Raw genomic sequence first — 72,089 nt, forward strand, 5'->3', positions numbered from 1 at the left:
TCAATCCTATAGTATCCATTTTGGTAGAGTTGCCATCAAAGATACTAGAAATGGTATATTTTACTATCAAATTGATTTTAAATTGTAGCCAGATATAAAATTTGTAATCCCGGGACAAACATATAATCTCAATCACCTTGATGCAGTCTAACATTTGAGTAAAAATGTTATTATGTTAGCTACAACAAAGAGGTAAAAACTGAGGAATCTAAATGCTGGCCATGTATGCTCATTTCTTTCCATTCCTTGCAAAATATAGACTCCAGAGACTCCAGTACCAGTCTCTTTAGCATGCTTACAATGTTGATTGTTTCTAACATGAAGCAAGAGATGCAATTCACCAAAAAAAAGCCTTGGTTTGCACATAGAATGGCCAGATTTAATCCCCTGGAATGGAAAAGATTCTGTCTGAAACCTCAAAGAGTTTTTGCAAATCAACAGAGGCAATACTTGGGCAACGAGCAAGATCTGACCTTTTACATGGCACCATTCCAATATCAAGATTAAGAAATATTCAAGAGTATTGAATACTACTTTGGATATAGAAGAAGAGAGTGATAGAACCGGGTTTTGAAGGGGATTTTATTTTTTATTTATTTTATTTTAATTCCATTTATATCCCGCCCTTCTCCAAAGACTCAGGGCGGCTTACAAGCTTAGCAGTAGCCTTCATTCTATGTATATGCCTGCTTATTAGGGCTTTCATACACACCCCAAGTGGCATTATTACAAAGTCAGCTTAATTGCCCCCAACAATCTGGGTCCTCATTTTACCTACCTCGGAAGGATGGAAGGCTGAGTCAACCTTGAGCCTGGTGGGATGCGAACCTGCACTAATTGCAGGCAGCTGGTGTTACTTAAGGAGGCATTAGCCCATTGGCAGGGGAGGGGAGGATGGTGAAAGAAGCATTATTCTGTCACAGTGGAGACCCCACCCCCTTAGTGTATGTATTGTTGTCTATGAAAGAAGTGGATTTTGTAGAAGTAGCCCTCAACTTGCAACCACAATTTGAGCCCAAAATTTCTGTTGCTAAGTGAGACAGTTGTTCAGTGAATTTTGCCCCGTTTCGTGACCTTTCTTGCCACAGTTGTTAAGTGAGTCGCTGCAGTGGTTAAGCTAGTAACATGGCTGTTAAGTGAACCTGGCTTCCCCATTGACTTTGCCTGTCAGCAGGTCGCAAAAGGTGATGACATATCCCCAGGACACTGCAACTGTCATAAATATGAGTCAGTTGCCAAGTGTCTGAATTTTGATCACATGATCATGGGGATGATGCAACAATTGTAAGTGTGAAAAACAAACACAAGTCACTTTTTTGCTGTTGCTGTAACTTTGAACAGTCACTAAATGAACAGTTCTAAGTCAAGAATTACCTGTATTGTAATGGTGTGGTATTGTTTTTGGCAATCTGAGAAAAGGATCCTTCTGGAATCTACTCCACAGTTGAAATTCCAACCTCTTATAGTGTAGACATTAAACACAATAGGAATCACAGTAGAAGCCTGTGGAACTCCGTAAGGATTTGCTTGCTTTGGCAAGTGTTGGATGCTTTCATTAAACTGTTCTTTAAGTATTAAGATTTTTAATAAACTGGTTTTTTTAAAAAAATTATTTGCATTAGCAATTTTGTTACTCTTGTAACCATAGACCACTTAGGGCTATGAGACTGAATCTTAGTACCTGAATCTTATAAATAAATAAATATAAATGAATAAATTAAACGACAGCCTTGCTGTCACCCACTTCCACGTCCTCATCCTTCTGCAAAACAACGCTTTCAAGACTTACCCATGCCAGATATCCAGGAAGGATAACAAGAGACCCACCATACCAGACAAGGCTGAACGCCACCAAGAGAATACATAGGGCAACAAATTCCCTATGTGTATTCAGAAAACCATCTGGATCCATGATTAGGCACTAGGATGGAAGCATATTAACTAATCTTCCACCCCTGCAGAGGTTTCAAGGAGTTGCCAATCTAAAACTGATTGAAAAGCAGCCCATTCCTTATAATGGAGCTAGAAAAAGCTTTTAAAAAGTTATTTTCACAGGCTAGTTGAGGAAGAAAGACTGCTGCACAGTGGGTTGAATAGTGCACTAATAATATCCTTAACTATCCCAGTAGCAGATGCAAACACTCAGAATTGGCAGATCGTAGGATAAAGCATCAAGGAATCTTATTGGGTTCCTATAGAAGCCAGCCATGCCCCCTCACTATCTTCCAGTTCTAAGCTGATCATAGAATATCCCAGCAGATGGAATTACGGTAGGAGAGGTTGACTTCCTGTCCTCTCAGACAGGTCTATAATACCTGCCAGATCAATATTTTCAACTAATCAAGAAAGCAAATAGTACCATTTAATCTTTCCCTCACAAACCAATTACTGTCATCTAATTGGCAGAGAATTCAAAGAGGTCTAAAGAGCCATTAACCTATAGAATTTGCTGTCACAACATAGGCAGTGGCAACTTAATAAGAAGTAGTTATAATTCAATGCCTTTAATCCGAGGACTAGTCATATTTGTGGAGTTAAAATGAGAATTTTTTTTACCAATTATGGCTAGGATTATGTACTCTCTGAGTTTGACTTGGAATCGCTGGAGCTTTGGCATAGTTGGGCTCTGCTTTAATGCTGTGATTTCTGGGGCAAACAGTCACAACAAAGGCAAAGATAAAGACTGTCTCTGGTTGTTGTTTTTTTCCTTTTTTCTCACCATAATGGAATGGAAGGAGGGTAGTGCTAGAGCAGGGGTCTTCAAGCTTGGCCCTTTTATGACTTGTGGACTTCAAGTCACAGAATTCCTCAGCCAGGTGTGCCTGGCTGAGGAATTCTGGGAGTTGAAGTCCACAAGTCATGAAAGGGCCAAATTTGAAGACCCCTGTGCTACAGCATACATCTAAAAACAAAGATTACCTTTCCTTACTTTCCTTGGAATCCGTCATGTGAATCCTTATCCTTTTCTCTCCATTGAACTATTTCTTCTGCACCTGTATCATGTTCTTTCTCCTTCAGCCATTTCTGATTGGATGAAATCTCCCAGTTGTTCTTTCAAATAGCCCACCTTTTGGGGATTCCTGATTTCCCATCAGATAAGGCCAGTCAAATTAGCAACAGGCTGCACCCATCCAGAAGATGCATCCTTGCCACTTGGGACGGGAAGGCTATGAGCTCAATGGGGAGAAAAAGATTCTGAAAGCATGTGCAATTCTGAAGATCCCAGAGGATCCAACAAGGGTAATCATGAAGTTTTTTTTCCATTCCCTTAATTCTCAGAATATTTTAACAAGTGCATCCAATAGCACCATCAACCTTCAAAGTTATATATGAGAGGTTGGCCAGCTCACGGGGAGAAAATTTATTAATTGTATCAGTTTATTGGAATAAATTCTATTAATTAATAAAGTAAACCTTCCATTTACATCCTCCAGAGAGGCAGAATTTGGGTGCTAAGCCAGAGCTTTTTTCTATACCTGCCTGTATCCTATTCCACTGCAACTAGTGAAAAAATGATGGGGGTTGAGCTTTAATATACTTTGAATGGCTTGGGGCTGTCTATTCAAAAGGCAACAACACTGGGATCTTTGTGTAAATGTATACAGGTACATGTATAAATTACCAAAAGGCAACTTTCCATTGATTCTAGATGCCAATGTAGATGTACCTGTTACATTCTTGTAGAAAGACATTGTCTATCAATCTGAGTAATGAGTTTTTATACTGTAGTATGGAGTACGTTATGAAGTGGTACAGACATGAGTGAAAACATTACTTGAAATAAATCGGTGCTTTCTGCATTGAAGTGAAGATAATAATCCTGGTTGTGAAGAGGTATGGTAGACCAAAACGATATGGTCTAAGATAAGACTATAAAATATGGCCATTTCTTCCCATTCCCCCCACTGCAGGGGGAAAAAATGGACATTGGGCTGGCAGCCAGTCAGAAAATGCCAGTCTGAGGTATAAGACTGTTCCAAAAATCTCTTCCATGTGACCTAGGTCAAAGATGCTTCAGCAAACGCAGCTAGAAGAAATGGCTGGATGATGTCATGTTCAACCTACTCGACCTGTCAAGAGGAAAGCCTGAACAGTTTTTCCTGCTGCAGCTGTAAAGTGGGATTTTCCAGCTTTTTTCCATCTGGTCTGAATGGAAGCACATCCTAATAAGGATAGGAGTGGGGCCAGCAAAGCTCCTATGGACCCCCTGGAGCTGGTGTGGGTACCCACTCCTTGTTTGCTGGCCCCTCACTGCAGGGACCCCTTCCTTTCACCAGTAGGAGGGTGAGGGCTTCCCACTGTGCCAGAAAAGAAGCCATTTCTCTCCCTTCACTTCTCAATCCATGGGTTAGAAGGAAAAGCAGGAAGAGATGGAGGGAAAGTAGCCTTTTGGGTGCCAGCTGTCCTAAAGAGGCACATTTGTCCTATCGCTGTGGTAGGTTGACTCAGCCTTCCATCCTTCCGAGGTAGGTAAAATGAGGACCCAGATTGTTGGGGGCAATAAGCTGACTTTGTAATAATGCCGCTGGGGGGGGGGGGCGAAAGCCCTAAAAAGCAGGCATATACATAGAATGAAGGCTACTGCTAAGCACATTGGTTTGTACTTAAATTGTAAGCCGCCCTGAGTCTTCGGAGAAGGGCGGGATATAAATGGGATTAAAATAAAAATAAAATAAAATAGCCGAAGCCCTGCTTTCTCCACTTCCCTTCTCACGGGGCGCTGTGCTAGTCAAGATGTGCCTCCCTCCCCCACCCCATACATCATCTCTCTTGTGGTTTTGGCATTGCAGCATCTAAGCTGGGTAAGGTGTTCTCGACATGTATCTGGTGGTCTTGCTCGTGAACTTTTTAGGTTGCCTCTCCTCAGGAAATGGATAAGATCCTCTTCCCTTCCTCTCCTTTGCCACAAGCGGAGAGAAGGGTTCCCCTTGATGCCAGTTCCCTGGAAAGTCAGCAGAAAACCCGCTTCCCTTCCTTCTGAGCCCCCCTCCCTTTGTCTGCCATCCAAGACACTCCTACTCCTGCAGTGGACGGCAAGCAGCATGGAAAGAAGTGGGAACTGGGCACAAGCAGCAAAACAAAATGGTCCCTTTGGTGCCTGTTTTCCCAACCCAAGGAGTGATCGATCATTCTCTGGGATCAGAGACCTGACAACCAGTGACCCGAAGATCTATTGCTGCCAGTTACGGCACCAAAAGGGGGGGGGGTCCTTCCTCTCCTCCCTTCTTGTATGAACCTTTATTGTCAAAGTACAACCATGTATACACTGAGATTAGCTGAGCCTTGTGTGCACAGCGGTAGCAGACTGGGGTTGAAAGCAAGTTGGACGCTTGTTTTAAGCCCACCGCATACTGTTCTTCCCTCTCCGGCCGTTGACCGACACCACTTCAACACAGCGGCGCAAAAGAAGCCGCCCTTTAGCTTGAAATCCATCCAACCCCACATTCGCCAGGAAACTCCTGGCGGCCCCCTGCAGCGCGCCGAGACTTTGCCCTTGTTCAGAAGAAGTTTTGTCACGGTTTCCCTTGCCTTCCTCCGGTCTTTTTCTAGGGTTCCGGTTCCAGTGCCAAGGGGGGGGGGACTGAAAGGAGAAGACCTCCAGAAAGCGCCACACACGAATACAGAGGGGGGGAATTGGGGTGGGAGTTTACTCTAGCAAACTTGAGGCGGGGCAGTCCCAGCTGAGCTCTTGACAATCGGTGGGCAGGGCTTGTTGCTGTGCCCGGCCCGGCTGGGGCTTCTGGCGCACTGATCTCGGCCCGCGGTCGACTCTAGCCACCACCACCGTCCTCCTCCTCCTCCTCCTCCTCCTCGTCAAGGACTCGAGCCCGAGCGCGTTTTAAAAGCCGCCCGTCTCCGTCCGTCGAGCCAACTCCAGCCCGGCCTCGCCTCAGTCACCTGTCCGTCCATCATCGCGCATCTTTGCCCCGGACCGTTCCCTGCGCTTCCCTCTGTTTGACTTCCCAGCGATCCTCCCCGTCCCCCGATCCCAACTCTTCTGCACCACCACCACCCCACCCCCCCGCTCCCTCCCTTCCCCGACGCTCGATGGGCAGGGAAAGCTCCGAGTCCTGAAGAGGCGATGGCCAAGTACCCGGCCAGGGTCGACGGCGCCTTTGCGCACAGCCAAGCCTTGGAGGACTCTTATGGCGAGCTGGTCTCCAGAGGTTTGCTTCAGGTTTCGCCCTCCGGAGAACCGCTGTCCGAGGTCGAGTCGCTGCGCGGCAGACTGCAACGCCCCGACGGGGAGCTGGGGTTCCGCGCGGGGATCAAGGCAGGTGAGGGCGACTTTCGAACAGGTTCGGAGCTGGGCGGAGAAGCAACTGGGCGCCCGGTTGCCTTCCAACGGTTAATGTCTGTGCTGCCTTCGGTCTGAAGGGAACCTGCTTCACCTGTGTTCAGCCTGTGTCTCCTGATGGAGGGTTGGGATGGACTTCCGCCTGGCCATTTTCCCTCTTTTCCTTCCTTGATTCTTGTAAATAGGATAAGAAAGCACCCTGCTGGCCCTGGGGAATTTCCATTTACTCTGGGCCTTTCCCGCCCCCCCCTGCTGAATCAACTTGCTCTTCACCCATCTTCGTGGGGTCAGAAAATCCTATGATGTGACTGCAGTCTTGCTTCCAAAATATTGAGGGACAAAATTTTTATCCCCCAGGATGCTGCTGCCTTTGGACAGTATAGGAATAAAAGGTGACACTTGTACAATTGAAGTGATTTAAGCCTGCCTCACTCATTGGCTGGGAAGGAGAGGAACATCATAGGGACAAAGTGGGGGGAAATATTTCCATGGCATGTTTCTGCTATGGGCAGAGACAAAATGGGAAAGGCTTGTTATGGATTCTCAGTCAAATCTTGAGGGAGGAAACTGATGCCAGGTTGAACCCTGGACAGGGGGGGGGGAGGGGGGGCTCCAGCATAAACACATTGTTGGCTTCCCCTGTCACTTATTTATTGGAAAGGTCACCTGGAAACAATTTCAGCCCAAAGAGATACAAGGGGACCTATATGGCCTTAGTGAAAACATGCATCTGCACTGTGTCAGTCTTTTAGATGAAGAGGGATTGGGTAAAGATCCACAAACAAAATGTCTGTTTGAGGACAACAGATTCCAAGATGGTATTGTCATTAATCTGTACCCGGTGAATATATGTTTTCAGTGAATGTTTGAAGCAAAAGTATGGTGGCCTTCTGTTATTCAGAATTCTTGAAGTAGTTATATCACTTTGCCTCTCCTACTCTGATCCTAAGAAGTAGGAATTATTTCCACCTCTATCTATCTGTCTGTTTCTCTCTCTCTCTCTCTCTCTCTCCTCATCCATCCATCCATCTATCCAGAATCTCCAGGGATATATACTCCAAGTGTGGAAATATCCCAAGTCTCTTTGATTTTGCAGAGGCCTATTGTATTTATCTACCTATTGCTTTACTTACCTGCAGAGATATGATGCAATGTTTTCTGATGCTGGAGTTTGTAATTTTCCAAGTGACACAGAATTCTTCATTCATCTAAATATCTAAAGACTCAAAGCCAACAGGCAACAAATTGTAGCATGGAATTCTGTTGATTAGGCAGCAGCATAACATTTTACTTTGGGTTCATATAGTCAAAATGTTAGTGTTTCTTGAAGGAACTTCCACTGCTTGTACACCTCTCTCTTTCTTTTTACTTTCCTTCACAATCTGCCTATCTCCTACACTATATTGGCAAAAGAGTCCTGTACTGAATCAGATATGCTCAGTAAAATATTTTTATTAATGTAATATAAATACCATTTTCATGATTTTTATGTTTGGATGAGAAAAACAGAGTTAAAAATACCCCCAAATCATCAGATATATGGAGTCTGCAAATTATAAGATTATCATTGTACAGTAGGCAAATGGACCAAAAAGTACTTTTCCTACTTATTCATTTCCATTTGCATCCTCAGAGAAATTTTCAAATAAATTAAACATTTTTAGTGTTGTCCCAAATCTATCACCCAATACTCAGCAATTTATTTGAATATATGTAATTGTATTTACATAGAATTATTTAATCTAATCTGCAAGATAGGTAGATTAATAAGTACATTCTCTTTTTAAATGTTTTGGCACTCAGAAATTCATTTCAGAAGTGAACCTATTGCTTCAGAAGATGAGGATGGAGACACTCAAGAAAACAAGATAAAATCACTAAGCAAATATTTGCCTCCAAAGAAAACAATCACTCAGATTATGAAGGACAAAAAGAAGCAGACACAACTCACTTTGCAATGGTAGGCTTAACAACCAACGAAGCTTTAATGTATGGGGAATTATTTTCTACTATACAATGTGTGCTAGTTAGCTTTTTCTATATTGTCATGAGAAGAAGTGAATCTTGGCATCTGGTAGAAGTTACAATGATCTCAAAATGAGTTGCATGCAAATGTCATGCAATTTCATTTGCCCCCATTCCCTGTGGGTAGTCAAAAGTCCACTGCCAATAATTCTAGACAAGTGAAACTATCAATGCATTATTCATAAAAAAACTAAGAAAATACATTATTAGTTGTAATTCAGCCATCTAATGTAAATACCTGTTTTTGTAAATATTTTGCTACAGTTTTACTTAACTGGATTATGTATTTGATGGAAAGATGTTGTAAAATTATTGATTTACTCAAGCTTCTCTGTCCATCTGTTTGGTTTAAATTTCAGAAACAATATTCCTTTTGGTCCTTTTTGGTCATAAATGGGATAGGATGGGATCGGATGGGATGGGATAGATTAGCTGAAAAGAAAAATTGCAAAATTCTGCAAGAATGGTCCAAGAGGTTATAAGTACTGTTTTGTCTACTATGGCTTATGGCCTTTAATAAAATCATAGGCAATTTCAGACTACTATATTGTAGTCATCCATTTTAACATTGTACCTTGGCTGAGTTCAAAAAAAGCTAAACAGAATCAGGTTTAGCTGGTTGGCATTTGGATGGAAGGCTGCCTCAAAGCCCTGGGGCTGAAGAGTTAATTGGGAAGTGGGAAAAATATTACCTGGTGGTGGCCATTGAGTCATCAGGATTGCGTGTTTCTTTTTTTCTGCCAGTGAACACTTGTGACTAAAGTACACTGTAAGATTGGAATAGAAGAGATCCAGGTTAAAATAATCACTTAATCCTGTAGATCACTTGGTGATCCCAGGTCTGCCCTATCACTATTGTCATGATGGGAAGGGACCTCCCAGTTTACTGTGCCTTGGACTTACAGAAGAAAGGCAGGATATAAATGTAACACAATAACAATAGTAATGAAGTATTTAACTAGGGTATATATTTAGGAAAGATGATTCTTACAAAGATTGTGTAAAAGTTGAGCTAATAGTATATATCATAGTAAACCAAGTGTAAGCCAATCTGAGACCAATTTTCATCTTTCTATCTGCCTCTTTCTAGTTGCCGACCCTTTGCAGGAATTAGCAGTTAAGATGTTGACTCATACATTCTTAGCACTTATCAAAGCCAATTGGAAAAAACTAATTGCCAGCCATAGCTGAATGTTAATGTGATTGTACTAATGCTAATATATCTACTTAGCTACATGATTGCAGCTTTAATTCATCTGAAGCTCATGTTTATATTTTTAGTAAAGAAACTAATAAAAAAATCCTATGCAGAGTAACCACTTTATATTCAACAAAATAATTGCTTTTATAGATGTACTAAAATTCCAGTCTAGTTTTTTTCTCCCAAGATTTAACTCTGAATCTGATATTCTGCCCAAAACAATATCCTGTGGGTTTATTACATCATTTTCCTATTTGTGTGTCTGCATCCTGGGCACAGCAAATGACAATTTCAAAGAAACATTTCGGTATGTTTGTGTCATATTACTAATCCCAATCAAAGCAAAGGATGAATTTTTTCACTCAACATGATCAAGCAACAAGTTTCCTAATTTCAAGTAATTATAAATATTAGTAAGTCAGAATTACCATTTGCAATGGGACCTACAAAGAATTTCATAGAGCCACATCTTTAGATACTGAAGAATAGTTTTTGTGTTTTTTTATGGTTTAAATTGTGATATTGTTCACTACCCAGTCAATCAGAATGAGATAGGCAGCTATAGAAATTGAATGAATGAATGAATGAATGAATGAATGAATGAATGAATGAAAAAGTGCTGAGGAAAAATTGAAATATTTTATATTTTGAAGGCAAAACGTTCTTTCAAATATTATAAGCTTGGTAGTAACAGTGAAAAAATATGGCAAAACTACAGGAACCACTTTTAAAATCCTTGGCTTGTTTTTCATTTACAGGCTAGAAGAAAATTACATTGTCTGTGAAGGAGTTTGTTTGCCCCGATGCATCCTTTATACACACTACCTGGACTTCTGCAGAAAGGAGAAACTTGAGCCTGCTTGTGCTGCAACATTTGGGAAGGTAATTAATCCATCTGATCTTCTTGCCTTATTTAATCTTATATTAGAAGAAAGATTCCACTATATCCCCTTCTCTTACATATTCAAAGTCTCTGACAGGGTTGAGAAAACCTGCAAGTGATAAACTTGCAGAATAACTTCAAATCCTGCTGCTGGTGGGAAACGTGTGGCTCTTTTTATTTTCTAATATGGAAGCAAGAGGTTTGTAGGTCACCTTAAGGCGGTGTTTCTCAACCTTAGCGACTCGAAGATGTGTTGACTTCAACTCCCAGAATTCCCCGAATACTGGCAGTTGAAGTCCACACACATCTTCAAGTTGCTAAGGTTGAGAAACACTGCTTTAAGGAGTGTAGGATATCGGAAAGAGAATCATTAGCTCGGCAAAGTTAAAAGTAAGGCAACTTTTGTGAGGAAAGAGTACAGACTGTAGATATTTTCTCCCTTCCCCTTCCCCTCCCCCACCCCAACATCCACTCTACTTAAAAGCTGAAATCATTTAATCAACATGAGAGGTGGCCTTCCCAAATTAAATCCAAATTACTAGGAGCTGGTGAAACTAAATACCAAGACAGCTTCAGAGATCAGTCTTTTTAAAACATCCACAATCGCTTCCAATTGCCTTAAAAAACCGAAACACATTAGTTTAATGAAATTTGGGGTTCACATCTCCCTATGATATTAAATGACTCAGAACCAACAGGACACAGTTGACTATAAACATTAAAAAACCCCTCTCTTCTAGCTTTGAAAATAGCAGGATTATCTTTTTTTCTATTAGCTGCCTTTCTCAGTATTTGCTTTAATGTTGATTGCTGGGTTATGATATCTGTTGAGGTAGAGACTATTGTTTCATCTTCAAATGCTCACTTTGCAAATAAATTTCAAACCCAGGCTTTAGACCGTATCAGGTTATAGATACACCAAGGGGCCAAGGTGGGAGGCTTAATCACGATCGCATTTCCATTTAATGTCAGAGGTGGTTCTTTCAATTAGCTATTAAATTGATTTGCCAAATGAACAGTCTCACCCACAGCTTTTGGGAAACACTTACTAATTGAAATGCAGTTGTTTTATAGATGCATACAGGTTATGAATGAATGTATGAAGGGCTTGCCTTCAGAAATCGTAGGCGGTTCATCACTGGAGACTTTCTAGAAGAGACTGGGCAGCCACTTATCCGGAATGGTGCAGGACAGGGGTCTGCAGCCTTGACCACTTTAAGACTTGTGGACTTCAGCTCCCAGAATTCCTCAACCAGCATGGTCAAGGTTGCAGACCACTGGTATAGGATCTCCTGCTTGAGCAATGGGTTGGACTGAAAGAGGTCCACGGTCTGTTCCAACTCTGTTATTCTAGTTGTTTCATCCATGATGTTAAAAGGGCTACAAGCCTCACTTGTTTCAGCAACCTTATTGGACCTTGTTCTCGGTATAATAAAAAAAATGACAGTGTTTTTAGAACTGAGTGTGGAGATTTTGCATTTGAATGACGTACAGTGAGAATTGCTAGTTCAGGCAAGATATATTTATATTTATACAATTTACACAAATGTACACAAATAATGAGCTGTCATAAGTTGACTATATCCTGTGGATAAGCCTTGAGTCAGTCCAAAGCAGGAAAGAAAGAGTTAATTAGCAAGGTGCATTCAAAAAGCCTTGACAAATTCTTAACACACACACACACACACACACACACACACACACATATACATATATATACAGTATACACACACACACACACACACATATATATACACACACACATACACACACACATACATATCTATACTTATACCTATACCTATACCTATACCTACCTACACACACACACACACACACACATATATATATCCTTCACCTCTACAATAGTACTGTAGAATGAAAGAAATATAATTCAAAAAGCTATTTCTGTCTATCCATCTGTCCACCCCCACCCTTTCGTACAATAAGAAGCATATCTACAGGTATATTGCTTGAATTCTGACATTACAGAAGTTTCTAAGCACCATTCTATTTTCATTCATTCCATCATTTACCTTTTTTCAAGACCTTAGTCTTCCAATTGTAGTTTATGAGAAGATAATTCAATTGTGAATACTTTTTAATAAAGCCAAATTCCAGTAAAACTGAATTTTAAAATAACTTTGTGGAAAAGAAAAAAAAATGTCTTAAGAAGAATAATGATGTTTTGAGAAAGGGAATTTCGGAGAAGGATTTCTGTTTAATACGATGTACCTTTGATAAGCTTTGATGGTATCATATCCTATTAATACTATAGAGGAAATGGAATAGCATCTCCTTGGAATATATAACAGTGCTTTATATCTTTGAACAGAGTAGAATCATGTTTTGTTGCAATTCCCACTTTGTAAGGTTAATACTCTTTTGCCTGATCACTGGTCATTAAAATGAATTTAACATAATTAATTACTTATAGAGGAGCCTATTAGAACAAAAATAAAATCATTTTGAATTTACCAGTTTCAATTATTTAATATTTGACTTTTTCTTTAGACAATTCGCCAGAAATTTCCTCTCCTCACCACTAGGCGGCTGGGTACAAGAGGCCATTCAAAGTAAGTGCTGTTCTTAGGAGCTACTCTTTTTAAATTCATTCTTATCTAGATAAAGCCATGATACAGGTAGCTGGAATCCAAATGTGTTATTAGCTGAAAAACACTTTTTAGAGTAATCAATCTGGTGGTGGTCCATGTTTTGTTGAATTTCAATTCCCAAAATTCTTCAAGGGGCATAAACACCATGCTAACTATGGTCTGACGATGGGCAGAATTGTTGATGTTATCTGGGAGGAGTTCGATCCTGTGACCCTGGACGACGTGGACAGGATCATGGGGAAGCTGAGTTTATTGGACCCGTGCCCCTCCTGGCTGGTTTATGCGGCTCAGGATGGGACACGAGGCTGGCTCCAGGCAGTGATAACTGCTTCTTTGAGGGAGGGTAGTTTTCCCACCGCCTTGAAGGAGGCAGTCGTGAGACCCCTCCTTAAGAAGCCTGCCTTGGACCCAGCTGTAAACAACTTTCGTCCGGTCTCCAACCTTCGCTTCCTTGTGAAGGTTGTTGAGAGCGTGGTGGCGCATCAGCTCCCTTTGTTCCTGGAGGAAGCTGATTATCTGGACCCGTACCAATTGGGTTTCAGGCCCGGGCACAGCATGGAGACGGCATTGGTTGCTCTGGTGAATGATCTCTGGTGGGCTCGGGACAGGGGTTGTTCTTCTGTCCTAGTCCTATTAGACCTCTCAGCAGCTTTTGATACCATCGACCATGGTATCTTGCTGTGGCATCTCAGGGGGTTGGGAGTGGGAGGCACTGTTTTGCAGTGGTTCTTCTCCTACCTTCTGGGACGTTAACAGTCGGTGTTGGCAGGGGGGAAGAGGTCGACCTCGAGGCCTCTTGTTTGTGGAGTTCCTCAGCGGTTGGTCCTCTCACCTCTCCTGTTCAACATCTATATGAAGCCTCTGGGTGAGATCATTCGTGGTTTTGGAGTTGGGTATCATCAGTATGCTGATCATACCCAGCTTTTCATTTTGACCCCAAACCACCCCAGTGATGCCCTCGACGTGATGTCTCGTTGCCTGGAGGCGGTCTGGGTCTGGATGGGGAGGAACAGGCTTCGGCTCAGCCCTGACAAGACTGAGTGGCTGTGCGTGCCGGCATCTCGGGAAATTCAGATTATTCCACCTCTTACTATGGGGGATGAGCTATTACCCCCTGTAGATAAGGCTCACAACTTGGGTGTCCTCCTAGATTCACAGCTTTCCTTAGAAGATCATATAGGAGCTGTGACTAGGGGGGCCTTCGCCCAGGTTCGCCTAGTGCGCCAGTTGCGGCCCTATCTAGACCGGGATGCCCTACATACGGTCACTCATGCGCTCGTGACCTCTTAGTAGTTTAGACTACTGCAATGCTCTCTACATGGGGCTGCCCTTGAGGACCACTCGGAGGCTTCAGCTGGTGCAGAATGCAGCCGTGCGAGTTGTGTTGGGGGTCTCCCAATACTCCCATGTTACACCTCTGCTCCGTGAGCTGCATTGGCGTCCAGTTGCCCTCCGGGTGAGATTCAAGGTGCTGGTGATGACCTATAAAGCCCTACATGGCATGGGTCTGGATTACCTACAGGAGCACCTGCTGCCGGTGTCAACTTCCCTCTGTCCAGTGCGCTCCCACAGAGAGGGCCTCCTCAGGGTGCCACCGGTCAGAGAATGTCAACTGGTGACCCCCAGGGGGAGGGCGTTCTCTGTGGGAGCGCCAGACCTTTGGAACCACTTACCGGTTGAGCTCCGGATGGCTCCCGACCTTCGCTCCTTCTGACGTGATCTAAAAACTTATTTATTTGAACAAGCCAGCCTGGTCTGATGGGTTTGGGGTTTTAACATTGAACTTAACTAATTTATTGCATCGGGCACAAATATTTAACGTTTTTTTTTAACTTTTGTATCTTGTATTTTTTATATTTATTTCCCTGTACACCGCCCTGAGTCCTTTGTTCTGAACCAGCCCTCTTCTCGCACCCCTAATCAAAAGAAGAGTCTGGAAAGCGTCCAAGACCAAAAGGCTTCTGCCAAATTTTAATTACACTGTTACAAAAATACAAGAGCTTGACTTCTCAAACGGAAAAGTTGCTTTCAGCAACCAGCCCCTCCCCAAACACTTCTTTTATAGAGAGCTCAGGGCGTGGTCTCCCTGTGCCTCCTCCCGAGGAGTCCCATAGCCTTTCTTTGTTTGTCCCTGCTCGTCTGCCTCCTGCGTCGGGCGTCCTTGAACAGGGCCAGCTGTGGGTCATCATCCTCCGCACTCTCGGGCTCACACAGCTGAGAAGAGGTTCCCGGCTGAGGACTCTGCAAAGCCTCCAAATCATCATCAGCCGGTTCGTTTCCCTCCTCCCCCACATCTGAGTCCTCCGATACATCGGACCCGGCTGTCGGACCCACAGGCTGGCCCTGAGTCACAACACTATCCCGCACCGCAGGGCCCTTCCCCCGGGTCTGCCGATCCGGATGCGGTCGGGATGGGAACTGTTCGTGAAAAGCAGTCACCAACGCAGGGGCATGAACGGCGGTCGCGTCTTCCCATGTGAAGTCCTCCGGCCCGTACCCTTTCCACTCGATCAGGTACTGGAAGCGACCTTTCAGCCAGCGGGAATCCCTGATGCTGGCGACCTCGTACTCGGGGGGGCTGTCGCCATCACGAGGTCCTGATGGGGGAGGTTCCGCTTGGCGAAGTGGACAAGCCGGTTGTTCGGGGACCAACAAGGACCGATGGAAGACGGGGTGTACGCGCAGGGAACGTGGCAGAGTTAAACGATAGGCGACCGGGTTGATGACGGCCTCGACTGGGAACGGTCCAAGGTAACGGTGGTCCAGCTTCCTCGCCGGCCGAGTGGATGGTAGGTTCCTGGTGGACAACCAGACCCGATCCCCCACCGATAATGGAGGCGTATCCCTTCTCGACCGATCGGCGAACCTCTTGTAGTCGGCCTTGGCCTTCTCCAGCTGCCGTCGCACCAACCGATGGATCGCCTGTAACTCCGCCATGAATTCGTTCGCTGCCGGCTCCGGTGAGTCCACGGGAGAAAGGGGGAAAAACCGAGGGTGATAACCCACATTGGCCAAGAACGGTGTCATCTGCGTGGAGGTGTGCTGCGAGTTGTTAAAGGCAAACTCGGCTATGGCCAAATAGTCCACCCAATTGTCCTGCTGCAGGTTAACGTAGCAGCGCAGATACTGCTCCAAAATGCCGATGACCTTCTCGGTACCCCCGTCGGTCTGAGGATGATGCGCGGACGAGAGGCAAACCTTAATGTCCAACGCCCGCATCAACTCCTGCCAGAAGCGGGCTGTAAACTGGGCCCCCCTATCGGAGACGACTCTATCGGGAAGGCCGTGCAGCCGGAACACCTGTTGGATGAACATGCGACTAGTGGCGCGAGCTGACGGTAAGCCGCGACAGGGGATGAAGTGCGCCATCTTGGTCAACATGTCCACCACCACAAACACTGTCGTGAAGCCGGAGGATGGGGGTAGATCCGTCAGAAAGTCCATGGACACAGCCCCCCAGGGTCTCTTGGGCGTTGGCAAAGGCTGCAGTAAACCAGGCGGGGCCCCTGTCGCTGACTTGGCCTGCCTGCATGGGACGCAGGAGGTGACATAAGACTGGACATCGTGTCGGACTCGGGGCCACCAGAATGTACGGGAGACCAGGTTCAGAGTCTTGAACAGGCCAAAATGCCCCGCAGCCGGGTTATCATGACATTGGCTGAGGACGAGTCCCCTGAGTGGCCCTCCTGGAACATAGAGCCGGTCACGATAATAAAGGAGTCCATCCGTGACCGACCAAGGCGAATCTGGCCCCACCTCTTCCTTCCGCTGAGCCACCCACGCCTCCTGCTGCTGCGCCTCCCGGATCCGAGCCCGTATATCCACCGGCTCCCGCACCGCAGCAAAAGACTCGACGGGGATCACGGTCCTGGGCGGAAGCTTGTCTTCCACTCGGGTGTACTCGGGCTTCCTGGACAGAGCATCCGCTCTCTGGTTGTGCCCGCTTGGTATGTACCGCACCCGGAAGTCAAACCTCGCAAAGAAGAGGGACCACCGGATCTGGCGTTGGTTCAAATTCCGAGCGGTCTGCAGGCTTTCCAGATTCTTGTGGTCCGTCCGGACCTCAATTTGATGCCGCGCCCCCTCCAGATGATGCCTCCAAGCCTCGAACGCCGCCTTGATGGCCAGCAGCTCCTTCTCCCAGATGGTATAGTTGCGCTCCGAGGGATTCAATTTCCGTGAGTGATACGCGCAAGGGAAAAGGGTACCGTTGGGCGTCGCTGCCTGGAGTAACACGGCCCCAATGGCAATGTCGGAGGCGTCCGCCTCCACGACAAATGGCCGTTGCGGGTCAGGATGCTTCAAGATGGGCTCCTTCATGAAGGCGTCCTTCAAAGCTTGGAACGCCTGTTGTTCGGGGGCGTTCCACTGGAACCGAGTCTTCTTCTGCAGGAGCCGGGTGAGGGGGGCTGTCAAGGCAGCAAAGCCAGGGATGAATGTCCGATAGTAGTTGGCAAATCCAAGAAGTCGCTGAATATCCTTCACGCGACGCGGGGGTTGCCAACTCTGCAACGACTCAACTTTACTCGGTTCCATGGCGATGCCCTCAGGAGAAATGCGGTGACCCAAGAAATCAATGGTCACCTGGTAGAACTGGCACTTCTCCAACTTGGCAAACAGCCGATGTTTCCGGAGGCGCTGCAGGACCTGACGGAGATGCTGATGATGCGCTTCACGCGACGGGGAGTAAATCAGGATGTCGTCCAGGTAAATCACAACAAACTGGTCCAACAGATCCCGAAAGATGTCATTCATAAAATGCTGAAACACAGCGGGGGCGTTGGTCAGGCCAAACGGCATCACCGTGTACTCGAAATGTCCATAGCGAGTACCAAACGCCGTCTTCCACTCATCACCCGGCCGAACCCTGACGAGGTTGTAAGCTCCACGCAGGTCCAGTTTCGTGAAGATCTTAGCCTCCCGGAGTCGGTCCAAGAGCTCGGGGATGAGGGGCAGCGGGTAGCGGTTACGCACCGTGATAGCGTTGAGTTTCCGGTAGTCACAGCAAAGCCGTAACTCGCCCGACTTCTTTTTGACGAAGAGCACGGGCGCAGACACTGGCGAGGACGAGGGCCGGATGAAACCACGAGCCAAGTTCTTTGTCAGGAAGTCCCGCAATGCAGCCAACTCGGGCTCCGACATGGAGTACAAACGCCCCACTGGGAGAGGCGCATCAGGGACTAGGTCAATGGAGCAGTCGTAGGGCCTGTGCGGGGGTAATTGGTCCGCCTCTGACTCGCTGAACACGTCAGCAAAGTCGGACAGTTCGGGAGGCAAGGAAACCCCTGGGGATCCCTCCACCTGGCCGGCACAGATATGGCGGGTGTGGTCCACGCACTGCAAACTTGGGAAGGTGACCAAGTTCTGAGACCAATAGATCTGTGGATCATGCGCCCGGAGCCACGCCAGTCCCAAGACCACGGGGAAGTGCAGATCCGAAGTGACGTAGAACTGAATGGCCTCCACATGGGTACTGATGGCCATACACACGGGTTGCGTGGCGGCCGTGATAGGCCCGGACAGGAGCACTCGACCATCGATGGTCTCCACAAGCATGGGCGGATCCACTGGACACTGGGGAACAGCCCATTTGGCCACAAAGGCCGAATCCATAAAGTTAGTGGTAGCCCCAGAGTCAATCAAGGCATGGACCGGAATCCCCTCTGGCTTGCCAGGGAGGATCAGTCGTGCCTCCAAAATCAAATGCCGCGGAGGTTCACAGGCACCGTCGGAACGGCGTCGCTCAGCGTGATCGTTGTGGGTCGCCCGATCTGTCACACCGTCTAGATCGGGCTCGGGCCGTTTCCCGATAGCAAAGCAGGGGACTTTCTCGGGGCAGGCTTGGTCACTGACGCCCGCTGACGCTTCTTCGGGCAAGAAGCAGCCAAATGTCCAGGGTCCCCACAGTAAAAACACAACCCCTCCGATCGTCGTCTGTCCATTTCCGTCACCGATAGACGGGACCTGGCGGCACCCAGCTCCATTGGCTCCTCCCTCTGGACTGGGGGCTCACGCACAACAGGGGCGGCAGGGGTCTGTGGGGTGGCACGGCGACTCTTACGCTGCTGCAGCCGGGCATCGATCCGCAGACAAAGATGGATCAGCCCATTCAGGTCTGAGGGAATGTCCACGCGAGCCAGCTCATCCAACATCTCCTCTGACAAGCCATCCTGAAAGGCATCCACGAGCGCAGCCTCATTCCAGGCGGAATCCTGGCTAAGCAGCCGGAAATCGCTGATATAGGCCTGTAGAGGGCGCTGACCCTGCCTCAAAGCTTTCAGGCGTCGGGTGGCCGTCTGCGCCTTAATCGGGTCCTCGTACATGAGGCGCATATGGTCACAAAACCCCCCAAAGTTATCCAACAAAGGGCTAGGCTGTGCCAACAGAGGCGTGCCCCAACGAGCTGCATCTCCCGACAGAAGGCTCAACACAAATCCCACCTTATCTCGGTCAGTGGGGAAATCAGCTGCTCTCACGCTGATATAAAGCTGGCATTGTCCCAGGAAGGCAGGAAACAGTTCTGGATTACCAGCAAATTTATCCGGCATAGCTATCTGACATTTCCTCCTGGGTGGGGGGGCAGCATGTACCTGAGCCTGCAGTTGTGCCACCTGAGTGGCCAGCAAGGTGAGTTGCTGGTTGAGCTGGGCATGCTCGGCAAGAAGCTGCTCCATCGTAGTATTAAGGGGTGGGTGGCTGAAAGCAAACTGTTCTGAACCAGCCCTCTTCTCGCACCCCTAATCAAAAGAAGAGTCTGGAAAGCGTCCAAGACCAAAAGGCTTCTGCCAAGTTTTAATTACACTGTTACAAAAATACAAGAGCTTGACTTCTCAAACGGAAAAGTTGCTTTCAGCAACCAGCCCCTCCCCAAACACTTCTTTTATAGAGAGCTCAGGGCGTGGTCTCCCTGTGCCTCCTCCCGAGGAGTCCCATAGCCTTTCTTTGTTTGTCCCTGCTCGTCTGCCTCCTGCGTCGGGCGTCCTTGAACAGGGCCAGCTGTGGGTCATCATCCTCCGCACTCTCGGGCTCACACAGCTGAGAAGAGGTTCCCGGCTGAGGACTCTGCAAAGCCTCCAAATCATCATCAGCCGGTTCGTTTCCCTCCTCCCCCACATCTGAGTCCTCCGATACATCGGACCCGGCTGTCGGACCCACAGGCTGGCCCTGAGTCACAACATCCTTCGAGAGAAGGGCGGTATAAAAATCAATTAAATAAATAAATAAATAAATAAATAAATAACTAGTAGATTACTGGAGGTGAAGCAGTGGTGGGATTCAAATATATGAACAACCGGTTCTGTGTGGATGCCACTTCCGGAAGTCTGTTGTGGGCCTGGGCAACAGAAAATTAGCTACCGGTTCTGCCGAACTGATGCGAACAGGCTGAATCTCACCACTGAGTAGAAGGTCTACATATCTGAAAGAAATCCAGCTGTGTGGAAGTCTGCTATAAAGGGTATAGCAAAGTGTAGCAATTCCCACGTTTCTTGTCAAGCTGTATTGACTTCCTTACTGAAAACCACAATTTCCCATTTTCTACATGCTCCAGATCCTTATAATCCCCCAAAACCCTTTATGGAGAGTTGGGATGTATATTTGGATTCCAATGGAAGGAATCATGACTCAGAATGGCACAGCTCTGAGTAGAGAAGCTCTCGTTATATGTTTATTTGTTTATTGTGCACCTTCAAATCAGTGTTGACTTTAGCAAGAAGCCTCCTTGCAGTTTTCTTGGCAATATTTCAGTAGTGATTTGCCATGGCTTCCTAGGACAGAGAGAAAGAGAGAGAGAGAGAGACTGGCTCAAGGTCACCCAGCTGGCTTTTTTGCTTAAGGTGCAACAAGAACTCAGAGTCTCTCGATTTCTAGCCTAGTGCCTTAACCACTATACCAAACTGGTTGCATATTTTTATTTAAAATATTGCATATGTGGCCTCCCCCATCCCTACCCCCTTTTCTTATGAGAAAAAAAGGGACAAGACTTTTAACATGGACAAGACTTTTAACATGGTCATCCTGGTCATGAAGTTGTTTGAGTTGAATGGATATGGAAAGAAGTTCAGTTCCCAGCAAATGGGTAGTGAAAAAATGAAGAAGACGAAAAAAAGAGCTTCGGGGATAGTGTCTGAATATTTTTGTGGGGAGGAGGGAACATGTACTTTTCGCTCTGGTTCTTACCCCCCTATCATGTTCTAATATCCATCATTTCTTTATTGAATGTTAGTGATTGTGATTGTAATAAGGCAACATTATCATTTAAGTAAATGAGGCCAGCACCTGAGACACTGAGTGAGTGCAAGAATCTCAGTCTCTCACTATCTAGCACAATAGGTTTGGAAAGACAAGTTGGATTAGGCAGAACAGTGTACATACACTTTGGCTGATAGGGACTGGAGTCAAACAATACCTGCAGGAACTGAAGGTGCTCATTTCCTACCCACAGCAGAAGCCTTATAATGATAGAGGAATTTATTACATTGGTAGTGTGTTTAATGATTGCTAACTTGGAGGAACTCTCATTTGAGCAGAAGGAAGAAGATGTGAGAGTTGAGTTCAAACAGAATGAATGCCTGGCATTTCTTGTAACTTTGAGAAGACAGGGCACTTCCCACATTTTTTGTTTGTTTGTATTAGCTGGCTACTTTTTCTGCACCAGGGATAGCCATTCTCCCCCCCCCCAAAAAAAATTATCTTTTTTCTTCTTCTTCTGTTCAATCGTGTCTGATTCTCAGAGACTGCCCTGCAGTTTTCTGGGCAAGGTTTTTCAGAAGTGGCTTGCCATTGCCTGCTTCCTAGGGCTGAGAGAGGATCGCCCAGTTGACTTTGGGCCTAAGGTGAGGAATTCATGATTTCCCAGTTTTTAGCCTGATGCCCTTAATCACCACACTAAACTGGCTTACGTATTTGCTGTTGGGTCAGCTAAAATTTAGCTGCCAATCTCATAGTGCTTTTAACAACTTGTGTTAATTTTATTTACTACATTTCATAACATTAATATTTAAGTAACACGCAACATAATCGCAGCACAGTCTCTTGGTTTCTTGCCTGGTTCTTGAACTGCTGTAAGAAACTGGCTCCCGTCTAACCTATAATTGTCGCAAATTATTGTCAGGTGTTTTCTGGAATTTCGGAGGAAATTCCTTTGTAGAGATGAGAGTTGGCATTCAGTAGAGCGTGCCACTGCTATTATCAGACCCATTGCCTTTAGTTGCTAGCTGTTACTATCATAGCAGCCCACAAGATATGGTACAAGGAGAAAAACAAGGGACTTGGGCGAGAGAAGAGTGAAGCAGAAGATAAAGAATTCTAAGTGAGTAGAGCAGCAATGAAAAAGCATTATAGATCAGCAGCAGAAGACAGCAAATAATGTTTCATTCAAACGGTACCATTAAAATGGAACAAAAATGAAGGAAATTCATGGAAGAGGAGTCGACAAGGATCATATACAATGATTATGCCAATCCAGGGACAGTTGGAGACCTATAAACTTAATGGGAATTAATGAGAGAAATAAATTCAGCCTAGGTTTAGTTTGAGTGAGAGCCAACTTCAGCAGTACTGAAGGATCTTCCTTTGAAGGTGATGAGTGCGTGGGTAAAAGAATACAGGTAGCCCTTGATTTACAACCAGGGCTTTTTTTGTCATAGAACGCTCAGAATGGAGTTCTGGCACCTTTTTTGGATGGAACCTTGTAGGGTAGGCAAGGCGGGTTGTATAACATGTGTGAGTTCCGGCACCTTTTTCTTTTACAAAAAAAGCACTGTTTACAACCATAGTTGACCCCCCCCCAAAGGTATGTTGCTAAGTTAGAAATTTGTTACGTGAGTTTTGCCCCATTTTACGATTTTTCTTGCCACATTTGTTAAGTGAATCGCTGCAGTCATTAAATTAGCAACATGGTTGTTAAGCGAATCTGGCCTTGCCATTGACTTTGCTTGCCAGAAGGTCGCAAAAAGGGACTAAATGACCCAGGGATACACTGCACCCATCCTAAGTATGAACCAGTTGTCAAGCATCTGAATGTAGATCACGTGACCCTGGGGATGCTGCAACGGTCATAAGTGTGAAAAATGCTCATAAGTCACTCTTTCCAATGAGGTTGTAACTTCAAACGGTCACTAACAAACTGTTGTAAGTCGAGGACTACCTGTACACCACTTGGGACTGTGGGCTCCAGTTGCAGTTTCATTTGGGGGGGGTAGACTTTGATCAATGTTAAATCTTAACTTCCACCTTTTCTGAAAGGCATTATCTTATTTATTAAAAGTGATTTAGTGGGTTAATAAAACTGATATGGCAGCTGGCCTTGCGATAACGAATTATTGCAAGTCCCTGAGCAGCTTAATCATATCATTGCCTTATCAGCTATCATTTGTGTTGGCATATGCTCTAGTCAGATTTGCTTGCAGCACAGGGACAGATGTTAGTGCACATGGAAAACGAGGGTGGGAAAAATCAGCCTGGCTGTTTCTTCCTGGAAGTTTTAATGAGAAAGCTAACAATGAGCATCACCGCTTTTATTTCTTTCCAAGCTAATACAAATTAAACAGATCCAGCCTACCTTTTTCTGCCAGTAGCTTTGTTGCTTTTTCCAAATTCATCATAAATCTATTGCGTACATCTGTGTGTCTTTGATGTGATACATGACATCTCTGTAGAATCCCATTGATATGAAGTGCATCATGAGTGTGTGTGTGTGTGTGTGCATCATATACATATGTTTGTGTGTGTGTGTTATATGTTATAAATTTTTTATATATATATATATATTTATTTTAATCCATTTATATCCCGCCCTTCTCCGAAGACTCAGGGCGGCTTACAAGCTTAGCAGTAGCCTTCATTCTATGTATATGCCTGCTTATTAGGGCTTTCACACACACCCCAAGCGGCATTATTACAAAGTCAGCTTAATTGCCCCCAACAATCTGGGTCCTCATTTTACCTACCTCGGAAGGATGGAAGGCTGAGTCAACCTTGAGCCTGGTGGGATGCGAACCTGCACTAATTGCAGGCAGCTGGTGTTACTTAAGGAGGCATTAGCCCACTGCTCCACCATGTTTATAATAAAGGTAAAGGTAAAGGTTCCCCCGCACATACGTGCTAGTCGTTTCCGACTCTAGGGGCCGGTGCTCATCTCTGTTTCAAAGCCGAAGAGCCAGCGCTTGTCCGAGGACGTCTCCGTGGTCATGTGGCTGGCATGACTAGACGCCAAAGGCGCACGGAACACTGTTACCTTCCCACCGGAGTGGTCCCTATTTTTCTACTTGCATTTTGACGTGCCTTCGAACTGCTAGGTTGGCAGAAGCTGGGACGAGTAACAGGTGCTCACTCTGTTACACGGCACTCGGGATTCGACCCGCCAAACTGCCGACCTTCCGATCGACAAGCTCAGCGTCCTAACCCACTGAGCCACCGCGTCCCTTATGTTTATAATAGTGGTGGGTAAAAACCTCTATTCCAATTTGTTGGAGATCTGATCAGTTATTTCTCCTTGCTTCCAAGAAATGAAATAATTTGACTCTGTTTTCCGAGTTAGTATAATCTTTGGAACTTTTCGAATTGTGCAGGGAGCAGGAAAGAATGAGTTTTTCCTTTTCTCTGTGATACTCCAGACACACAACCTGATATAAAATGCTTTCAAAGTCAGAAGGCAGGGATTGGGACAGAGGGCATGCCTATGTTGGATGGAATAAAGTGGAGATGGTGGGCCAAACAGCCTGTCCTGCATTAGCAAAACACTATTTCAGATGCTATCCACACATTGGGACAAGCAGGATGTGAGGATCAATCCTGAGAAAATTTTTAAAATGTGCAAAGCACAGCTCTTTTTTGAGACAAGCTGTCCCAAATCCTGGCACATAGAAGTACGATTTTTGTTGTTGTTGTTGTTGTTGTTGTTACACTGTCACAGAGTCAATCTCCTGAAAGTCTATCAGGGTCTGATACTCTCCGTAAGGAGCTAGTAGGTCAAAGTATAATTTTGAAGCTTTAAATTTCTGGGCAAACGTTTTCAGTGAATATATGGTACTGTTTTAATTATTGTTATTAGCTGCACTGAGTACTAGATAAGTTGGGATAGAAATGTTTTAATTAAACAAATGAAATAGTCCAAAGTAAGTTTAGTAAAAGAGGTTTCAGGGGTACAATATATGTATGCAAGATGCATACATTTCAAGTCTGCAGGAATTATTATTTTTTCTTATAACCCAAGGATCTGTGCAAAACATACCCTTTCAATTGAACAAGTCTGGGCTGAAATATTTGAGTGCCAGAAGTGAACTGAGTTCCTACTCCTTTTTCACAAATTCTACTTCTGGTTGTAATTTCCATTCCCATTTTCCCATTACCAAAATTTTGTGACATACTGTAAGCTTCCACTTATAGAACGTGCATAAAATTCAATTAAGGAAATGTATGCAGAAAACCAAACTTTTAAAGAGTTTGTTCATAAAAATGTATACAGGTGTGTAACGTGTGTGTGTACAGGTAGTCTTTGACTTACAACAATTCATTTAGTGGCCATTCAAAGTTACAACAGTACTGGAAAAAAGTGACTCGTGACCATTTTTCACATTTACAACCATGGTCACATCATCAAAATTTGGATGGTTAGCAACTGACTCATATATATATATATATATATATATATATATATATATATATATATATATATATATATATATATATATATATATATATATATTGCAACCTTCTGACAAGCAAAGTCAATGGAGAAGCCAGATTCACTTAATAACTGCCTTACTAATTTAACAACTGTAGTGATTCACTTAACAACTGTGGCAAGAAAGCTCATTAAATGGGGCAAAATTCACTTAGCAACCTTTCTCTTAGCAACAGACATTTTGGGCTCAATTATGGCGGTAAGTCAAGGACTACCTGTATGTCTGTTTGAGGAAAGAGAGCAAGATACACACAAACATAAGCAGAAATAAAATGAACTCTTGGCACCATCCATCAGGGCACTTGTTTATGTATCTTTGTTAATACCTCTTCTCTCCCCCCCCCCCCCAACAGATATCACTATTACGGAATTGGCATCAAAGAAAGCAGTGCATATTATCATTCTGTGTATTCTGGCAAAGGTTTAACAAGGTATGTTTTTTTTTTTTAAAAAAAAAAACTTTTTTTCAAAAATGTAATCCATAAAATGTTAGATGATGAACAAAGATGAATCAGTTAGGACCAGTCTACACATGAATGTTTATCATTTCAATTTTCATCACATGAACTGCCTGTTGCTTGGTGATGTCTAAATGGTTCTGCTTTTTTTGAAGTAGTATATAATGGTTTGCAAAAACAGCAGATTGCCTGCAAGAAAATAGCCCGTGAAGCAATTTCAAAAAACTGAATAGCTCACTTGATCTGTGAACAATCTGTGTGCAGATACTCAAATCTTCCTAAGATTTGATGGTAACAATGCTTTGGTTATTAAAGAGTTGATGCTTACCAGTGTGTGCATCCCATATAAAGAAAAACAGACAAAACAGACAAAACAAACAAAGTCATTACTAAAAGCCAACATGGGTTTGTCAAAAACAGAACATGCCAGAAAAAACTTATTGCATTCTTTGACCAAGTGACAAAATTAGTGGATCAGAGGAATGCTGTGGATATAATTTACTTGGACTTCAGTAAGGCATTTGATAAAGTAGATCACAAACTACTACTTGATAAGATAGAAAAATGTGGGTTAGATAGCATTACCACCAGATGGATTCGTAGCTGGCTGACCAGCCATACTCAGCGTGTGGTCCTCAATGGAACTGCATCTACATGGAGGGAAGTGTGTAGTGAGGTGCCCCAGGGCTCTGTTCTGGGCCCAGTGCTCTTCAACATCTTCATCAACAATTTGGATGAGGGGATAGATGGGGGACTCATCAAATTTGCAGATGACGCCAAGCTGGCAGAGATAATCAACACTCAAGAAGACAGGCTTAAGATACAGGAGGATCTGGACAAAATGAAATTCAATGGTGAAAAAAGTAAGGTTCTACATTTAGACAAGAAAAAACAAATGTACAGGTATAGTATAGGGGGTACCTTGCTCAATAGTAGTAACTGTGAGTGGGACCTCAGAGTCCTAGTGGGCAATCACTTAAATATGAGCCAGCAGTGTGCTGCAGCTGCCAAAAAAGCCAACACAGTGCTAGGCTGCATTAACAGATGGATAGAATCAAGATCACATGAAGTATTAATACCACTTTACAATGCCTTGGTAAGGCCACACCTGGAATACTGCATCCAGTTTTGGTCACCATGATGTAAAAAAGATGTTGAGACTCTGGAAAGAGTACAGAGAAGAGCAACAAAGATGATTAGAGGTTTGGAGGCTAAAACATATAAGCAACAGCTGCTGGAATTGGGTATGTCTAGTTTAATGAAGAGAAGGACTAGGGGTGACATGATAACAGTGTTCCAATATCTCAGGGGCTGCCACAAAGAAGAGGGAGGCAAGCTATTTTCCAAAGTGCCCGAAGGCAGGACAAGAAGCAATGGATGGAAACTAGTCAAGGAGAGAAGCAACCTAGAACTAAGGAGAAACTTCCTCACAGTTACAACAATTAACCAGTGGAACAACCTGCCTCCAGAAGCTGTGAATGCTCCAAGACTGGAAGTTTTTAAGAAGAAACTGGACAGCCATTTGTCTGAAATGGTATAGGGTTTCCTGCCTGAGCAGGGGGTTGGACTAGATGACCTCCAATGTTCCTTCCAACTTTAATGTTATGATCTGTTATGATTTCCATACATCTTCTGCCTGATGAAAATGGCTTTACTTCTCATTGCTTAACAACCAAATATCTTGGGGGGGGGGGAAGCAGATCCTTGATATGCATGTATATTTAAAAAAATAAATGTCATATCAATGCTTTGTGGTGGTATGTACTGTAGTAAAACCACAACATACTACAGTTGTGAAGCAGAGGACAGAATTATTCTCTAGGATTGAATTAATTTGACTGCCTGAAGCCTGCTAATTCTGCAAGATTTTTTCCTTAATAGTTCTAATTATGCCAACTTGCAAACACAATAGATTTTATCAAAGGTTCAAAAATTTTTAAAAAAACCCTTATGGTCTAAAATTACCTATTATTTTTTCCTAAAAATAAATGCATTAAAAAATTTAAAAGAAAGGTTAAAAACTAATACAAACTAATATAGAGTTAGGAGCAATGGAAAAAGAAAGAAAAAAAATCAACAAGAACCAAAAATGCAAGATACTATGAAAAAATAAAAGAAAAAATAGAAAAGAAAGCAAAAGATATAAAGAATCTTCTTTACAATTGTTGTAAGTGCGGTTATAAATTGAGCACTTTCTCTAAAGTTACTTCATGACTCTCTATAATCTATCCTGTCTAACCATGAAGTCATATTTTTCTCTTTCAAGCAAAAAGTCCATAAAGGTTTTCAGTCAGTATGATCATTCCTGTTGATCACATTTCCAATGTAGATTTGAAGTGTCTTTATAGATTCTAGATTAACTAGAAAAATTAACTGTTCCTATAAATATTTGCAGAGATACTGCTCACCTAGCAGTTCAAAAGCATGCAAATGTAAGTAGATTAATAAATGCCACTTCAATGGGAAGGTAACAGTGTTCCCTGCGCCTTTGGCATATAGCCACGCTGATGAAATGACCACGGAAATCGTCTTTGCTGGCTCCCTCAGCCAAGAAACAGAAATAAGCACCATAGCCTAGAGTTGAACACGACTGACAGGAAAACATTTACCTTTACTTTTGTTCCTTATAATCTGGTATTTGATGCTGTTCTATCATCACAGTAAACTTTAATCTAATATTCTTTTCTGAAATATAAGTAAAACATTTTGGTTTTCCAAGGTTTTCTGGAAGCAAGTTGAAGAATGAGGTGAGTACCCCTTCAACTTTGTTATTCGATCTTTTAAATGTGCAGTGATAAGAAAAACTTGACAAACACAAATCTCTGGTTATTCAATTGTAGATGTTCCACACACAGAATAAATTGAGGAAGCTGCCTGGGTGATACTGAAAAAAACCACTGGCTTATTTAGCCAATATTTATTTATTTGTTTCTCACCCTGCTTTGTGATGTATGAGATTGAAACTGTGTTCTTCCCTTTGCCAAACAGTGCTTTGCCATTGTGTTTAGCTTTTTCCCACTTGCATAGTCCATACATCCAGGCTACTTCTTTATATAGATGGAAAGTTTTTAAACTCAAATAGAAACTCATGCTGACTAGAGGTATGAATGGTTAAATGTAACCTTCTCCAGCCAGCTATTTTCTGACTGGATTGGATTTCAACTCCCATAAACCAACGTGTGTGTGTGTGTGTGTGTGTGTGTGTGTGTGAGAGAGAGAGAGAGAGAGAGAGAGAGAGAGAGAGAGAGAGAGACAGAGAGAGACAGAGAGAGACAGAGAGAGACAGAGAGAGACAGAGAGAGAGAGAAAGCCTGGAGTTTGAAAATTCTGAAAGAAATGAAAGAGTGAGAGAATATAAAGGAAAAGTACAGGATCAAGATTTTTCTTCCATTTTTCATTTTTTTGTGTGAAATATGGTTATGATTCATAGAGTAGCCAGTGTAGCTACTGTTCATGTTGGGAGGTGCGTGCAATAGAGACATTTGCTGTCTATGAAAGAATTATGTTTGCCAAAGAATTAAGGATGGTTCTCCATTTGCTGCCTTCAATATTGCTCACAAAATGGCTTCTGGAGTCATATGTAGAGCGGGATATTTTAATCTAAACCAATGTTAACTGTATTAATTAGACATTTGAGCTTCTTTTAGAGAAATATTTAATCAACAAACTAAGGGTTAAAGGATAGAACACAACACTTTCCCTGATTCTGAAAAATCCTACCCTGACAGACTTCATCAAAAGAATGATGTCCTTAGTGTTCCACTTGGTACAATGTGATTAAGTGGGCTGACAGCATTATCACCACTTACTTTCACATTGTCATGTTTTCAAAAGAAATGTTACTTGTTAAAAGAATCAAACATGTAACTGAAACACAAGCTTCGGGATATGTGAATGTATTCATTGTAGCCTTTCTGTCACAGAGTTCCTGCCCTTTCACTTTATTTTCCATGTTATGAAAATTTCCAGAGTGTATTTTATTGTGTACTTGGAAAATAATATTTTCAGATGGGTCTTATCTTTTTTTTTTAAAAAAAAATCACCACATACTAATAGGTAATTGTTCAACTGAAGCCATATTGACTCATGACAGCTTTTAAATGACCTAATGTTTATGTCAACATACAATGGGAACTACACATCACTTCTTTCATTAGCTCCTTATCTGTGTTTGAGTAGCCTGATGTCCAGGCTAGGTATAGCTTGAATAATCTTGGTTTCTTTACTATAAAAAGAAGTGTGCCTAAACTGTTAATTGAAACAATTTCTCGATTGGAAGACTGGCCAAAGATAGAGTGCCAACCTTAAATGGATATTAGTGTGAGACTGCCTACGTATAATAACGTTCAACTGAAATAAACTCAGAAGCTATATGTACAGATATATACATGTAAAGGATAATTTGACAAAATAAATTATGACTTTGTCTTACGTTATTCATATTTTATTTTCTTGGCTTAATGGTATAAATTATGAGATTTGAAATAGGAAACATCCTATTAAAGTAGTTCAGAAGAGATTTACTCAGTTTTATGACCTTTACCAAAGTCCATCAGTAATTTTCATTCCATTTCTTTGCTGATCGTTTTAAAGAAGAATCTGAAAATATCCACAGCTTTATCCAAATGTATAACTTAAAAAAAATTTTTTTAACTGTTTCCATTGTTTGGTTCAGCTAAAAAGTGGACCCCCTACCATATGACTTAAAAGTACTTCTTAAGAATTCCAGGAAATAAACTCATGCTATCACTTATCATCTGGGTCTCCATCTTTGTTGGGGACAGGAAAAGATGCTTCCATATGTTAAAAACAAAAAAGCCAGAACTGAGTCGATCTTCAAAATAAATATCTCATTTGATGGACTTCTCAAACTTGGCAGTGCCCAAGCATCTATGGGAATGTCTGCTATGGGCCCAAAAACTAAATGGAGATTTTAATGGGATTCCCTTTTGGGAAATGTAGGTGGGATTATTGTTTGTTTGTCTTGTTTTTGTGATTCCTAGATTTTGCATTTCTGGACTCAACCAAATACCTGTTCTATTTCTTGCTCTTCTCTCTTCATTTTCTCTTTTAAATGACAGATCTCAAAAGCTGAATCCATTATGCAAATTTTACTGATATTATAATGGATATAAACATTAGAATTTCTTTTGATGGGAACATTTATTTAAATAGTTTCAAGTTATGTATTAATATGACAATTAAAATATTAGACATAAGTGTTAAAGGCTAGATCTGCGAACTCTGCAGTATGACAGGAATAATGCAGAGAATAAGAAGACGATGTTAAAGGCTGGATGAGGGGTCTTTAGAGAACACTTAAAGGAAACAAAATAGTATACATGAAAATGCTTAAAATATATTTCAGATTTTGTATCTTTTCCTTCGCTCTCCTTTTGTCTTCCTGACCTTTGTTTTTTTTTTTTTTTTTATTGAAAAGTTTTACAATACAATTTTCCATTAAAAACCCCCATCCCCCTCCACCCTCCCCTCCCTACCTCCCCCCTACCTCTTCCCTCCCCCCTTCCCTCCCCCCTTCCCCCCTCCCTCTTCCCTCCCCTCCCTCCCTCCCCCCCACCCCCCTCCCCCCCCCCGGACTTCCCAGAGCTAAATACAAGGTATATATATATAAAAGCAATCATAAGCAACCATATACTAACAACCATAAATTCTAAAAACCATCACTCTCTAACTTATATAAGAACAAACAAAACTTAACATTATTAAATATATATAAAAAAAAAATAGGAAAAGAAAAGAAAAAACACGAAAGAAGACTTATTCGAATGCTAGATAAAACTTCTTAACCCTATACTTATTCTGGATAAACTCAATCCACTTTCTCCATTCCATAATATAACGTTCTTGCGAGTGATCTTTCAAATAAGCCGATATCTTCGCCATCTCTGCCAGGTCGGAAACCTTTAAAGTCCATTCTTCTATAGTCGGCAGCTCCTCTTTCTTCCAATATTGTCCTATCAAAAGTCTTGCTGCCGTGACTAAATTCAGCATCAACTTGGAGTCCACCACTGTAGCATCAACAATTATTCCCAACAAAAAAAATTGCGGACAAAACTTTATCCTCCTTTTAAAGATCTTCTGTATATTCCACCAAATTTTAATCCAAAAGGCCTTAACCTTTTTACATGTCCACCATATGTGAAAATATGTTGCATCTTCAACCCCGCACCTCCAACACTTAGGCTGATAATTCGGATACATACTTGCAAGCTTTTTAGGATCTAAATGCCATCTATAAAACATCTTATAAAAATTCTCTCTTAAATTTTGAGCTTGAGTAAATTTCACATTCCTCACCCAAATCTTCTCCCACATGTCCATTGTAATAACTTCCTGGATATTTTGGGCCCATTTTATCATACAGTCCTTAACAAGCTCTGTTTCTGAATCAATCTCTATCAATGCAAGATATATCCGTTTAATATGTGCAGGTCCCTGATTTCTAATTTGCTTTATCAGATTTTCATCAATCGTTGCAAATCCAATTTTCTGGTCTTCTTTCCACCTTGCCCGTAACTGAGTATATTGAAACCATGTTTGAACAACCTTCTCTTCTCGCAAGAAGCTATATGATTTCAAGCACCAAACATTCCTTTCCAAACTTAAAATTTCCTTGTAGGTAGTCTCATCGTGTTTGAAACCAGCATGTATATTTTCTATTGCGTGTTTTGGAATTGCCCACAATGGTATCTTACAACTTAGCTTATGTCTATACTTCTTCCAAACTCTCAGCAATGCCTGTCTTAAAATATGCGTCCTAAACACAGTACCTACCTTCTTATCATACAACAAATATGCATGCCAGCCAAACAACAAATCATGGCCCTCAAGATTTAATAACCTCGATTGCGTCAAATTGATCCAATCACTTATTCCTACTAATGCAGCAGCTTCATAATATAATTTAAAATTAGGCAATTTAAGGCCACCTCTCTCACGAATATCCTGCATAATCTTAAGTTTAACTCGTGGCTTTTTCCCTGCCCACACAAATTTATTGATACCACGCTGCCATTCCTCCAAATTAGAGTCTTTCTTAAGAATCGGTATCATTTGGAATAAAAATAAAAATTTGGGCAGGACATTCATTTTCACTGCTGCAATCCGTCCCAACAAAGTCAATTGTAATTTTTGCCAACTCTCCAATTCTTTTTGAATTTTCCCCCACAATTTTTCATAATTATTTTTATATAGCTTTGTATTCGAGGGCGACAAAATTACCCCCAAATATTTAACCCTTTTAACAATCTCAAATCCAGTTAATCCTTCCAAGAAGGCCTTCTGTGAAACTGTCATGTTTCTAACCAAAATTTTAGTTTTCTGTATGTTTACTTTAAATCCAGAAACCTTCCCATATTGTGTTATTATCTCTATCAGGTCCACAACAGAGTTCTCTGGCTGGGTCACTGTAACAACCAGATCATCTGCAAATGCTCTCAATCTATAGTCCTGATCTCCAACTTGTATCCCCTTAATTTTTTCCGAATTCCGAATCTTGTTCAATAATATCTCTAAAGTTAATACAAATAACAAGGGCGATAACGGACATCCTTGCCTTGTACCCTTCTCAATATTACATACTGCCGTCAGACTATTGTTAACTATGATTCGGGCAGTTTGCTTTTGATATAATGCCCTAATCGGCTGTAAGAAATTTCCCCCAAAATCCATTTTATCTAACATTCTCAACAGAAATTGCCAATTCAATTGATCAAAAGCCTTTTCAGCATCTAAAAAGATTAGCGCTGCAGAGATCTGGTTGTGCCTTTCCAAATACTCTAACACATCAACTATATGTCTAACATTATTTTTCATTTGCCTACCACTAATAAACCCCGTTTGATCCCCATGAATCACCTGTTGCAGAACCCTCATCAGTCTATTAGCCAAAACCTTAGCAAATATCTTATAATCTGTATTTAAAAGCGAAATCGCTGACCTTTGTTGTTGACAGAAAAAATGTAAGGCAGAAAGGATTGATGGCAGAACCTGTTTATTCTTGGAAGCATTTCTAATTTACTGCATTTCAATTATGAAGGAGAAAAGAAAGAAGTCTGGTTATCCAGCAAAAATACCCACATGGTCAATCTGAAATAATGTCCAGTATATATATATTTGTGGCATACATGCTGAAATTCCCAATATCTTCTGGTTCTGATAGAGTCTTCAGATGAATGCAGGAGAAGGTTTGATATTCTTACAGAGGGAATAATAATAATAGAAAGTTCAGCTGCATGAACACAAATCGGTGCCCACGTGATATTGAGCAATCTGATTATTTGTATACAGTTCAATAAGAGGATCACTATAGCATATTATGAATATGCATTTGTAAAGATATTTCATATATTTCAGGGTGGCTTTACACGGAAATATTCTTTAAGCTCCAAAACGGGGACTCTTCTCCCAGAATTCCCCAGTGCTCAGCACCTTATGTTGGACCAGTGTATCTCTAAAGACAAGGTAAAATGTGAAGTGTTTGCATACTAAACTGACTTCTAAATTTGAACTTTTTATTTCACCTCTCTTCTCAAATGATTCACTGTAGTGATATGAGACAGCTACAAATGTCTGTAATCAAACAGACTTGACTGATTTATAGAGGGAACAAAACTTTACTATCGCCCTTTAAAGGGTTTTCCATTGGAACAGTGGTTGAATTATTTACATATTAACTTGCCTAATATTTTACAAACAAAGGGATTTGTACTGACAAAGGCAAAACAAAGAAATAGTTAAAGCTCCTATGCATTCAAAATACCAATGGGCTAATTTAACACTGATAAGGCAGAAGCAAATTATTTGAGGCAAATTACGAAGTGGGTTTTTCTACTTTTTTTCTTTTATTCAATGAACACAACTTAGCACTTCGGTATTTCTTTATCATCTGATAATGATGTACATGTCACTCTGACTCTTAAATAGTGCTCTTAATGTGGCTGATTCCTTGTATTTCTTTGTGAAGAAATGCAGATGACTGTTAACCAATTTTAAATAATTATTTCATAATTATTGAACCAAATAAGACTCAAAATGTCCTTAACCCTATAATTATGAACACAAAGGGATACACACACACACACACACACACACACATGTATACATATATGGATACTGTATTAAAATACCAATGAATAAATCAACATTATTTCAGTCTTCACCAGTATAAAATATAGAAGAATACAAAGGTCAGTAAATTGATTACTTTAAATATATACACAAAAATATATATTTACTATAAAATACTCATTTTATTGTATTACATATAAATAAAGGTATATTCAAAAGTATATACATGTGCACATATGTACAGTATATGCATGTGCATATTATACATACTCACAAACACATATAAACATACATACAAAAGGATAAAATTTGTAATGATCTAATATCTGTAAAACACTAAAAAACTAAAAAAACTTAAAACAATCTGACCTAATCTTAACCATAGAGTAATACATAGCCAGTTAAATTGTTAATAAAATATTTTATTTAAAAAGTTAATAAAATCATAATATAGTCTTTAAATAGGAAATCCAAATATCTAGGAACTGTGCTGAAAAATAGAAATATTGAATAAACTGAGTCACTGCTTACCAGCAATCTCTTCCTGCCTTATTAATGTATAGGAGTAATAAGTGAATAGTAGAACAGTCTCATATCCTTGTGAGGAATGGCTTGAGGAATAAGTGCATTTGAAACATCTCTATAATATGTACTGTGGAGGAAAATATGTTCATTAGTGAACTTGGTCACCAGGACATTGAGTACATGAGCCATTAAAGGCATCTTCCTGTACCTTCCTTTTAGTGCAGGGGTCCCCAACCCCCGGTTCATGGACCAGCACCGGGCCGTGGATCAGTACCGGGCTGCAGCATGCCCGAAACCGGTCCGCGCAAAGCCCTATTTGCAGGATGCAGACAGTACATAAAACCACCACCACCCCCAGTCCACGGAAAAACCTCTCTCCACGGAACTGGTCCCTGGTGCCCAAAAAGTTGAGGACCTCTGTTTTAGTGCATCTGAAACATAGCCATGTTTCTGTTTAAGAAAATCTGTGTCATATTGGAAACAGATACTAGCGTGCATCTATGACTTTCACTCATAGGAAGAACTGGGACTGAATGTATCTTAGGAGTGGCCTTTTAAGACCTATAATCTGCTCATATCCCACTGAAAGTAATTATATTTACAAATATGATTCTCGAGGTGATATGCATGATACGTTTAAGTAATACAAATACATAAACTGATGAGATTTAATTCCCAAATACAGAGTAATACCCATGTTAGGACAGTCTGAGTATACATCTCATGTAAAGTACATATTTAATTGTTAAATTAGATCTAATCTGCATAGACAAATTTAGCATGAAAGAAACATTGTTGACAATAATCATCAAAATTTTATCTATGTATTTTGTAATTAATGTTAATAGAGGCCTGGATCAGTAATAGTTTCTTGATTTGATGATACATTTCAATAATTACTGGATTATATTAAAGAATGGAACTCTACTGTTAGTTACCAAAATACCTTGCTGATTAAAATATAGGATCTGATTTTCAAATAAAATTTCAGTTTGCACATGTTCAGCTCCCTCATTTTTGCAATAGAGTGGGCTCTGCTGCTCCCACAGCACCAGCCGTGCCGGTTCTGGCCCCAGGGGAGGGAGCCAGCCGCCAACACCCTTCGCACCTGTGACTGCAGCAGCACCGCCCCCCCACCCCCCACCCCGCCTCCTGCACCCGCCAAGATGAGAGTTCCGTCACCTTTTTTTTTTAGAAAAAAAGCACTGGATGTGGCAGTAGGGATAAACAAGACTGGGACAGCAAATTCCATTTAAAGTTTAAAGTCCTATCCTATACAACTGACAAAGAGCCATCGCTAGAAGTAGATTAATGGTCTTTCCATGACTAAGTTAATCCCATGAGTCATTATTCTTTTAATTTTCAATCATCTGAAATCTATCCTCCCTTCCAAACACAAAATGTTACAGAAAGAGATATAAATGTTTTGTTTAATGTAACTTTGTTTTAATTTTTAATTCCTAAAATAGGTGGATACCCTTATCATGATGTACAAAACTCACTGCCAATGTGTCCTTGACAATGCCATTAATGGAAACTTTGAAGAGGTAAGACCGCTACAACTATAGGTTAATCTGTTCCTAATATAAGGAGCGTGGCCAGAAACCTCATTCATATTTGCTCTCTTACATCTCCTTCCTAGATCCAACATTTCCTACTACATTTCTGGCAAGGAATGCCAGAGCATCTTCTCCCCCTGCTTGAAAATGCAATTATCCTTGACATCTTCTGTGTTTGCGACTCAATACTCTATAAGGTCTGTTGCCTTCTGTCATACTAAATGACACTAAATTGTACGATTTAATGTAGCTGTTGGAAGAATGATTAAATAACTAGAAAATTATTATACTAAAAAATAAAAAAATAAAGCATGCAGTATTTTTTATTAAATCCAGTTTTGGTTTTGCCCTGGCTTCATCTACTTCTCCACATGCCACTGAAGTAAGTGATGCAAACTGCCTGAGATGCATTTGAAACCACCTCTGGTTTAATAAGTAGTTGATGAGCAAAGTATCCCAGCACTTTGTTGTGTTGATAGTTTTCCAAAGTTCCTTGAACTGACTCAGGAAGACAATTGAGTCTTTAAACTTTACCATTTGGGTGCATCTTTTATTTCATGTCAATTTTCCTGACAGGAGGAGCCTCATGCAGTAGATAACTGAAGCCATTTTTAAGTTTGGCCTAGTAGATTGCCTTCTAATAGGTTGCAACGCACCCAACTGTTTCCAGCATTTCAAGACCAGTTTGCAATTTACACCTGACAGTTTGTTGTTCTATACATGCACATATATGCACTTCTACCAAGGGCCTCATATTACTGAAGTAACAATATGTGAGCCAATATGAGCAGGGATGTAAAGTGAAGAATTCAGCCAAAAACTGCATCTTTTGCTCAGATCCTGAGCAAAAAATCATGTGTATGATGACACAAGAAGAGTCATTAATTAATGCATTCTTATTTGCAATGGGGTAAATTTTTATTTGCAACAAAGTAGTAACAGGGCCTGTTAGCCTGATTCCATGCACTTTATAGCATTGTAGAGATATTAATTTTCCTCCTTCTGTATTCAAGGTCCTTATAGATGTACTCATCCCTGCAACTATGCAAGAAATGCCAGAAGGGTAGGTAGCACTGTAGCTGAACTTGTTGAAAACATAAGATCAGTATTCTGATAGTTGAAACCTTAGAATAATATTTTTGCTATTTTTTAATACAACAAATTCCCATTCTTCAGTATAAATGGTATAACTATAGTATAACTATCTCAAGAACTGCCAACTGAACCTGGCTAGTTGTTGAGATATATGGGAGAATTCCTTTTAAGAATGCCATTCACTGGAGAAAAGGGCTTTCTTTTCCAAAATATGGGTTATTTTTTTCTTATAGAACCAGGATTGTTTTTTTTTATTTCTTGGCTTTTATAAAATAAATTAAGGTACATCTCTTTTAGTCTTGCACCTGGCACTGATGATAATGAAATGTCTGCAAGAACAGGTTCATTATTTAACTGGACAGTCACTTTTTGGGCATTATCTGTACTAGAGAACTATTTATTGATAAGATTGTGTGAGATGGGGACTTATTTGATGACATTTCAAAATCATCAAAGTTCAAAGTGGACCACAAAAGAATTAATAATAGTACTTGTAAGGCCCTTATTTTCATTTGGGTATCAGTTCCCCAGAAGTTCATATTAATTTATGAAGCTTGAGTCCTTTTTTTATTATCAAAAACTATTCTAAATGGGCATCTATAAAGGCTTTCTATTGTTGAAATCCCACCATCCACCTATCAGATTGCCTTCAAAATTTCCTTTGCTTCCCTGCATGGGTTTGCAGGTAGCAGCAGATAGATAAGCAATAGTTCTGTAGCATAGGGAGTGCCAGTCTACTTTTTATCATGAACAGCTACAGTGGTCCAATAGTTTACCCTCATTTGAATCCCGTTTTATTAGGAAGATGATACTTTCTGTCTCCATTCTTTTAAGTTCTGTTGTAGAATTAAGTATTACCAAATACTTCAAAAGTTTAGATTGGAAGGGATTGCAGTGTTAGTAGCCTATTTATTCAGTTAAAATCTGTTGTTGCAATTCTAGGACAAATCAGACAGTGGAAATTAAAGTTGGTATAATGGCATTAGCACAACTTGTTATAATGATGTTTGCCATACTGGAAATCCTTGTTCCCAGTCTTACACATCTAGTTTTCTAGTTCTGGTAGTGTAGTTTTCCTATTAAATTCAGACTGTAAAGTCTAATTTGTGTTGAACTATCACTTTTCTGGATGAAGCTGTTAATATTTTTTTAATCATATAACATGAACATATCCATGTCATTTTATAGATAGATTATTATTATTATTAACTCCTTATTTTTGTTTCAGAATATTGGCTGATATAAGAAATTTTGCTAAAAATTGGGAACACTGGATGATTTCTGCACTAGAAAATCTACCAGAAGAACTTGCAGCAAAGAAATTACCGATTGCAAGGAGATTTGTATCTTCCCTGAAGCGTCAGACCTCCTTTTTACACTTAGCCCAGGTAGAGCTTAAGTAATGAACGGTACAGCATTTATTTTGTAAATTCAGTAGGTACTGTATGTACTCAAGTATTTGCAGAAATTCCTAGTAGAAATGCTATGAAACTATACTGCAAATGCACTGCAAATAGCCTTATTCGAAATAAGAGGAGAGAGGTACAAGCCATTTATCTCCTCCAAAAATGCATTTATATGTCAGGGCTACTTAAAGAAGCAAGATGAAAAACGTTTAGTAATAGTTCAAAACTGATCTGTATTTGCTATTCTCCCTCCCTCCCTCTCTCTCTGTCTCCAAACTGGCTCCCATATGGGAGTTCATTTCATTTCAATTCATTTCAGTTCATTTACTGACTGTTCAAAGTTACAATGGCACTGAAAAAAGTGACTTGTAACAATTTTTCACACTTATGACCACTGTAGTATCCCCATGGATGTGATTTAATCATGTGATTAAAATACAGATGCTTGGCAACTGACATATTTATGACAGTTGCAGTGTCCTGGGATCTTATGATCAACTTTGGTGAACCTTTTGACAAACAAAATCAATGGTGGAGTTAGATTCACTTAACAACTGGGTCACTGACTTAACAACTGCAGTGATTCACATAACAATTATGGCAAGAAAGGTCGTAAAATGGGGCAAAACTCAACAAATGTCTCACTTAGCCACAGAAATTTTGGGCTCAATTCTGTCTGTTAAAAGTCGAGGACGATCTGTGTTAGCTGTCGAGGCTGTTAAGATTTAGTTACCAATCTGATAGCACTTTCAGCAATGTATTAATTTCGTTAAATACATCACATGATATTAATATTCAGCCAGCAAAATAATCATATCCGACCATGAATAATTTTTGAAACGCAGCTGTGCTCTGCCACTGCTACTCCATCAACAGAAATTCAGGATTTTTCCTCTGTTTTATTTTCTTCATAGATTGCACGTCCCGCTCTCTTTGATCAACATATAGTGAATGCCATGGCTGCTGATATTGACAAGGTTGACCTGTATGGCATTGGATCTCAGGCACTTCTCACTGTCTCAGGAAGCCTGGACTCTGAGGTGGAGGGCTACACTGAATGTAAGCTTCTGCTTGCATTTGAAAAGATTGTGTTTCTCAGCCTTTCCCAAGGCCTTCGTTATGTTCTGTGAAACTGGACTGCATACCCGAACTTGCCTTATACTTTCTATATCCGATATGATTCTGTTTTGCATTAGAAGCCAATTTAAAGCAAAGCTGGCTTCACACATACATCAACACGGACTTATATGCAGAAATATCCAATTTACTACACCTGTCTGAAATTCCCTGGTCACAGGAGATTCCCAGTTCGATTCAATAGCACAAGCAGCTTTGGATCAACTTTCCCATGGCCTGCAAAGAACTGTCTTTGGCCCTAAAATTTCCCATAATTTAACACGTGGATTAAAAAGTAGCTTGAAATATTAAAATTCATAAAACAGGACATATCTTTTGGAAAGCGTATACAGGTAGTCCTCGACTTATGATCACAATTGAGCCCGCTGTTGCTAAGTGAGACATTTGTTAAATGAATTGACCCTGCAACACTGCAGCTGCCATAAATATGAGTCAATAGCCAAGAGTCTGAATTTTGATCACATGACCGTGAGGTTGCTGCGATGGTTGTAAGTCTGAAAAACAGGCATAAGTCATTTTTTCAGTGCCGTTGTAACTTTGAACTGTCACCTAAAGAAACTGTTGTAAGTCGAGGACTATCTGTAATCAGCTGTTGTGTATGTTATTTGAAATGTTAGTCCCTTCTTCCTTCCCTTCCTCTTCTGCATAGCTGTTTCACATATATATGTTGAAATAATTTATCAACTTGTATATTTCTCCAGTGATTACTTCTTTATATTTTTATTAATATCTTTGTGTCGGGCCCTATTCTTTGATTCTGTGTATGGCATGAAAATGATTCCTCACATAAGGAAGATAACAAATGTTTTTGTTGGATTCCTTTTTTTGCTTCCTTATTTAATTGACAAAGATTACTTTCTTTGTTCTTCCTTTTTTTATTCTGATTAAATAAATTTCTCATTGCTACGCGATAGGCAAAATTAATAGAGGTTCAAACATTGGTTAATCCCAGTTTGTCAAGACAGCTATAATTGTATTGAAAACTTGTTTACATGAACTGAAGAACATGCAAATGTGAGCTTATTCACACAATAGGGCTTTTCTTCTTCCATGTCATCTTTAAGTACATGGAGGAATTGTGCTTTCATGTAATGATGATTATAGCAGTGTCACCAATAGGACATTTTTTGTTAAATATGGTTTAAGTATACCAAAGTACAGTAGCTATAAAACATAATTGACCCAGGAAATTAAACCTAACCTGATTTCAATAATTTGCTTAGGTAATTCTCACTGAAATTAAAGAGAAATATTTAAAGTGGCTTGGCTTTTCTCAAATAAGTATAGCTTCTAAAAATATTAGATTAAAAACTAGTAAAACAACATTCAGATTACAAATACTTTCCAATTTTTGTATACAGTATGGTGCTCTTTGTTTTCTTTGCAGCTCAGCTTTATTATTCCCTGGACAAAATTTTCTAAATTCCCTCATCTTATCTTTTTAGATAATGATGATTGATGGTTGATAGTGGGACATCAAAGTTTCTGAATTCATCTCAGTACATAATGGCATATCCTGCAAGTTCTTGAATTAGTTCTTTATTAGCCATAATAATATGAAATGGCAAATAGGATTGTAAGGATAATATATGCACCCATATTCCTAAAAACGTAGCTACACATTATATATGAATCCTTATAAATAAATCTTAGTAGTACTTTTTCTCCACAAAACAGCCACTTACTGATGAGATGAGTAAGCATAACATTGGAAGGGCAAAAGAAAAGCTTTATTTTCTTCCACTCTGTCATCTCTCTACTATAACTTTCCCCAGAATTTTTTTTGGTTTGGTTAACATGTATCTGTGTGCAATAGGCAGCTAGGATCTGAATTCAGGTATATGCCATAGAGACAATATAATCCCATTAACTGAGAACTCAGTCTTTAATGCATGAGTTCTCCAAAGAAGAGTGCTAAGAGCATGTATAATGGGACAAAATATTTTTGAAAGAAGGATATGCATACCGTAATAGTTCTATGATACAAAATTAGAATATACAACAGAACTGGGGAGATTGATTTAATTGATACAACTGTCAATTATGAATAAATGCAAAACCTTCCTAATCACATAACTTTTCCATGGGGAATAAGTCCAGCAGTTAGCTTGATGAACTCAAGAAATCGCCTATATTTTCTCTCTTCTAATTTTCCCTTCACTGCTCTAATTCTCCCTTTTCCTTTCTTTTACATGCAACAAAACTTATAACAATGGGTGAGTGGCTCCTGTCCTGTTTAGAGTAGAACACAACCACATACTTTCCTTTTTACATGGTAGATGACTCTATTACAGTGTTCCAAGAATTGAAGGACCTCTTCAAGAAGAATGCTACTGTGGAATCGTTTATTGAATGGCTGGACACTGTCATTGAGCAAAGAGTTATTAAGGTAAGACTAAAGTTGAAAATAAATGGCTTCCACTGGTGCCTGTTTATAAACTGATTTTCTGGATATTGCCTTTATGATCAGCACCCTTTTTTCTTATGAAATCTTTTTTTTTCATCCAATTGTAAATAGTTGCAATTTTCAGGCCTCCGTAAAATCCTCCAAAGTCTGGTTCCAGAACATCTGCCAAAGTTTTCATCACGCTGTAATTTTTACAGAATGGAAAAAATATTAAATATATCATATTAGCAGTATTTGAATTAGTTTAATATTAATTTTACATTTAAAGTCATTTAAATCAAGTCTAGGATTTTTGGCCTGGGCCTCGTCTTTTTTTTTTTACTTGTCCTGTTCTGATGCTACCTACTATTTAAAGAATAGCCCTAAGAATGCTACGTAAGGGTGAAAAACATCCTTGGCCCCCAAATTAAGCATGAATGTTTAGATTTGCTTTATTGCTGTGATAGAGGTGTATTTCCATAGCACTTCAGATGTTTATGAATTCATCTAGCATTATATATATATGTATATTTCAAAATATTTGTGTATAATTAATACTTTTGAGTTGTAAATGCAAATTAATCTTGCATTTATATTCTATACAAAGGAAATGAAGGGTGTTCTATGCCTTCTCCTTTAGTAACCTGTAGCCTACCTCATTTCTCATATATCAATTATATTCCAATATTTAATTCTTCCCATAGAGCTATTTCTTATAAAGCATATAGAGAGGCTAAAGGATGGACAGAGATGTAACAGTGAGGGAAGAAGAGGCACTGTCTGTCATATCCTGCTAATAAAATAATTGCTACTTTCACTCAGCTTCTATCATTTTACAAAAATAAATAAATAAATCAGAGAATAAAATGATATTCCCAGGTTTGCTTAGTTAATCTTTAGATACTCATTATTTTAAAAAGCACCGGAGAAAAATTGCCCATCAATTAATATCTATTATGAAACACTGTTCTAGAATAAACATGTACAATATTCAGTGTTTTCTAGCCACGTCTGGAAAAAAGGACTGAACAATTTACTATATGAATCAAGATTAGAGAGTAAGGGGTAATGATTTACAGAGCACATAATCCTTCCATTGCCCTCGGCCTTCTGTTTGGTGAAAAGGGGTAGGGCCTCTCCACAATACCAAATGGCTTCTTTTGTTTGCTGTTTGCGAAAGTGGCACTTTATAATTTCACCACAAAGAGCTGAAGTCTGATGTCTTATTCAGTGCTAGAGGATTATCCAAAATAAGCATGTGAACACTGTTTGACTCTATTTATCCATGTGAAATGGGTATATATACCACTTTTCAGGGTATCATAAATGGCTTATAAACTATTTTTACGAAGGGTTTTGTGTTACACACAAAACATATTTACAAGTTCAAAAACATTTTTATAAGCCAATAGTTTGAAGGAGTTTAAAATGCAACATAGCATTTTAATCAAATAAAGATTTAAGGCCGATTTAGGTCCACTGAGATGGGTGGGATGTTGCATACAAACTTTGGGGTAGAGAAGATGGGCCTACAATTGGAAGGGTCTGTCTTTAGTCCTACCAGATTGATTGGAGATCTAAAAGAGGATCTCTAGTACATGCGCTCTGTCAGATAAACCAATGGAAGCCTTGGTATGATCACTGCTATCTTTTTAATATATCTGGAGTCAGACTATTCACTGATTTAATCTTCAGCTATATGATACTTGATTAACTGTTTATATGTAGTACCAAACCATACTGAATAACCTAAACCTATTGCCTCTCCTATCCAATTTTGAGCTTCCATTTAATGTTAAATCAAGGAAGATAATAGAAGAGATAGAAGAGTAAAATTTAACAAGGAAATATATCATATTCACAATGCAATTATTCTAAGAACTGAAGTACATGCTTCTGTGGTTACCAATTCAGTCTTTCATCCTTGGTTAATGACAATAATTGGTGAGTAATTTTCAAAGCATACAGAGGAATAATTTGAAAAACTTGCCATTCACTTATATCTTGATCCAAATCAGGCCTTTCTCTAATGGTGGATATTGAAATATTCAATATGTGCATGTTATATAGCAGGGGTCTTCAAACTTGGCCCTTTTATTACTTGTGGACTTCAACTCCCAGAATTCCTCAGCCAGGCATGCTGGGAGTTGAAGTCTACAAGTCATAAAAGGGCCAAGTTTGAAAACCTCTGTTATATAGTGAAGTATAATGGGTTGCAATGCAAACCTGAGGTGCAGGATCATACTGCTAATAGATGCATCTGTTGAGACAAAAGCTTGGCTTCAGAAGAGAAAACCCAGCCTCTCCTTTCTACCTCCTTGTCAACTGGCTGTTTCCAAGTCAGGATTTCAAACTATGGAAGCCTCAGAATGGCCTTCCCCAGCCTGGTATTTCCCAGATGGGCTGGATTAGAATGGCCAAATGTGGCTGAGAATTCTGGGAGATTTTCTCTGAGACAGCTGAAAGGCACCAGATTGGAAAAAGCTGCTCTAGAGCAGGGGTCTTCAAACTTGGCCCTTTTATGACTTGTGGACTTCAATTTCCAGAATTCCTCAACCAGGCACACTGGCTGAGCAATTCTGGAGTTGAAGTCCACAAGTCATAAAAGGGCCAAGTTTGAAGACCCCTGGTCTAGAGAATGTGTAACATTGCAGATGAGGAAAAAGAGGAGAGAGTTTGGCCCACTGGAAGCCTACAATGACGAGAAGAAAACTAAAAGTGTACTAGGTATGGATAGTAAGAATGTTGCTTTCTTGCATGTGTAGCATTCAGATCTTGTGAGGTTTTCAGGAGATACAGAGTTAAAGCACATTTTGTTCCCAATACATTATGAAAAAGCCAAGACTTCTTGCAGACCAAAAATTCTACTTTTTGTCATGCAAACTTAGTATTATTTTATTGCAAAAGTTGTGACCCCGTCCTAGGTTCTTTGCTTGTTTTATCCTTATAAGCAAGCTTGAACCTCTCTCCTTCATACAATATTATTCTTAGTCCTTGCATATTCTTCCCACAAAAGATTTTGAACTTCCATTGTAAATATCACTTCCCTATTCTTTCACCAAGATATAGTTCAGGGGTAGGCAACCTCGGCTCTTTTATGACTCATGGACTTCAACTCCCAGAATTCCTGAGCCAAGCTGGCTCAGGAATTCTGGGAGTTGAAGTCCATGAGTCATAAAACAGCCGAGGTTGCCTACCCCTGGTATAGTTCATCACTGAGAATGAAGTTTCTGATCCCTGAGCTTATATCCCTGAACTCCATGCCAAGTAATTTCTATGATTTTTTTTCCTCCTTGACAGAGTGTATGAATGATAGTTGTAGAAATTTTCTAGCCAGAAAAGATGGATTCTACACATATTAAATCCAAAAACAAACAAAAAAAACAAATGTAAAGTCCAATTTATTAATGGGAGAGAAAAATGAGTTTGCTTATTTTTGGATAATTCCTGATATCTCATTTCATTTTTGAAACTTTCACATTTTTTAAACCAGCATTTGCTCTTTATAACAGCAACTGCAGATAGTAGACCACTGCCAACCTTTATCAGCACTTCTTGTGGTCATTTTTAGTTTTTTTTCCCCCTTACCATCCATTTCAAAGGGTCTGAAATGCAAAATACCAGTTTAAAATACTGAACTTTACCAGTACATGTAGACTTCAAAATATTATACATGTACTATTATATACACTATGATAGAGTTGCTGAGGACACACAAATATTTACAAGATATATTAAACAAAATAAAATTATATAACAGAGTAATCCTATTGTTTTTTATTCATTAAGTTGTTCTTCCACTGCTAACAAAAGGAAGCAGGTGGAAAGCCAATCCATTTATTTAATATTACTCAAAAAGTCACAGCTCTATTATTACCCCTGGGGCAAAGTGTTTTAAAAGCAACTCCTCTAAATTGCTTGTGAACTCTCAGAAAGATCCCAACCCATATTAAAAGAACTCTTTGGGGTAGAAAATGTAATTTCAAATTCCTGATTGCTTAATATATTTTATAGGTTTGAACTCTCAGGGCTTCTCTAAACTGCCTAGTTGTCACTACTATTTTTCTTTCCCTGAGCTAATTACATTTCTCTGAGCTTACTGTTTTTTTTAAATATGTCCAGTGGTGCACTGCTTTAGCATCATTGAGGTGAAAGTGTTTCATTCCCATTCCAAAATAGCCCAGTCACTATTCATGGAAGGAGATGGTTAGAAACAGATGAACTCGTGTGAATAATCTTTATGCAAATGCCTAAAGTCATTAGTCAACACACAGTTTTCTAGGGAGGCCATCATAAGAAAGAGACAAGTGAACTGATCTCAAAAAATGTCGCACAATGACAAGAATGTAGAATCTGCTTTAAAATATAAAAGATTCAAAACCAATATTTTCTCCTTTTAGGCAAGCAAGCAGAACGGTCGGTCTCTAAAGAAGAGAGCCCAAGACTTCCTTCTCAAGTGGAGCTTCTTTGGAGCTCGAGTAATGCATAATCTCACTTTGAACAATGCATCCAGTTTTGGTATTTGATTCTTCTCCAATTCTTTTGTTTGTTTATAATGTTAAAAATGACTGGATCTGGTAGGGTCTGTAGGGAAAACATTCTGGAAAATCTTCCTCCTGCATCCAAATGGGGGAGGAAGTTGGGCAATGCTCAGAAAGTTGGGAATACTTCCGTTCTAAGCTCCTTTCTTCCCTCCTCTGTGTCATATGATCTTATAATCCTATGTTTCTCAATCTTAGCAATTTTAAGATTGTCTGGATTTCAAGTGGCTGGGAAAATCTAGAAGTTGAAGTCAAAACATCTTAAAAGTTGCTAAGGCTGAGAAACACTCCTATAGATCATATGCAATTTACTCTTTGCTTCCCAGTTCAAATAACTACACAAAAATACATTGATGCACAAGAAGAGAGGGCTGAAATGCACATATAGAAATAAAACATTGCTTTATTAACCAGAAAAAAGAATGTAGACTTTCCTATGATTGATGATAGTAAAGGAGTTGGAAGCCACGTGGTTTGCTTCCCCTACCTTTGAAAATCTTCATTCTTTACAATAGGTGTATAAACTCATTTGAAGTCTTAAGACACCTTTTTCCTGTAAATTCCTTCCTCAAACCCTATAAAATTAAAAAGTCCAATGACATCAACAACTATGCAAACTGCAGCTCCTAAAAGAATTTTTTTAAAATAATAATAAATGTGCAGCCCCTGTAAAAATTGCTGTTGATCCCCATGCATATCTTTTTTCTTTTTCCTTTGACTCACATATGAGGGCAATTTGGAAATAAACCTCCATTTGGTTATCAATAACAGACATTCGCAGATACAGAACTTTTATTATACACATTAGAAAACTACAACATTGCATTACTTTTTGATGTAATTGCCATTCAAATTGAGGCACTTGTCAAAATCTGGGCTATAGGGAGGATGATCAAAAACATCCCAATGGAACTGCTTCAAAAGTTCTTGGGTGCATTTAGCAGTGTGTGGGTGAACATTATAGTGAATCAACGCCACATGGGAGGGGTGCCATAGAAAATCCCACCAAATATGAAATTGCCAAAGGAGTACTGCTAGTGAAGCTCAACCATCAATTCAGAAGTCTACTGTGAAACATTACAAAAACTCATCCATAACAAGCGTTGGGGCATGCTGACTTCCGGTATGGTTTTTGTTCATGATAATGCTCACCTGCAGATGCACCCAAGAACTTCTGAAGCAATTCCATTGAGATGTTTTGGATCGCCCCGCCCCATAGCCCAGATTTGGCACCAAACGACTACTACTAAGAAATTTCAAACCTTGTGAGACATTATGACAAGTGCCTCAATTTGAATGGCGATTATGTCGAAAAAGTAATGAAACGTTGTAGTTTTCTAATGTGTATAATAAAAGTTCTGTATCTGCAAGTGTCTTTCATTAATAACCAAACAGAGATACGTATATTTCCAAATTGCCCTCATACTTTCTTGTCATGTGCAAGTTACCACATCTTCATTCACAGAACTGGTTTATCATGTGGAAGGGATAAGTATGACTTCTCTGTCTTAAACATAACATGAATTCATCCCCATGCCATCCAAACCTTCATTTTTTATGTGAAAAGAGGAGACAGCTGGTTCTAACAACAGATATCATTAGTGGATGGGAGTGTTATACAAACAACTAGATGTTTAGTAGAGATGACGATATTCTGCCATATGTATAACAATATTATTCCTTTAGAACTCCTGATACATATTTTTACGAATAGGCCATCAAGATTCAGTCAGCTACTTTTCAGTTGTTTAACATTAGGAAAATGCAGCAAATCCATTCTCTTGCATGGATTCAGCGTTACTGTGTTCTCATGTAGGTCTGTTCAAGTATAAAGCATGTCTCACTTTCATCAGTGTTGTACTTTGATGTCATCGGTTGTCAAATAACTTGCAGGACAGTAAACATATTGAGTGAGGTGGGCCAGCATCAAGCAAGATTAGGGTGAGGAGTTAAGCACCATGCTTTGTTGGTCTTAGTAGGTCACTGAAAGTCCAGCCATTATTTGTTTGTTTCACTTGCTCCTTATGCAGTGTTGAGAGATGGTCAGCAAGATAAGATTATGCACCATCTCTTCACTTTTCTTTCTTTCATTTCAGGTTCATTTCATCTCATTCGCATGCTTTTAGATGAATATATCCTCCTTGCGATGGAGACCCAATTCCACAACAATAAAGAACAAGAACTTCAGAATTTATTGGACAAATATATGAAGAATTTAGGTAACTGAAATTGGTAGTTGGCAATCTTTAGAAATCTGAAGCCCAATGGGGGTGTGCCTGTTTGTTTAATGTTTAGGCAGATAAATGCCTAAACTGAGTGAATATTTGGATATACTTACATGTTGGTCTTTAGAAGAATAATTGTCCCATACTTAATACTGTTATGCTTATTACTTTAAATTTCTAGACATTTCATTCTAAAGCATGTGAACATTTAATAATATTCAAAATATTTGTTACAAAGCAGGCCTGATTAAATTCAATGGCAGGCACTGTTGAATCAATATTTGGGGTTGTATTATTGAAAATGCTTTCAAATTCTGTATGTTTTAATATTTGTCCCAAACTATTTCATATTTAATAGGCCAGAATCAGCATTCTACATATCAATGTGATTGAAGCTAATAAATGTCCATTGCAGACTGTTGAAGAAAAATACTTAAAAAGCAGTTGATCATTTTATTTTTCAAAGGATTTTTAAAGCTTTTCTTAAAAGGAAATAGTATTTTCTAATAGCTAGAAGTGCAATCTGCAATACATTCTGGGCTTTATATTTGTTCTAAACAACTATTAAATGACATCCTCATCTTCATTACAACCTATGTTATTGCAATGTTCAGTCATATACAGCACCTTAATAATTTACACTGGTTAACAGATCTGTTATCACGGTAATTACTAGGTCTCATTCCTAAGCCAACCTGAATGCATTTCTATTCTATATGGTTTATGGATATTTTAGGTGAAAATCACTGTCACTACTTTCTAAATTACAACAGAAGTAATACAGTACAGTCTCACTAAATTAGTGCTGCCCACAATGCCAACTTCCATCCTTTGCAATCCAAGACAACTGGAGGACTCTTGGTGAAGGAAGGTTGCCTAATCAATCCAGTATTATCAGAGATTATGCCAAATATCTTATCTGCCTGTGTGGACATCCATTATTTAGGCAAGGAAAAGTAAAGGATGAAACTTGCATGACAATATCACCATGCAAATTGCTGCAACTTACATCCTTTGTGTAATATTAAAGGCCTGCAGACTAAAACATATGAAGAACAGTTGCAGGATTTGGGAATGGCCAGTCTAGAGAAAAGAAGGACTAGGGGCAACATGATAGCAGTGTTCCACTATTTGAGAGGCTGACACAAGGAGAAGGGGATCAATTTATTTTCCAAAGCACCAGAACGCAAGACAAGAAACAATTGATGGGAACAAATCAAGGAGAGAAGCAACCTGGAATTAAGGAGAAACTTCCTAACAGTGAGGACAATCAACCAGTGTAACAACTTGCATTCAGACATTGTGGGTGCTTCATCACTCGAAGTTTTTAAGAAGAGACTGGACAACCACTTGTCTGAAATGATACGGGGATTCCTGTTTGACCAGGGGGCTGGATTAGAGACCACCTAGGTCCCTTCCAGCTCTATTCTGATTGATTGATTGAATATGTCAAGATGCAAGTATGGAGTGGTAGTGTTTGTAAGCACCATGCACAAATCAGCCTTTGGGGGTGGTTTTCTGCAGATGAAGAAGATGAATTTCTGTCTTGTTTCCTGGTCTATATTTCATACTACCAAACCTTTGTTATTTTCTCCAGATGCCAGTAAAGCCACCTTTACAGCATCCCCCAGTTCGTGTTTCCTAGCAAACCGCAACAAGGCTGTTCCAATTGCTAGCGATGCCTCAGTGAAAAACGAATGCCTGGTAGAGCAAACCTATTTCTCTTTGTCATCCAGTCATCATGGTAGCATATCATCTGTCCTGAACCCATGCCCTGCAGGAGACAGTGAGAATATGCAACACACAGGTAGGAAACAATGGAGATTCCGGCTCTTGATCAGTTCTTTTTAAGTTGCCAAAAAGAGTCGCAGAAGAACAACACTTGAACACTCGTGACTGTTTCTTGTTGCCTGGTTTTAGAAGGGGAAAAAAAACACATCTGTTTGTTTTTTCCAGGTCAGACAGACCTCTCTCAGAGCACTGCCCACCTTATCACTCCGCCCATTTCTCCAGCCATAGTCAGCCGAGGAAGTGTTATCAACCAGGGGCCGATGGCTGCCAGACCATCCAGTGTAGATCCATCATTATCTGCACACTCCCACTGCTCTTCTTATTCTCAATGTCTGTATCAGACAGTGCCACAAACGAACCAGAACTTTTATGGAGCCAGTGCCAATTATCCAGCCATGTTCAGGGCCCAGACACATCCGCCTTTGGGATCCTGTCCCCAGAGGGCAGAATCTAGCCTTTGCTCAGCAGCCAATGAGCAGCAACGTTTCTCCCGCGACTACTTCAACAGCAGTTGTGCTGTGTCTTCATATAGTACCCGTTCCCTTCCTCTCTACGGAGCCTCTTCAGCTGCACAGGAGACACATTGTATGCAAATTTTGAACAATGGGAGCTGCAGCTTTGTGAACAACACCACAACGAGTTCTTGTCAAGGATCATCATATTCCACAGCTGCTTCTAATGGTATTAATCATTTTCAGAATGTTACTTTATTGTCTTTAATCTAGAGTTCAGTCTAGTATTCTTGTTGTCCTTGGAGTAGTTCACATGTGGATTTTAACTTTGTGTAAGCATGTGCAGATATTTTTAAAGTCACCTATTTAATGAAAAATTAATGCAGAGATATGATAAAAGTTGAGAAAAGAATAAGAGTTAATTGATCCATCTCATGGGTTTATGTGAAAATCTAGCATGCATACACACACACACATTCACTCACACACACACATACACACACACACACACACACACATATCTATGGTTGCTGAATTAAACAAGGATTACCTGTACTAAAGTATGTGCTCATCACATTTGATAGTGAATATTTCAGTTTATTGTTTGCAATAATCACTTTTGTGATACTTTGCCATGTAGTTGATCATTCTATTATTCAGATGTACACATATTTAAGAGAGAAAGACTGTTTCATAAGAGCATATAAAATGCTCTCTCCAACCGGTGTCTTCCTGAGGGATTGCATCTCTGTAATCCACAGTCAGCATCTACTAGTATGGTTGGTTTTTGTATCAACTGTGGATTAAAATTTTGATTTTGTTAGCCATGACTAATATTTAAGGTTTAAATTGTTGCCAAATATCTCCTGATAGATAAAATGGATGCAGTAATTTATTTATTTTTTCAAAATGATACATCATGGCAATTCCTTTTTTGCTAAAACGTCCAATCTATATTTTGTAAATCCTCATTTCTTCTGATATCAAAATACAAGACTATTACACATTATATATAATATATTATACTGTAGAATATATATGATATACCTTATCTATAAGTGTCAGAAACATAAGTAATAGTACATAAATATAAGAATGATGATATCTTTAGCTGGAAGAGCATCTTTGTCCCCTATTTATAACAATACAAAGGCATATATACTTTAAACTTGAAACATAACTTTTTTGTTTAAATTTATTTAATGAAACTAATTAATAGCTTTATTTTTTTTAAAAAACCACTAAGGTTTACAGGGTATGTGCTTATACAATATTGTCTGTGGTTCTAGATGTTTACTCACTTATTGTCAATCTCCTTTTAACAGGGTTCTATGAAAATAATACAAACTATTCAGATTCCCACAGATTTGAGTCATTGGTAGATCAGCATGTTTCTGTCATCAGCAGCATAAGCAGCTTTCGCCCGTTGCCTCCATACAGTGACATTCATGATACACTCTGCATCTTAGAGGATACAGGAAGGAAACAGGGAGCATCTTATTATCCAGATGCCTCCATCGCTGGTCAAAACTCTATAAGTAAGTAAAACTGAAAGTGTTAGTGTGGCATGGATGCCCTTTTCTTCTGGATTCATGCCTAGGGTGAATATGAAAGGGAGAACTGTGTTGGTTAACCAGGCTCACAACCTCCACACAGCAGCCAAAGTTACCTAATAATTCCTCAACCTATCTAATCTTGGCTGGTCTCAAAAAGCTAAGGGTATCCGGAGCTGATTAGTACTGAAACAGAAGGATAAATTATGCTGCAGATTGGCATCGGTAGGGTATACAATAAAAGTATGTGAATCTGCATAAAAGTCCCCTAAAAATGATATTCAATAAAATATATTTGTTCTGTTTTAGTGAAGTGTCTTTGCTGCCTTAAATCCTGTCTATGTTTCTTCCAGTAGACAACTTTAGGGATGTAAATAGTTTCTAAAGCCAAAAGAGGGTTTAGTGGTGGCTGAAGAACAAAGAAATGATAGTTTAACACACAGGCTCACACCAGGAAAGTTAGTGACACATGGTGATGATCCCTTTGCTTATTGCTACTCTCTGAGATCATTTTCCCATTTCAGAAAAATCAAAGCAGCTGACTTGGGAATCATTAAAATTGTTATTAGATTACATTCTCCAATTCAGTGCATAATTAGTGTAAATCTTGGCATATTAGTATTTAAAAAATGAAATCCAGATTGGAGGATGACCTTGCTAGAGCTCTATTAAAAGCTATGAAATTGTTTCCTTTTGTTCTTTTTTTAGAAGCACCACCAAGAGTAACTCTTGTCATTTTCTTTGTAGCTTCAGAAATGCTGCCTGCTTTGCCTACAAATTCCTCTCAATGCATGTATAGCCATTCTCGACAATGCCCTTCTCAGGAGCCAATGGACTCTTCTGGACAAGCTAACAATGAGATGGTGTCATCCTTACCACCAATTAATATTGTCTTCATGGGAACTGCTGCTGGAGGCACCTAATTTTCAGTTCTCACTTACTTCCTCCACTTGACAACTTTTTTCATCAGAAAAGTTTTACAAATTGTTTTTAAAGAGTGTCCAGAAAGATTTTACGGTGCATGCTTAAATAATATTGGACTTCTCAGTCCGAGTGCAAATTATTTCTTATATGTAAATGAGAATATACTTGCAAAGTGGTTTTCTTCTTATTGCTGACTGGGTTTAAATGCACATTTAGAGTACGTTCGTATTAAATAGTGTTTCATTCTTCCAGCAAAACCAATAATTCTTTTTTCTCTCATTGCAATTTCTCTCTCTTTGATACACCACCTACATTCTGGAAACTCTTTGGATTGCACAGGTGGACCTGAATGTGATGACTACTCCAGACTTAGAAACACAGATGCACTTTCGTGATACATTTGGTGATCTTTTCCTAGTCCAGCATCCTCCTGAGGGACAGGAATATCAAATCAATTTTAGATGGACAGGAATATCAAATCAATTTTAGATGGACAGGAATATCAAACAACTTTAACCTGCTTGGCAGGGATTTAGGAAGTTGTTTTGCAGAGTTTGAAGCCACCAAATTAAGAAAGCCCTTCCTAAATCATTTCACAATACTAAGACACAGCATATTTTGTGATTTTGCTCCCAAGCAACAATCGTAGCCCTTCTTCCCATCCTTTCAGTTAGGCCTGAAATTACACTGTTTCATTAAATAGTTATCAGTTCTCCAAGTGTCATGCCTTAGGAGAGGGCAGTGGCAAACCACTTCCAAAAATGTGGCTTAAAAAGCTAACAGTAATATTTAATTACAAGTAGGTAAAATAGCAGTAATGATAACAATAATGATGCATGATGATGATGTGATGATGTATGGATCCTGGGTAATTGCCTATGTTTACTTTATGTTCTCTTATATTATTCTAATATTTTGTAATCTATAATTGTTATGGACATGGCAGCTGTAGTTTTCCCAGTCTGGTAATTTTTAGAAGTTTCCTTGTTAGATACATTTTTTAATCAAAATACGTGTGGTTCACTATGATTTCATGATTTTATTTTATTGTTAACCCATATATTACCCACATTTTGCCCCTTTTTCATTTCCTCTCTTAGGATATTTCACTTTCTCTCTTTGTCAGCATAACTGGGACAAAAATATTCAGAACAAAGATACAAATTTTTGTCTGGATACTTCATAGGGCATTGCTCTGAATGGACTTTGCAGTGGAAGATATGATTTTTATATCAATAGCTCTCCACCTTTATTAACTCAACACTCTTATTGTTGTAAAGACACACAATATTTTTTAAAAGTGCCAGAATTTCAGTGTAGCAGCTTCATTAATTTGACATTAGCAGTACAACCTACTCTTACAGTATCTAACAGTAGAACCCACATTTGTTCAATAAAGTCATCATTATTATTTAACACACCACAAAATTATTGTTATGAATATTTATCTGTGGAAGGTTTCATGTATGTCTTTTTGTTTATAAATGTATTTTTAACATGCTTCAGTCTTCTTATAGAACTGCCATGAGTTCAGTAGAGCCTTAAAAATTCAATATTCAAATGAGTCAGTTTGCACCCAGGAGAAGTTATATGAAGTATCTATATATAGGCATTATGAGTGAATTTGACAATCAAACTCAGGTTTTGAATTGAACTTTTGCTTCAGTCTATATAAAATAATTTCACAGTTCTAAGCAATCTAAGAAGGGTGTATGCCAATGGACTTGCATTGCTTTGGATATTGTCCTACAGAATATTCAGTGGCAAGCTATCTTATTTTTTCTTTTTTCAAAATTTAAAACTTTATGAGCCCTATTTGCTTTAGCATCCAATCCATATTCCCCAACCTCAGGACAAGTAAAATTAATATACTTGCCACTTCTCTCTATTTATTAAAAGCAGTGCTCTTTTGTCTTGTATATACTTTCAATTTTGTAAAATCAAAGAAGCACTAGTTAATAGACATATGTTCTTTTTATTTATTTGAATTACAGAATTTGCAATTCTGTTTGCCAAGTTGTCAGATCTATGTGTTCTACCTCCTACAGAAATGTTTACAAGGCCAGTTTTTCAAACCCCCAAAATAAAACTTATGTTGTCTAATCTTATGGATTAAAAATCTCATTTCAAGTATTAATTGAGTCACAACCTCATTTATCCTTTTGTCATTCTCTGACTGGTTAAGCGTCTCTTTAACATGATAAAGGAAATACCAACGTTGCATACTGAGCTTGCATGTAAGTGTGGTATGTTTACCACACCTCAGAAATTTCAAAATTGTGAAGATGCACCTAATAAATTAGAAACACATTTATATGGATTCTTAAGGTAAAGGTAAAGGTTCCTCCGCACATGCATGCTAGTCGTTTCCAACTCTAGGGGCCAGTGCTCATCTCTGTTTCAAAGCCAAAGAGCCAGCGCTTGTCCGAGGACGTCTCTGTGGTCATGTGGTCGGCATGACTAGACGCCAAAGGCACACGGAACGCTGTTACCTTCCCACCATAGTAGTCCCTATTTTTTCTACTTGCATTTTTACGTGCTTTCAAACTGCTAGGTTGGCAGAAGCTGGGACTAGTAACAGGTGCTCACTCTGTTATGCAGCACTCGGGATTCGACCAACCAAACTGCCAACCTTCTGATCGACAAGCTCAGTGTCCTAACCCACTGAGCCACCGCGTCCCTCATATATGGATTCTTAGCTGTATGTTAATACATTTCAGCTTCCACAATGTGTTTAACATCCAGATATGAGATGAGATATTTACCAGTTATCAAATATACAGTAGAAGTGACACAACAAAGGTTAAATGTCAGAAGAAGCAGATAGCAGAATATAGTTACTATTTAATCCAAAATAAAGATGCTAGGATATATAAATTATTTTATAAACTGTTCTATATTAAGCATATAAAATGCAGGGTGTTTCCCAAATACATTAGTATTTTAGAATAACATCGCAAGAGACAACTGAATATACCAGAGGGATTTCATTCTACTAAACTGGCACAAGGAGATCTGCTTCCTGTCCTCTCAGCTTAGTTGATTATTATCCTTGATCAAATAAAAGGCCACATGTTCAGATTGCCCTGGTGCTCTGGTTGCTATAGAAAAGGCAGATACATAGTTAAATTCTGCTTTTAAAAAGAGATTGATTTTGAGAGCTTTTTTGTATTCATTGTGTGCTGTATATCTTTGCACGAGAAGCAAGTTAATAGAGAATTTCTCCCATTTTATCGGGGTTTTACTCAGCTCACCTCATTGAATCAAAAGGTAAAAAAGGAAAAAATAACACCAAACTCGTATGCACATACAGCACGTGCAGAACAGTGGCCAAATTACTGTATAGAAATAAATATCTATGAAAGTGAAATGTAAAATGGGCATTCATTCTGTTTTATGTTTTCACACCTTCCAACCCAACATAAATTTGGAACAAAATATATAAGGGCCCTTATCAGTAGGATAACTCTCAGAAAACTGAACTGAATCAAATTTGTGCAGAGGGTTAAGCTAGCAAAGACTGAATTTAAAATGAGTTGACCTAGGTGGGGGGTGTCTTCTCCCAAAGAGAATCCAGAAAAGAATTCCTCAATGCATTATTTTTTAAAAAAATATATTCATTTTATTTTTAAAGCCACCCAATCACTAACAATTCAAGACAGTGTACAAAAGTGCATTGCCAATTGCCCCATCACAGTTTTGGGGTGGCTTGAATGAACAATATTTCCTATAGACCTGTGGTGGCGAATCTATGGCACGGGTGCCACAGGTGGCATGTAGAGCCCTCTCTGTGGGCACGCGCACCATCACCCCCGTCCTAGGCCTTCAGCTGGATTTTATAAAACCTTTTCGCTTTAGGCCTCCACCGCCGTGTGCAAGAAAAATAAGGTTCAAGCAATCAATCAATTTCAACTTCTTGTGGGGAAAAAAAAAGTTTTCCCAAAGTTGGAATTGCTTGAACCTTTTAGTCCCACCCAGTCTGCCGTTACCGCTGCAGTCACACCCACCCAAAGGGCCATGCCCACCCAAAGAGCCACACCCACCCGGCACCCGATGATACATAAGTGGGTTTTGGGTTGCAGTTTGGGCACTCAGTCTCTAAAAGTTTCTCTATCACTGCTATAGACTCTTCTCACCCACTACAAAAGCAATCATATGGTGTACATTTTGACATCAGTTTTTAAAATAAAGTTTTTCTGCTTCTAAAGTTGTTGTCCTATTCACTTGCAATGAGTATTTTGTTCTAGAGACCAACCTCTATAGTTTGATTGGCTGCTTCATAGATTCAGAAATGCTCCCTCAACTGAATGAATGGATTGTCATGGTCTCTATATCTTCTACAACTAGTCTAGGCGACAGTGTTGCAAATTTTGAATTTTTACATTTTTATTCTGCCTTTATTACTTCATTATGTAAGTCAAGACAGTGAACAGTCAACATGCCTTCCTTCTCCTATTTTCCCCACAACAATCCTGTGAGATCAGTTGAGCTGAAAGAAAGTGATCAATCAGCTGGTTTCTCAGGCCTAAGGTGAAACTAGAACTCACAGTCTCCTGGTTTCTAGGCCAATATCTTAACCACTATACCAAACTGGCGCTTAATGTGCAGTGATTATAATATTTGCTTAGCATATAGAATATTGCTGATATGAAACCTTGAAGAAATTTGCTTTTTTCTCTTTTTTTAACTACTATTTTACTTTTCCTCAGCTACCTACTTTTCCAGAGGATTTTTTTAAAAAATAAATGAATGGATGCACTGTTTCTTCATTTCTCCAGTTGACTTTTTTTTTAAAAAAAAAGACCCAGTAAAAAGAAATAGGTAGTTCAGTGAAAGAAAAATAATAATTTTTAAAAGTTACATTCTATATGTAAGGCAAGTGTTATAATCACTGTACTAATGCAGAATGTTTATATATTGTACATTAAGAATGGTGGCCTCTAAGAATATATTGAATATATCTGCCATTAGATATATCTGGATATAATTAGATAAAGGAATATTTATGTGTGGATTTTAGAAGATCATTTAAAAAATGTCTAAAGTCTCAGGCTCCGATGGAATTCTGTCTGTATGCATACAAATATGAAGCTTGCTAATTAGGCTGGAACATAGAAAGGCAGAAAAAAACCCAGCAAATTTAGAGAAACAATGGACAAACTGTAAAAAGTTTATACAGAAGAACAGTAGGACATCCTTTTTTTCCCTTTTAAATGAAACTTATATAGAAGTTCCCTTAATTTCTGCCACCATCCTAAAAAGTAATGATAAGACTGGAAATTGTTAGAAGCAAATACTATGTATAGAGAGATAATAAAGAGAAACATGAGGGAGAGTTACAACCAAGACAAAGATTTGATTACAAAAAAAATGAGTCCAAAGCAGAACACATTTCAGGTGTGAACCTCCCTACTTTCCATGAAGAAAAAGAGAGAGAGGGGAAAAGAGTATTCAGATTTGCAAGATTCTGCTACTGTAATGGTATAATAAAAATAGTTTGAGTATTCATAACTTCAGTTCTTAGTCTACCTTGAAGAACTGACAACTACATATGTATGAAGCCTTTCCTTTTCTCAATCAGGATGCAACTTCCACTGTGCTGGTCAGAGTAAACAGCTATTTTAGGAATTAAGAACTGTTCCCTTAAGGGATAGCCTTTTGGGTAATGTAGTTTTAAATTACTCAGTCATATCTGTGTTTCGGATTGGCCATTGGGAGGGACTTCTGATTGGATAGCTGGGATTTCTGGCTACGTGCAGACTAGCGGGGCTTTTATGAATTGCAGCCACGGGAGCTGTTTGCTCCTTCAATATGGGAAATACTACTTCTTTTCACCTACGTGTTGGGTCCAGATTATGAAATGTGCTTCAGAAGAATCTCTCCACTAACTGTGAGTTAATGTTTAGAGAATGCCTGATGAATTAAAGTAATCTGCAGGAAACCCTTTCCATGGAGTTTATCTGCCTGTATCAAGCAAAGCTAGCCCCCTTTGCTTGAGACAGAACAACCACATTAGGTACAGTGTAAATGCCATCACAGCTTTGCCCAGCTACACTTCTGCAGCGGAAGGCTTTGTAAGATTTTTTTTCCTGATTCTTCCACTAACTCTCAGTAATTGAAAAGATGCTGCATGCCATTATCTTCACATCAAATAGAATTTCTCCTGATGTTGAAGAAGGATGGAAAGACTTGAGCACAAAACAGGTTTATTTGTTCTGAAAAAGGATGAACTGCCCCACACATACTTTCATGAGACTAAGCTATTACAATATCTATGGAGATAATCAAGCCAAAGAGATATTTGCTGTGGAAAAACAGAAAGACGCCCTGTCCATTCTTTATTTCAATGTTGTTCATATTAGTTTATTAATATATTTATCACCCAACCATTCGCAATGACTCTGGCTGGCCTCCAACTGCATGAAAACCAATTTCTAAAAACATCCGTACAAATTCTGAGCTATATATAAGCAGCCATCAGAAGTTCTCTTAAAATATGGAAGGCATTATGGCTTTATACAAAGCAGGTGTATGAATTTGCTATTTCCCCTCTCCTTACAGAAATCCAAACAGCTCCAAGGTGAGAAAGGATTTATCAGGAACTGTGAAATTTATTCAAGGGACAAACTGTCTGTTAGAAACACCACTCCTCCATGTCTTTCCTCTAACTGAAAAATATTGTCAAGTTTGTCTGCATTTCTGAAGTGGCTAAGAGCATGAAGTAGTCAGGCTATAATCAACTCTGTGTATCCATGATCAAGCACAACCCATCTAGAATGTCTGGTTAAGACCCATGTTTTCTGCTCATGAAAATCCTGTCTGTCTTAACCCCTATGTTTTTATCTGATCTTGAACCTCAAAAGCCAAACAAGTGGCAGAGGAGGAGATCAAAGCTGAAATCTCTGCATTATACATGGCTGCTTGGACATCAGTGAGAAGAACAAGTGGGTTATCACCCATGTGCTGGCATCCTTAGTCTTATCTGATTTGTCCAGTTTGATCTGTACTAAAGGGGCTGTTTTGGTGCCTGACAATGGAGCAAGATAAAGAGAAAGCTTTGCTAGCTGTGCAAACTATATCATCATTCCCTCAAAGTATTTTTTGGGAAAAAAGAATTTAGGGGGGGAAAGCAGATCTTCCCATAGCTTCAGTTATATGCTGTAGGCAGGCCCTTGTATCTTTCTTCTGAGGTTTAAAGAGAAAGCAGTCTTGATGTTTAAAAGATCATCTATTTGTGGGGTTTTATTTTCTACCCAGCTAATGGCAGCTGTCAAAGAGATGTGGATCAGAACAACAGATGGAAATGCAACACCAAAGCAGCCTGCATCTATGCCAAAGATTCTTCCATGAAATTTTGGATCTTTGGCAACTGGATTCAAGGTCGCAGGGGAAGGACTGAAGGAATCAAACAATTTAAGGCTGGGTTTCCAAAAGCACCTTTGCCTTATTTTATTTTTTTTGTTTTTACTGGCAGCTTTCATTCTCTTTGGTGGAAGAATATTTGCTTGTGAAGCTTTCTGAAGGAGAAGAGAATTTGAATGGAAAGCTGACAGGTGAGGGTTGACTTAGTTCTGAGACAGCCAACAGATGTAGATCAAAGTCTTCTCTTCTACTGTATCCTTACTTTTTCCAGATGTCTTCAGTCTCTTTTGCTACTCACACTTCCTGTAAAGCCGATAGAAATAAAAATCAGGAATTCTTTTTAATGTTTTCCCCTGGTTGGGAAGAGTAGACAGCTGTGGGGAGGGAGAAGTTTGTTGTAGGGTGGTGGGAAATTGAGTAATTAAAAATAAAAAAGTAGAAGTGGTCACCCATGGAATTCCCAACTATAGAAAGTAATTTAAAAAAAAAACATTAAGAGAAGTTTGAGTGGATCTCAAACAATCTGCAACTGAAGTAGAAAAATTAGACCCTCTCTCTCAGGGGAATAAAACTATTCAAACATTACAAAGCACTATTTAAAAAACAACACACACACATGCAAGAAGAGATATATGTATGAATAGGAAGCAATGAGGATCTATTGAGGAAAAGTGCTATCTGAGAAGATAGCTTTCTGTGCAATAACTGAATACAGATCTCAGAGGGCCGTATCGATATCCGGGAGGGCCTCTCCGCTGTTTACAAGCTGTGAGGCGCTCCGACCCTCTGCTTCTACCCCGAGGTCCCGGGAGCGAGGATGTGCAGCCACCTGATGTACTTGAATGCCAGGTCCATTGTTAATAAGGCTCCTCTTGTCCGGGATCTGGTCAAGGGTGAGCATGCGGACCTGGTTTACATCATGGAGACCTGGTTGGGCCCAGAGGGCGGCATTCCTCTGGTTGATCTTTGCCCACCAGGTTTCCAGGTGCTACACCGGCCTCGGGCTCAGGGTAGGGGCAGGTGGAGCCTATTAGATGGTACCACCCCAGGTGCTTAATGGACCCTGATAAGTTCCAGGCAGCGCTGGGGGCCCCACCTGCCTCCGTTGCTCACAACTCGGCGGATGCCTTAGTGGAAGCCTGGGAAAGGGCAGCCACGGAGCCTCTTGACCGAGTTGTACCCTTGCGGCCCCTGACCCGGTGCAGATCCCAGCGAGCTCCATGGTTTTCCGCGGAGCTTCAGGAGATGAAGCGTCGGAGACGGGGCCTAGAGAGCTGTTGGAGATCCAGCCGATCCGAATCCGACCAATTGTGACTAAGAACCTATATTAGGTCTTATCTCGCAGCGATAAGGGCGGCGAGGTCTAATCACTTCGCTACCCTTATCGCGTCCACAGATAACTGCCTGGCCACCCTGTTTAGGGTGACCCGCTCCCTCCTTAACCAGGAGGTGAGGGAGGAACCTTTGCAGGGTCGTGCCGAGGAGTTTAGTCAACATCTGTCAGACAAAATCGCTCGGATTCGGACCGGTCTGGACTCTGACTGGGCAGAGTCTGACGATCAGGACGCGGGCGGTCTTGTCGATATCACCTGGGAGGAGTTTGATTCTGTGACTCTGGAGGAAGTGGACAGGATTATGGGGAGGCTGAGCTCCACCACATGTTTATTGGACCCGTGCCCCTCCTGGCTGGTTTATGCGGCTCGGGAGGGGACACGAGGCTGGTTCCAGGCGGTTATATCTGCCTCTTTGAGTGAGAGTAGTTTCCCCGCCGTCTTGAAGGAGGCGGTGGTGAGACCTCTCCTCAAGAAGCCTGCCTTGGACCCAGCTGTGTTAAATAACTTTCGTCCGGTCTCCAACCTTCGCTTCCTTACGAAGGTTGTTGAGAGTGTGGTGGCGCATCAGCTCCCTCTGGTCCTGGATGAAACGGATTATCTAGACCCGTACCAATCGGGTTTCAGGCCCGGGTACAGCACGGAGACGGCATTGGTCGCTCAGGTGAATGATCTCTGGAGGGCCCGGGACAGGGGACATTCCTCTGTCCTAGTCCTATTAGACCTCTCAGCAGCGTTCGATACCATCGACCATGGTATCCTGCTGCAGCGTCTCAGGGGATTGGGAGTGGGAGGCACAGTTTTCCAGTGGTTCTCCTCCTATCTCCTGGGACGTTCGCAGTCAGTGTTGGCAGGGGGGCAGAGGTCGACCTCGAGGCCTCTCGCTTGTGGAGTTCCTCAGGGGTCGGTCCTCTCACCTCTCCTGTTCAACATCTATATGAAACCGCTGGGTGAGATCATTCGTGGTTTTGGAGTTGGGTATCATCAGTATGCTGATGATACCCAGCTTTTCATTTCGACCCCAAACCACCCCAGTGATGCCCTCGACGTGATGTCCCATTGCCTGCAAGCGGTTCGGGTCTGGATGGGGAGGAACAGACTTCAACTCAACCCCGACAAGACTGAGTGGCTGTGCATACCGGCATACCGGGATATTCAGAATATTCCATCTCTTTCTATGGGGGGTGAGTTATTACCTCCCGTAGATAGGGCTCGCAACTTGGGAGTCCTCCTAGACTCACGGCTTACTTTGGAAGATCACATAGTGGCCGTGACTAGGGGGGCCTTCACCCAGGTTCACCTGGTGCACCAGTTGTAGCCCTATCTAGACTGGGATGCCCTGTGTACAGTCACTCATGCGCTTGTGACCTCTCGTTTGGACTACTGCAATGCTCTCTACATGGGGCTGCCCTTGAGGACCACTCGGAGACTCCAACTGGTACAGAATGCAGCCCCGAGAGTCGTGTTGGGAGTCTACCGATACTCCCATGTTACACCTCTGCTCCGTGAGCTGCATTGGCTCCCAGTTGTCTTCCGAGTGAGATTCAAGGTACTGGTAATGGTGTTCAAGGCCCTACATGGCATGGGTCCGGAGTACCTTAGGGAGCACCTGCTGCCGGCATCAACTTCCCTCCGCCCTGTGCGTTCCCACAGAGAGGGCCTCCTCAGGTTGCCACCGATCAGAGAATGTCATTTGGTGGCCCCCAGGGGGAGGTCCTTCTCTGTGGCCGCCCCGGAGTTATGGAATCGGTTGCTGGTTGAGCTCCGGATGGCGACCGACCTCCGCTCCTTCCGACGCGATCTGAAAACGCATTTATTTGAACAAGCCGGCTTGGCCTGATGGGGGATGGGTTGGGTTTTTTATTGTTCTTAATATTTGTATTTATTGTTTTTACCTTGGGCATTATGTTTAATTCCTTTTAACTTTTGTACTTTTGTATTTTATACATTTGCCCTGTTCACTGCCCTGAGTCCTTCGGGAGAAGGGCGGTATATAAATATTATTATTATTATTATTATTATTATTATTATTATTATTATTATTATTATTATTATTATTATTATTATTATTATTTAGGTCAGACAGACTTCATTTGTGTTAACCATGATAACTAGAACCTCAATGGGATGGTTAACAAAGAGAAATTGGGAAACACCCTAGACCTTCAGAAAAACCATCTTGGACTAGCTAATGTAAAGTTCTGGTTAAAGATTGCCTGACCATTTGCACTAGCCCGTCTGTTGTTTTTATGCGAAAGGCTTAGGACTATATTGACTTTGTAATTAAACTATTTTAACTTCAGGATTTTGTAATCACCATATTTAAACCATCTGTTATATTCAAGGCGTGCCATTCTCCTTTCAAAGATTTTTTTTTTTGAAAGCATTGTAGGACATTTTAACCTGCAGTTCTGGATAATTGGATAATGCAGAGTATCTCTTCTCAGGAATACAGAATAATGAGGAGTTATTACTAATTAGGACAAGAAAGCAGCCTCTATGTAGAACAGGCCTCCTTCAAATTACGATTTAGTGTTCGAAATGATCAGCTGGACTGGCACATGCTATTCAGGATGCAAAAACTAATCAATAAGAATATAATCTGAAGAATCATTTTGGGCTTGCCCATATAATCCCTTTTAGAGTCCTTTAGTCCAACAAAACAGAACATAATTAAACAAAAAGTATATATATATATATATATTTTAATGCAGGGCTTGATTCAAACTCAAATTACAATTGAGCTAAGTGAAACTTATTTATTGGAGCTGGGCAGCTGTAAACAAATATCTCCTTAGGTTGCTTCATGCAGGGGTTGGCAGCTCATAAAACCTGGATCATATAGAACTCCTGGGAGGTCTTGGGAACACTTCTTGAGAATCTGTTTCCATGATACTAAAGTTTCTTTCTGACTTTGTCAGAGTACAACTAAATTTTCCCTGCTAAGTGTCCCTCTTTATATTTCACATTAAATACCTAAAACAAACTTTAAGCCAAGCATGTAGGGAAATACCCATCTACTCCCTTGTACAATCTGGCTACACTGAAGTGTAAGTCATACTGTAGAAGTAATGTATCAGTGTTGGAGACTGCACTTCAAAAAGCAGGAGGAGGCAGCTGAAACTATTAGTGCTACAGAACTAGGTTTAATGTAGTTTAAGATCCATGAAAGTGTAACATTAGTATGATTATTCTCTCTTTACTAATAGTGTTGCCCTCCTGTCACATTAAAAACTATAATTCAACTTTTCAGTAGATTCTTGGGAAGAGACAGGTGCTGTGGAAAGACAGGTTGTGCTTATTTGCATTTGACCATGGCTTCAGCAGACGTATCTTTAACCTAATGACATCCCGAAGGCACAGGCTAATTTATTTTTATCTTTTGAGGACAAAACAATTAGGACTGGGGAAAAAGGAGGGCCATTGAAGGTCGGCATAAATTCTGGAAAATCAGTGAAGAAAATGGGTGATTTGCTGTCACAGCTCAGTAGAGAGTTTGGGGAATGCAAAACGGGTGTTCAGGCTGTACGTGATTTATGGGATGGCAATTTATATAACATGGGAGAATTACACTAGAATACAATATGCCTTGATGGAGAGTTGTTCTGGTACATTTGTTACATTTAGCCTTGCATGGAAGGAGTTATTGGTACTGTCGTTCTAAGCCAACAGATATTTACTTCAAAGTAAACCATGACCTGATGACATTTTTAAACTATTAAAATGGTCTAAATGCAACGAGACATGACAGTAAAGAGTCCATAACTTTAGTTTAAAAGCCTCAGCTTTGCAAAGTTTTCCACTAATGTTGGCAACAAAAATATTGAAGCCTGCAATAAAGCATTATTTTAACAAATGCTCTCTCTTATAGCCAATATGCAAGAGTATATCTGTTTTTAAATTAAACATGTTGGGCTCTTTAATGTTTCCTTTCCTCTCCAAATGTCTTTGTCGAGAAGATTGAGAAGAGCTGTTGGGGGAAAATATACTAGCAACAGTAGGATGCAGAGAATTGGCTGGAGGACATTAAGCAGATGTCAATTGGGCCATTATCACTCTCTCCCCCCTTTTTATTTTTTTTTTAAAAAGAGATATTGCCAGCTGTCCTGTGAACTTTTACATTAGTGCTTTAAATCATCTCAGAGCAGAAGCATTAGTTTTCTATTAAGTCTTAGGTAAAAATTCTTCCTTGGTGAGAAAAATGGTATGAAAGTGTTCTTTCCAAGACCAATAATACTGTTCTGAAGCTAGTTCATGATAGGGTCTATTGAATAAGGCAGGGCTTTTCAACCTTTTCACCCATTGGATCACTTTTAGGATATGGCAACATCCGAGTACCACCAGTCACCTAGCAAGGTGTCAAAAACTTGATGACCAAAAAAATATATGAAAAAAGTGATGAAGTACGGGTAGTCCTTGACTTACAACAGTTCACTTAGTGATTGTTCAAAGTTACAATGGCACTGGAAAAAGTGCCCCCCCAAGCCACAGCCAAGTAAGACACCTGCCTGTCTGCCCGGTGGCACTCTTTTTCCTGACCGAGGTTTTCATTGTTGTGAGCATTTCTGTGGAGGATTGGCAGCAGGGGTGGGGTGGGGGGGTTGGTTTTTATTCCCGCCATATGCTGGCTGGTTGCAGCAGGGTTTGGTCACTTCACATGACCCTGGGACACTGTGACTGTCATAAATATGAATCATTTACCAAGCATTTGAATGTAAATCACAAGACCCTGGAGATGCTGCAACATTCCAGCTGATCGGCGCTTCTTCTGGGCTCAGCAGAAGCACCAGGGCCAGAGCTGAACTCCAGCTGGAGCTTGGTGCAGACCCTGGTGCTTCTGCTGAGCCCTGACAGCCCTGAAGAAGTGCTGACCCTGGCGCTTCCACTGAGCCCTGACAGCCCTGCAGCTCCAGCCATCTCTCGCTCAGGCTTGTCCTGCCACCAGTTCAGCTCATTCCCCTCCCCCACTACCACTGTTCTAGGATGTTTGGGTACCACCTGCCAGGTGCCAATGTACCACAGGTGGTACTCGTGCCACTGGTTGAAAAGCCCTGGACTAAGGTTCCATAAAGGAATTAAAACCAATACAGATTGTTCCAGATTGACTCCTTCCATGCTGGCTACTGGCTTTTCTGTGGCAATTAATATGTGTCCTGCCTCCTGAACTGTGGCTCAAGAAGCCTCTCTCTTTTCTATTTCCTGGCTTGTCTTCTGAACAAAATTGTTCTTTGGTCCTGACTTCCTGTTCCTAACTCTGGACTGCTGTCATTATGTAGTTGATGGTTTCTCATACATGAAAGACAGTGATGTCGGCTTTGTCATCTTCTGCTTGGTGCCTCACTGGCATCCTGCCATCAGTTTTAATGGGAAGGGGGAGAGCTAGTGGACAATAAACATGTATGGGGCATAGGTGGGAAATAGGGAGGGGGGAATAACAGCTTGGCATACACATGGGATGTAAGAAGCCAGCCTGTGCCATGGTATTCAAGGCCATGAAGCTTGAGAAGCTTGAGAATGGAATGTGGATTGCTCCAAACATCCTGACAGTCCTCAAAACCACCCTACAGCTCACCATTAGCCGAAGACGAACTGGTCAAGGGAAGAAGGCTGGGATGAATGGGGAAAGTTTGTAACCTTTTGCATGGGAACCTTAGTTCTAGCCTTCCTTTAATGCAGCCAGCAATCTTTAGTAAAAGAACCTGTCACTTCAACAAAATGGAGTTGAGGGTCTTTCTTTCCTACAGACCTTGCTGGGGCAGGTCTGACATCTGAGGGTTACCATTATTACAGGCTATAGAATTGTAGAATGGAAAAGATAGAAGAAATCATGGAGATGATCTAATTTCATCCCTTACTCAGTACAGGAATTCACTCCAACAGCATTCCTGACAGATAGCCATCCCAGCCTCTATTTAATCACCAGCAGCAAAGTCTATTCCATGGACGATTACCTCTTCCTATTAGGAATCTTTTATCTCTTTATGTCCAACTGAAACCTGGATCCTTACTCATTGTTCCTTGTCTTGTTTTCTGGAACAACTTTAAATAAATCTGTCTTATCCTCTGCATGCTAATTTGGTATACTGTAGCTAAGGAATGAGGTTAGAAACTGGAAAACCATGAGTGTAGCCACAAAGCCAGCAGGGTGATCTTGGAGCAGTCACCCAGTGTCAGCCCTGAGAAGCAGGCAATGGAAAACCATTCCTGAAATCTTGCCAAGAAAACCACAGGGACTAGTCCAGGCATCAAGAATGATATGAAGGCATTAAAAAAAATCTGCGTGATTTTATGTGACTTTAGGAACTTGAAGAGAACTATTATGTATCTTCTGGTGATCCAATTTAGGATTGCCTTTGTTTTGTTTTGTTTTAAAAAATGCAGTTGCAACACAATGCTGACACACATTCAGTCTGTGATTTACCAAGATCCTCATTCTGTTTTTATGTTTTTAATTTTTTTTCTGTCCAGATATGGTGGTGATGATGATGATGATGACAACGACAACATTCAGTTGTTTCCAACTCTTGGAGATTAGATGGGCCATGTCTCTCCACATCTTCCAATCTTTCACTAATTCTTAGGTTTTTCTGTATCGAGCTTCATTTTTCTGATTCCTGTCCATAGTTCCAGCTTATCTATTATACATCCTTTTAAAGCATAATTGTCACCATTACAATGTTTACTATCTCCTAATTTCGTAGAAGATAATACATATAGTCCAGGATTCAAATGTGGAGCCCTTAAACTTGCTTGCTTGCATGTCTGCAGATGTTTCATTACCCAAGTAGATACCATCATCAGCATGAGTCATGCACAACAAACAGTGTAAGGACTGTAACAGCCATTATGTAGAATAGACAGGAAGAAGACCAGCAGAGCAATCAGAAGATATGATAAAAAAATTCACAACACATGGACAGACTCAACTATAATTTCAACTAATAAACTGTAAAACTGTAAGCATTCTAGGCTAAATCCAAAAATCCTTTGGAATTCCTGGAAGTTTGGCATTCAGACAAATCAGTCATCAGTAGACACCATATTGAAATGGTGAATAGAAATAAATCAGATTTACATATTATTCAAGAGACAATAAAAAAGGCTAAGGAAATAAAAAAAATCTGGCATGCTATCTAGGGAATTCTGGGATTTGAAGTCCACATATCTTAAAGTTGCTAAAGTCGAGAAACCCTAAAGCTAAATCATATTATTCCAAAGCAGTGGTTCTTAACAATTTCCTCTCAGGACCTCTTTACTTTCTTAAATCATACTGGGGATTCCCAAGAGCTACAGCAGGCATGTCAAATTCGCAATGTCACGTGACGTCATGCAACGTATTGGAACTTTTTCCCATTGCCGAAAATGGGATGGGTGCGGTTTCTCCGTGATGCTGCAGCCCGCGGGCCGGCAGTTTGACACCCCTGAGCTACAGTATATCTCTCCATATTTACTGAGAAATTAAAACTGAGAATTTTTTTAAAAAAGTTTAGTTGACTTCCTGGACCCCCTCAAAGGGTCTTCTCCAGGTGTCCCCAGATCATACTTTAAGAACCACTATAAAACACAGTAGCTCTCTTTTCAGGAATTAGAAGTCATAGGCTAGTTTAGTGATGAAGCTAGTAAAGCAATGCCTTGAGCACCCTCTGGTGACTGAAAAGCAAGCCACGCATCTGCCTGGAAATTCTTAGAATGGCCGATATTGTTTGTCTTGACAAGAAAACATCAGAGGAAGAATAGACACATTGCTTGTTGGTTTGACAGACTAGCTGACAATAAATATTCTTCTCTTTTGAGATTGCCAAGTTCTTGCTGACTCAAAGCATTGGGGAGGTCAAGAACAGCAGAAGCAGGACTGTGCAAACTTGAAATAGGACCCAAAGATCGAAGAAAACATTTGGATGTACTCAGGGCTTTTTTTCTCATAGAACGCTGAGAACGGAGTTCAGGCACCTTTTTTGGATAGAACCTCATAGGGTAGGCAAGGTGGGTTGTATGACATGTGTGAGTTCCGGCACCTTTTTCTTTTACAAAAAAAGCACTGGATGTACTCCTCTGGTTGCATTTGTCTGTCTCTCTAAGCCAAGGTTAACTTAACCATGGTTGTGGCTAAATTACAATTGCCTGGATTTGCAAAACTTTCTAATGTATCATCACTGATAAAAATGTTCTGAAAGCAGTTTCTAAAAAAACCCCATGAACTTACTTTTCATTGTTCTAATACCAATACTCAAGAGATTCAAAACGTAGAATAGTTGTCAAAGGCATAGTAAGCTACACAGTACACAGAGGTTTAGCACAATATGCAAATATGGTGCCATGGCCATTTTTGACAGCTTTCAAAGCTTTCTGTGAAAGGAATTGTGTTCACCCAAAAGCAACACTGTTCCAAATTCCCCCCCCAAAAAAAAAATTCTGAAAATCTAAACACATTTTTAACTGAACCCAGACTATTCTAACAAAATGTTGTCAGGTAGTGTCTTTGATTCTGCATACTGAGTTGCCTACAGCAGAATTGGAGAATTATGTTATTCTGCAAAGCCTTTCACC

General features: G+C 40.4%; 1 protein-coding gene across 1 annotated transcript; it reads left to right on the forward strand.

Annotated features, from left to right (window-relative positions):
- Nucleotides 1-5,853: 5,853 nt before the first annotated feature.
- Nucleotides 5,854-57,124, forward strand: RFX6 (regulatory factor X6). The gene is made up of 19 exons (XM_083348378.1): nucleotides 5,854-6,278; nucleotides 8,102-8,258; nucleotides 10,283-10,406; nucleotides 12,922-12,983; nucleotides 26,061-26,138; nucleotides 28,885-28,912; nucleotides 34,542-34,649; nucleotides 37,250-37,327; nucleotides 37,423-37,536; nucleotides 38,353-38,402; nucleotides 39,663-39,822; nucleotides 40,755-40,899; nucleotides 43,257-43,366; nucleotides 47,764-47,881; nucleotides 50,001-50,123; nucleotides 51,727-51,936; nucleotides 52,086-52,601; nucleotides 53,698-53,910; nucleotides 54,673-57,124. The coding sequence occupies exons 1-19, from the start codon at nucleotides 6,083-6,085 to the stop codon at nucleotides 54,846-54,848; spliced, it is 2,766 nt and encodes a 921-aa protein (XP_083204504.1). The 5' UTR covers nucleotides 5,854-6,082; the 3' UTR covers nucleotides 54,849-57,124.
- The last annotated feature ends 14,965 nt before the right edge of the window (nucleotides 57,125-72,089 follow it).

The sequence above is a fragment of the Vipera ursinii genome, assembly GCF_947247035.1.
Source record: "Vipera ursinii genome assembly, chromosome: 1".
NCBI lineage: Eukaryota > Metazoa > Chordata > Lepidosauria > Squamata > Viperidae > Vipera > Vipera ursinii.

Coding starts and splice junctions, on each gene's coding strand:
- RFX6 (XM_083348378.1), top strand. CDS start 6,083: ATGGCCAAGTACCCGGCCAGGGTCGACGGCGCCTTTGCGCACAGCCAA. Junction 10,407..12,921: donor GTGCTGCAACATTTGGGAAG/GTAATTAATCCA, acceptor CTTTTTCTTTAG/ACAATTCGCCAGAAATTTCC. Junction 12,984..26,060: donor GGTACAAGAGGCCATTCAAA/GTAAGTGCTGTT, acceptor CCCCCCCAACAG/ATATCACTATTACGGAATTG.